Genomic DNA, 72,089 nt, shown 5'->3' with positions numbered 1-72,089 from the left:
AATATTCTCTAGTAGTTCTCTTAACTTTCAGACAGCACCTATTGGGTTGTTAAAACTCTGACTTTCTGGGTATTTGAAAAAAATCTTAGGTCATTCTCACATTTCAACAATAATATGTCTGAATATAGATATTTAGATTTGAGCTTCTCTGCTTTCAGCAAAGTAAAGATACTGTCCGATGTCTTTTTTTCACCCCACACTGTTGATGAAACACCTAATGCCAAATCTGATTAGAATTACTGTGAATAGTCATTTTCTCACCCTCTCTGGAAGCTTCCACAGCTTCTCTTTATCCTTGTAGCTGTTCTCGTGCCTAGCATATTGACTGTCTATTTAATGTTACAAACTGTCACTACCTTTGTACATTACCTTTTGTGTGTGTGTGTGTATGGTTATTTATTTTATTTTATTTATTTATCTTTTTAAAAAAGGTTTATTTATTTATTTGACAGAGAAAGACACAGTGACAGAGAGAATACAAGCAGAGGGAGTGGGGGAGGGAGAAGCAGGCTTCCCACCAAAAAGGGAGCCTGATGCGGGGCTTGATTCCAGGATCCTGGGATCATAACCTGAGCTGAAGGCAGGCGCTTAACCAACTGAGCCACACAGGTGCCCCTGGTTATTTATTTTGATCCTGCTGTATATTTTGTGAAACATTTCAATATGAGGATTTATACTTCATCAACTGTAAGAGGAAATTTTACGCTTTAATTTCCTCAGATTTTCTCTGTCTCTTCTATCCTCATTATTCATCATTAGGTGGATACTATGACTCATAGAACTTTACTCCATGGCTCTTAAATTTTCATCTTTTTTTTTTCACCCGTGCTTCATTCCTAGGCTGTCTTCCAGGTATCTAATTTCCTTCTCAGCTGGGCCCATTCTTCTATTCTTACCTACTGAATTTTTAATTTCAGTAATCATGTTTTTTTCTCTAAGGTTTTTGTTTAGTTTGTTTTATAGCAGACAGTTCCTTACTGTGAGGTCACACTGTGTCTGAAGACACTAAATTTGTGTTAAAGGCCTTTTCTTATCAGTCCATTAATTTTCCGTAATTACAATTCTTCTGTTGGGTTGTTAACTATTTTTCATGGTGGCTTCATGCCAGATGTTGGTGATTTTGCCTATGGGCTCCTTTTTTTGGTTTGGATCCCCTATCTGGACTCTCTCTCTTTCTGGTCCCACAGCCAGCCTTCAGAGAGGTGAAGTAGCTACTGAGGTTTGTGCTGTGCATGTTTTCAGGATGAATGGGAAAAAGATAGGATGTATACTGGGTGGGATATCTTAGAAGCCAATATTCTGAGCAAAGTCATTCCCTCTGGGCATTTTCAGGCTTTGCTGTCCTTCAGCATGGCCCCCGCCCAAAGACAGACCTGAATGTCTGTGGAGCATGTGGAGGAGGGGAGTGGGTTACACACGGCACAGTGTGGGTACCCCGACTCATTTCCCTGTCATGTGCGTTGAAGCCCTCCTCTTAGCACCCAACTTCTACCACCTGAAAGCCTGCGATAGCCCTGGTGATTCTTCTGTCTTCTGTGACATACTTTCCAAAAGGCTCCAGGACAAATTTCTGGTTGCACTTACCCTTTTCAAACTTATCCTGTGTATTTTTAGATTCTCGGGAATTTTTTCATAATTTTGACTAGCTAAAAATTTCTCTTTGACTTTACAGTATAAGATATGTATTCTCATACTCAGTAAAGTAATTTAAAGCTTAGAGTAGATGGATAGAGACGGTTGTAGAAAGAGGGGACACGGCTGTCTCCAATTAGTTTCCTATCTGGAAGGCAAAATTTCTACTTTTACTTTGGGTTGTTTGCTTTTTTTTTTTTTTCCCCATTGATATTAGAGATAGTAAGCAAAGTGTTACTTATGTTGTAAATATTCGTTAAATATTCCTTTTGGTTTTGTTTAAGGTAACTTTTGAGATACAGAAATTTTACATTCTTAGGAGGACAAACTTCATTTTTTATCTTAAGATTTCTGGATGCTGTGTTGCATTTAGGAGGCCTTCCTAATACATTATTAAAACCCATTTTTATTAAAGTGCCCTTTACTATTTCATGGTTTAGTCTTTTGTGATTACATATTTCATGTTTGGATATGGATGGATCAGGGTTTTAATTTTGTGTTTTGTGTGAGATTTGGTGTGTGTCCCATTCCCTCTCTTCTAAAATGAAAATTTTTTTAATTGCTGATGTCCTTCCTTGTTCTGTTAACATGTTCTAGGTGGGTGGGTATGCAGGAGTGGTTAATATTTTTTAGTTCATAGGTCATCCCCCCATAATGAACCAAGTTGATATTTGAGGATTGGACTGTGCAGCACTCAGAGTTCTTGAACCTTGAGGTGAATGCAGGACCTGCCTGGGATTGGTGTCCTCTCTCTCGGGGAGCAGGTGAGTAGGAAGAAGGGCATGTGTAGATACGTGAAGCCAGAGAAGCTGACCGTGGCAGCGAGTATTGTCCATTGAAATAATTTTCCAGTATTCCCTTTGGCCGGATGGGTAGAGTCTATCATCCTGCCTCTCTCACTGTAGAGCCAGGTGACTAAATTCTCCAGTGCAATGTGAACAATATTCATGCCAGACCCATTCATATTCTTCCATCATCCTTTTTGAAGCCTGGATAAAGGCGATGAAGTTCTAGGAGATGGTGACATGAGACGCAGAGATTCTGAATATGTGCGAGGCCATATGGAGGGGAGTTTCCTGCTGCCCAACAACTCTTGCCTTGGACTAACGCTTAAGTGGGAAATGTGCTTCATTTGTACCTGCCCAAATAAGACAGGAGATTAAAGTTTCTGGTGGATATGCTGTATCGAGTTAGGAAAGTTCCCTTCCATTCCTAACTTACTTTTGTTGTTTTAAGCAGGAGTGGGTGTTCAGTTTTATTTGAAAAAACTTGACAAGAGAGTAGAAACTGAGCTACTTGGCGATAGAGAAGAAACTGATGGTTACTCAAGAGTATCACAGATATTTAAACCGTTAATTACTCCCCTAATATGATAAATCAAAATTATTACCATGGAATTTTGATTTAACACTGTTAACATTTTCTAATTTATCTATTTTTGCTTTTATTTTTATTAATTCCTTCCTTCTACTTTCCTTGGTTTTATTTTGGGTTTTCTAATATCTTGAATGTCGTTCATTTTTTGTTTGTTTCATTAGAAAGGCATTCAGAGCTATGAAGTTTCCTATATTCCACAAGTACTGATTCATAATATTTTTTTATTTTTTTGCTAACTAACCTATTAATTCATAAAGTTCTTTGTTAAATGACTTCTGTAATAAGAACTGACATTGTGTGCTTTCTGCCAATCATAGACCAGCAGAACATCTTTACATTTTTCCATGGATTTTGGAGTGTTCTGGCACATACTTTTCTTTTTGTAACTCATTTCTGGGTAATGAGTAAGGAGCCAAAGCAACCCCACATTCCTCTATAATATGTCTGGTATTTTTGAGGTATAGTTTTATCTGTGAAAGTCTCTTAATAGGTAATTTATTTCTTTTAAATTACTAATTAGAAAAATGTACATATTGAACTATAGCTATATTAAAACCTTTGAATTCTAAAATTATAAAAATGTGAAAGCCTTAAGCAGTGAAAATCTGCATATTTCTGTCTTTAAATATTTTAATATCTATGTGTAAAAAACAAAGTATCTTATTAATATGATATGGTGATAAATGTTTCTTTTTTATCTTTATCTTTAAAATTCTTTGGGGATAAAAAAAAAAAAGACTGACTATACAAAGTAGCATGAATTATACTCTCCCGTGATTATTCCCTCTGTGATTTCACTATTAACCAAAGCCAATAAATAGTAACCTTCTAAAAAAAAAAAAAATTCCTTGGGGATAGAAACTTAGTATGACCATAAAATAACCTTTATATGATTTGCTGTAGGAATTTAAAGGTGCATTTTCTTATGTCTCCTCTGGTCATCTCATTATTAAAACCAAAGTTATAGTTTTTAATGCACAGTGAATTTGTTCCTTAGGGGGCTATCAAAGATCATTTTGGTCTATATTGTCACAGTTTGGACTCTGGTGCCAACGTTTATGAGCTCTGTGACATTTGGCAGGTTTCTTTTTCTTTCTCTGCTTCTCTTTCCTCAAATGTAAAGTGGGGCTAACCATGGTCCCTACCTCATAGGAGTTTCCCAAGGATGAAGAGGTCAAAATATAAAGTTCTTAGAACAGTCCTGGGGACAATGTTAGTTCTCGGTACTTTAGCTATTCTTATTATAATCTAGAACCAATCACAACTACCTTCTCTAAAAACCTCTTTCTTTCTTTCTTTTTCTTTTTCTTCTTTCTTTTTTTTCCTGATTTTCTTTTTATTATTAAAGGCCCTTTGTTTTAGGGACATTATATAAACTGTCACCATCTTATTACAAACCCAGTGATATAAGTATTATTATGCTATATCAGAAGCTGGAGAGAGTGACATAATTTTCGAATTCACAAGACAGTATGTGACAAAATTGAGACTTGATTTTATGTCTGTCTGTCACTTATGTCCATGCTCTTCCCATTATATCACTCAGCCTGAGGTCACCACTCTATAAAATCCACCACCACAACCTTTTGCTGCCATTACCAAACCAGAGCTTCTTAGAGCAGGTGTGTCCTTAGAGTACCAAGATGGTACCTTCGTAGCTCGTCTAAGATGGTAAATAGCCCGGTTTGTTGACCTGGAGCAGTGATCATACTGCCCCTGCCTGATGCAGGACACTTCGTCTTTAGCACCACAGACAGGAGAATACAGACATAAATGGTTTATTGCTGCTTATCTCAGTTGACCCCAGATAATTTGTCAATCAATACCTAGCCTTCTGATTTTCTCCCTGCCATCTCTCCCAATCCCCCATTTCAAATGGGTGTTGAAGATGGCCAGCCTCTAGCTCTCCGGGCAGACCCTCGGCATGAAGGCACTACACAATATTGCATAGGATTCCTGGGGTTCATGTAGGAACAGGAGGAAAATGCGTGCTTTCCAAGATAGAAACTGGAGGAGTCATTGCTGGGAAAATACTTCCTAGGCCTAAAATTAATTAAGGCTTTGGTTATGTCCGTTCAAAGACCTATGTCCAGTCCGGGTCCATGAGGCCCACATTCTCTGGACATTCTGATCCCGCACCCTCCCTACCACCTCTTCCCACTTCTCAGAGAAGCCTCCAATCACAGAGTGCTGCCCATTCGACTGGATTGTTTGATATATTGTCCAGTCTCTGCAATCTTTTTTTAAATGTTTGTATCCCCCATGTCCTCTGCCAAGTGGGGACCATGTAGTGATCATTATCTTCTTCTTCTTCTTCTTCTTTTTTTTTTTTTGCATTGTGGTAAAATATACATGACGTAAAACTTACCCTTTTAACCGTTTTTCAATATACAGTTCAGTGGCATTAAATACATTTACATTACTGGGCAACTATCACTACCGTCTATCTCAAGAACTTTTTCATTATCTCAAACTGAAACTCTGTACCCATTAAACAACAACTCCCTATTATTCCCTTCCCCCAACCCCTGCAATCATCATTCTACTTTCTGTTTCCATGAGTTTGACTGCACTTACATACGTGACACTAGTCATAACAATCTTTGTCCTTTTGTGTCTGGCTTATTTCTCTTACATAATGTCTTCAGGGTTCATCCGTGTTGTGGCATGTGTCAGAACTTCATTCCTTTTTTTTTTTTTTTTTAAGATTTTATTTATTTATTTGAGAGATAGAGAGAGAAAGATAGATGAGGGAGAGGGAGAATCAGGCTCCCTACTGAGCTAGGAGCCTGAGTTGGGACTCAATCCCAGAACCCTGAGATCATGACCTGAGGCAAGGGCAGATGCTTAGCGGGCTGAGTCACCCAGGCACCCTAGAACTTCATTCCTTTTTAAGGCTGAATAATATTCCATTATATGTATGCACTGTATTTTGCTTTTCCATTCTTCCATGGTGGACATTTGGGTTGTTTCCACTTTTGACTACAATGAATAATACTGCTCTAAATGTAAATAAATGTTTGTTTGAATCCCTGCACTGAGTTCTTTGGGGTATATACCTAGTGGCAGAATTGTTGGATCATATGGTAATTCTGTGTTTAATTATTTTGAGGGGACATGAAACTGTTTCCCAGTGTTGCACCATTTTACGCCCCCACCGGCAATACGTAAGGCTTCCAATTTCTCCACATCCTCCCAACATTATTTTACTAGTATTCTTTGGACTTCATCATGAAGACAAGTAAATAATTATTACTCTATCTGGCATCTTTATTGATAATTTTTTGCATATATTAGCCTTTGAACCTTTGTAATAATCTTTGGTTTAAGTATTATATTTATGTTACAAAAGCAGAAATTGAAGTCAGAGGTATTGCAAGATCATTGGAGATCACAAAGCTAATATATGGAAAAGTCAAACACATAAACTTTATTCCTGATTCTTTTTATTATTTGGAGAATTAAACAGTCTGTGTTCTTTGAGATTCTCTCCTGCATGTTCTGTTCGCTGGAATCAAAGCAAAAGGAAAGCTCACACATTGAGAAAAGATTCCAATAAAAGGATATCTGCTATTCTTCCATATGTCCTAAGGTATTAAAGAAAATAAGTGGTTTCAATAAGTGGCAAGAAGGACTTAGGTTAGATATTAACTGGGTGGCTGATGTAGGTGAGATACTGAAAAAGATTATCAAAAGATACTTTGAGATAATTAAAGTCCTGAAAAAATGCTATGGGGTGGATTCCATCCCAGGACCTGTCTGAGGGTGCAGGAAGTGATTCAATGAAACCTTGTTAATTATTTGAAAGCAGGGGAATAAATGGGATGTCCTCACATAGTTTCTATGAGTGAGTTTTCTGATTCTATAGTGAAGATTCTGCAGAATGCCTCTGTAGTACTCAGGAATGGTGTTCTTTGGTGTTTGGGGATGGATCTTTGTTTTTTTCACCTTTTCATCCTTGATCTTTGGTGAATGCAGGCTCCCTCGGTCAGTTCCATTTTAGACGCTGAGCTGGCCAGAGCCTCAGGGGAGAGGTCAGACATGACCTGACTCATCTGGGGTCTTGAGCTACTACGGGGGCAGTTGTTTTTCTACACTACTCTTGATTTGTTTAATTCTATTCCCAGGGAGATTTGAAGGTGATGCAGTTTGGCCTGAGATTAAAAGGGAGGCTGTTTCAGTGGATTTCTGGGTCATCTGTGCTGTAGATTAGGAAGGAAGAAGGTGGCTGGTTTAAGACAGTAAACAGGGCAGCTTTTTCAACAGGCCAGCCCTGCTGGTGTGGAGCAGTAACCACACTACTCTTGCCTGAGGCAGGAGACTTAATCTTTAGAACCACCAGGCAGGGGAGAGTTAGAATGTAGAGCAGGAGATAGTTCTCGGTGATGACCCCATCTAACCGACGCTCTCACTGTGCAGATGACAAAGCCAGGAGAGGTGTCAATTATTTTTCTTTTACATTTCAGAGTTGGAAATTGAAGAATGCAACGGAAAGCAAGATGAACGAGGCAAGAGTGTGTAGCCGTCAATCCTGGATCCAGGGGGCCATTACTGACTGGTAAGTAGATCTTCCTTCAGATGTCCCCCAGGGTCCGCAGAGTTTACAGGACAATGGAAGAACACTCCAGACCAAATATCATTTCAATAAATACATGGAGTTAAGGCCAACAGAACCTGGCTTAGCACTTAGCTCATTCTTCTTGACACCAGAACTCCTTTGTGAGCCCGGATAACTTAACATCATGTTCCCTAGATCTGCCTCTTTATCTCTGCAGGGCGGTTGGTGGCTTTTGTAGGCAGCCCCAATAGTGCAAGATCAACACAAGTCCACAAACCTCAATCACTCTGTTTTCATCCACTCCAGATTGCTCTCTCTCACTTAATTGCCTGAATTCAGTGTCTGTGGTAAGAACTCAAGCACAATATCACACAATATCACACACCTCTGGGATCCCTCCACCGGTTATGGGCTGTGCCTCGCAAGTGAGGATAACAGGATTTGGCCAGTTATGAGTACAGGGTTTTCCTGGCACTGCCCAGACCTGTATGGAGCAGGTCACGCTATGCACACTCCTTGGAGCTGGCTCGATTTCACAATTTTTCACACCTATTGTAATCTATTCCTATCCCACACAAAGGCCCTGTCCAAGCATGCTTTGATGTTTTGTGTCATAAGTTGCAAAATTCAGAATTGAAGCATCAAAAGTAGAAACCCACGCTTTTCTTTCTTATTCTGTAGGATTTAGCATGTTAGTTTTTCTTTAAGCTTGCAGAACATGGTGAACAAAATGTGTTGTGGTAGATTATGAAAGTGTTTTCCTTTTTCACTATGTTGTACACCTGAAACTCATATTACACTGTATGTTAACTAACTGGAATTTAAATAGCCTAAAAAAATTTTTAGGCAAGAAAATTTATTATGTTTATGAAACAGATAAATGTTTTAAAGAATCCTTCTCGGTGCAGTAGGAGTTGTGGGCTGAGGGGGTTCTGTGACATCAGATCTTAGTCACTCCCTCACTTCTGTGGTGAAGTGAAACAGTATGACTGCCAGGCTTTTAGCTATATCGGGGTTTTATGACTCTATGAAAGATCTAAATTCATCATCATTAAAAATGTATCTGTAGAGCCTGGGGGATGTTTCAGATACTAGCTTTATTGATACTAGCTTGTTTCAAAACCCTAGCCATGGAGCTGGAATGTGCCAAGAAATCTTTACTTTTTTTTTTTAAAGATTTTATTTATTTATTTGACACAGAGAGATAACAGCGAGAGAGGGAACACAAGCAGGAGGAGCAGCAGAGGCAGAGGGAGAAGCAGGCTTCCTGTGGAGCAGGAAGCCAAATGTGGGGCTCAATCAAAGGACCCTGGGATCATGACCTGAGCTGAAGGCAGACGCTTAATGACTGAGCCACCCAGACGCCCCAAGAAATCTCTACTTGAGTTAAAGGGAATACAGGAGGGGAGGAGGCAGGGGAATGTTATGAAGCCTCCTGTGGCTTCTGTTTCTTTGGTATTTTCCTCAGTGTGACTAACTAAAATGCTCTTTGTTCTTTGTTCCAGAGTTAGAGACATCCCTGCCACGCAGCACGGAGATTTATAACTCTGAGCAAAGGTTTCAACAAATAAGATTTCTTCACTCCAAAGTCCATCTATGTGTGCTCCCTGAAATAAAGAACAGAGCATTTCTGTCTGCTGGTGTCTAATCCCAGGAGCCTTGGCAGCAGAGGCAGGAGAGTTCCAAAAGGTCTTCTTATAGCTCTGGAGATAATGACCAGCTCAAACAAGCTGGAGCCGCACGGGGATACCCATGGACTTTATCTCTTTCTCTCCCATTCCCCCTGCCCCCCTCAGGCTGACATAGTGTCTGTACTGACACAGACAGTCCAGAAAAAAGAAACTGTGTCTTTTTTATAACTTTTACTTAAGTGGGATAAATGGAATGATCATAACTGAAAGATTTGTTGGAAACATACTTCCTATCCAGAAAATCCATTGTAATGTTGCAATTAAAAAGTTCTACTCAGAGCAAGAGTAAAAAAAGAAAAGAGAAAAAGGGCAAGAACTGGGATTAGGTTTAATGACCTGGAACACGCAAGGAACATAATAAAATTTCTGATTCCATGTCAGGGATGTGGGTACGTGGTCTAAGACATACATCGGACTCTTCAATGGCTCTGCTACCCTGCCCCCACAGTGCCCCCTCCCATGAAGACAGGCAACAGGGAAGGTGCTTGAATTCTTTCAGGGCCTATGGCGGTCACTAAGCAATTTGTTTCTTTAACATCTGAAATAACATGTAAACCTCACGTGGGTGCCAGATTGGGGAAGTGCGGTTGAGATGTCCCACGAGACAATGTTTTTTGGAAACATTCAATGACACCAAATCCCCTCCAGTGCACAATTTTGTATAAGACTTCCATTTTGGAGCCCAGCCCAAATACTAGTGGAATTCAGCGTTACATTACAATTTGACTTACTACAAAGTCTTGCGGCAGAGTCCAGGTATGGTAAGCTTTGAATTACCTAATCAGGGTAGGAGCCAGTTGGCCTATGGAATACCTGAAAATTAAACACTATCTACCAGGGATGAGAAAGTATGCCCACTTAGAAACTCTGTTGAGGCGTACCTTGAAAACTGAAAACCATACAAATGCCAACAATGTCTTCGTTTTTGCGATGTTCACGGTCTTGTGATGAAAGAAGATGAAAAAATAATAACCTTAAATAATTTAAAGTGGTGTAATTAAGGGTATATCCAGGGCATTGTCAGAACGCAGAAGAGGGACACGCTTATCCAGCCAGGTGATGAAGGCCAGGGAAGGTTGCCACTCTATTTAGTTATAAGAAATTCAAGGTACAGTTAATGCATCATGTCTTGAAGATGGCACTTTTCCTCCAAACAACTCAGACTTTTCCCAGAACCATTCCAAAGGACTTAGCTTTTCTCATAAATGCTCTATGTATTTGTTCAACTACATCCTCTGTGAATGGAAGAGAGGTCAGAACTATGTCACTGCTTTGTAACCTGAGGTCTCCTGCCTTGTCTACTAAATGGGTTACTGAATTAGTATTCCTCCCTACACATTTTTCCTCTAAAAAGCCTGTTCTTTTCTGCCTTGGAATCTGAGCCCCTACTTCTCTATATATCATTCTTCACAGATCTCTATCTAACCACTTAGACAAACAGTTTAATTTCCTTCGACATGATTTCTTCTGGACAATAAAAACAAAATTGCCATAGATAGACCTTTTTTGTTTGTTTGTTTGTTTACATTATGAAAAATTTTACCTCCCTTTTACCTGCTGTTTTTCTTCCTCATCTTCTGCACACTCGCTGGAGGTCTCCTGAAGGGTCCACGCTCAGGCTGCATAAGTCTGGCAGTTATCTTCAGTACCAGGTCTCACTTCATAATGGAAAACCTGGAAATGTTTTCATTTCCTTTAAAGTTATCTGAGTCAGAGGAGCTAAAGGCAGAGAATGGGCTCTCTCTGGGGTTGCTTGAAGAACTCAAGGTCCTAAAAGTGAATGTCCTCTTCTAATTGCTTGACAGAACTGTTTATTTTCCATGACTTAGCAATTTATGTCCAGGACAGGGTCTGACTGACCGGACTTGTGACAAAATTAGATAGAAAATCTCTTAATCCTTTTATTTTTTCTCATTGGCAATGTTCATGAGTCCATTATTCCTATGGACTAGAGAGGAACGCAGGAATTACAAGGATGGGCCCATTGAATTGCAGGCTTGGGTTATGCAGAATATCCTTTGAATGGATTCATTGTCCTACAATGGGTCTCATAGAGTGAGAGGATTTGTTGTTAAGGGCTGGGCTTAAAATTTTTTAGCCTGAGTTTGAATGCAATGCAAGGCCACTTCAATTGTCTTGGAAATGAGAGTGCTAGTAACTAGTGGAGAGACTATTTTGAAATAAGATAATGACATTCCCCAAAGCTGCTTCCAGTTTGATAATAAATATTATCCACCAAATGATATTATACAGATTTTCTTGTTAGATTTTCTTGTTCGAGGGAATTACACCAACAGAGGTTTTAACAGCTCTGTTGAGATACTATTTCCGTACCATACAATGCATCCTATTAAAGTGTTTAATTCAACAGATTTAGTGTAATCATAGAATTGGATAGCCATCACCACAATCTAATTTTAGAACATTTCCATCACACTAAAAAGAAATCCCATAACCATTAGCTATAATCAACCAGTCTTCATTTCACCCCAGTCCTATACAATTGCTTAACTACTTTCTGTCTCTATTGTTTTGCCTATTACAGATCTTTCGTATCAATGGAATCATATAGTATGTGGTCTTCTGTGACTGGCTTATTTAATTTAGCATAATGTTTTTAAGGTTCATCCTGTTGTAGAATATATTAGGGCTTCATTCCTTGTTATTGTTATCCATCGATAGATATACATTTGTTTATTCATTCATCAGTTGTTAGACATTGGGATTATTTCCCCTTTTGGATATTATGAATAATGCAGCTATTGCAGTGTTATTTACAAAAGCCAATACCTGGAAACAATCTAATTGTCCATGGATGGATGAATTGGTAATGAAGATGTGGGATATATATATATATATATATACCTATATCTATATAAGTGTGGTAATTAGCCATAATAAAGGAAAATCCTGCCATTTGCAACATCATGGATGACCTCCAAGATGTTACGCTAAGAAAAATAAGCCAGGGAAAGATAAATACTGTATGATCTCATATGTATATGGAATCTGCAAAACAAACAAAGGAAAAGAGATCAGATGTGTTCATTACCAGAGGTGGAGGGGGGATTGGATGAAGGCAGTCAAAAGGTATAAACTTTCAGTTATAAGATAAATAAGTACTGTGGATGTAATGTACAACATGACAACTATGATTAATACTAATATATGGTATATATGAAAGTTGTTAGAATAAATGCTAAGAGTTCCCATCACAAGGAAAACAATTTTATTTTTCTTTTTCTCTATTTTTTCTATTTATATGAGATAATTAAACTATTGTGACAATCATTTACCTTTTATGTAAGTCAAATCATTGTACCATATACCTTAAATTTATAAAGTGCTGAATGTCAGTTATACATCAGTACAATTGGAAAAAACAATGCAGCTATGAACATTCATGTTCCAGTGTTTGCATGGACATATGTCTTCATCTTTCTTGAGTATACATCTAGAAGTAGAATTGCAATACCAGATGGTGACTCTATGTTTAACCTGCTAAGAATTAATAAAAACCAGATAGCAATGGGATATTTTTTTTCTAAGAAAATGTTAGGGACTGAAAATAAAAAGAGATCAAGATTGGGACTGAAGGGGGCTATTGACAGCCCCCTTTCTAATTCATACAAGAGAGTAGGTAGATTTTCTATTTTTATAAATTATTTCTGCATGGCATGTCTCAGAAGCACGTAGAGAAGACATTGTATACATTTCACTGCCTTGAGTCAGATTTGAATCTTATAAAACTGTGTTGTCCAATGTGATAACAATTAGTTATATGTGGCTTTTATAATTAAATTAGTTAAAATAAAATAGCATTTAAAATTCAAGTCCATTGTTGTACTAGCCACATTTCAAGAGCTCAGTAATCACATGTGGCTTGTGGCTACCATGTTGGGCATTTCCCTCATTGCAGAAAGTTCCATCTGACAGGGTTGTTCTAAAGCAGTGGTTTCCACCAACTGTGTAAGAGAGTTCCCCTTTCTCCACATCCTCTCCAACATTCATTGTTTCCTGCCTTGTTAATCTTTGCCATTCTAACTGGTATAAGATGGTATCTCAATGAGATTTTGATTTGAATCTCCCTGATGGCTAATGGTGATGAACATTTTTTCATGTGCCTCTTAGCCATTTGTGTGTCTTTATTGGAGAAGTGTCTGTTCATGTCTTCTGCCCATTTTTTGACTTGATGATCAGTTTTTTGGGTGTTGAGTTTGAGGAGTTCTTTATAGATCTTGGATATCAGCCCCTTGCCTGTAGTGTCTTTTGTAAATATGTTCTCCCATTCCATGGTTTGCCTCTTTGTTTTGTTGACGGTTTCCTTTCCTGTGCAGAAGCTTTTTATCTTGATAAAATCCCAAAAGTTCATTTTCACTTTTGTTTCCCTTGTCTTTAAAGACATGTCTTGAGAGAAATTGCTGTGGCCAATGTCGGAGATGTTATTCCCTAGGTTCTCCTCTAGGATTTTGATGGATTCCTGTCTGACATTGAGGTCTTTTATCCATTTTGAGTTTATCTTTGTGCACAGTGGAAGAGAATGGTCGAGTTTCATTCTTCTATACATAGCTGTCCAATTTTCCCAGCACCCTTTATTGAAGAGACTGTCTTTTTTCCACTGTCTTTTTTTTCCTGCTTTGTCGAAGATTATTTGACCATAGAGTTGAGGGTCCATATCAGGGCTCTCTACTCTGTTCCATTGGTCTATGCGTTTGTTTTTCTGTCAGTACCATACTGTCTTGGTGATCACAGCTTTGTAGTAAAGCTTAAAATCAGGCAACGTGATGCCCCCAGCTTTGTTTTTCTTTTCAACCTTTCCTTGGCGATTTGGGTTTTTTCTGGTTCCATACAAATTTTAGGATTATTTGTTCCAGTACTAATGATATATTATTTGTTGACTAATATAACACAATAAAAAAAATAATAAAGCAGCGATTCTTAAATAGATGGTGATTTCAGCTCCCAGGGAAATCTGGCAATGTCTGACGACATTTTGTTTTTCTTACAATTTGTGGAAGGGAGAGTGCTACTGGTATCTACTGGGTAGAGGCCAGGGATGATGCTAAACATCTTATGATGCACAGTACAGCATCCACAACAACTAACTATCCAAATATGTCAGCAGTGCTTATGTTGAGAAACTGTGTCCTGCACAATGTTGTCCAAACCTAGCTAGCCCTTTCAAAGAGTCACCTGTTAGGCTTTTGAAAAATCCTTGTGTATGAGCCCTACCCCTGAGATTCTGATTAAGGCTACATAAAGAGAATCCTGGGATCTGTGTTCAAGAGCTTTCCAAGTGATTCTTCTGATTGGCCAGATCCAAGAAATATTGTGTGAAAGTAGACTGACTCTCAGCTCTTAATTCAGATGAAAATCACCTGGTAAGCATTAACAGTACTCCCAGAATAGATTAATGGCTCCAAGGCCATTACCCCTCCTGTTTAATTTCTTTAATTACCTATCTCTCAATTAATGGGGTCATTAAGCACTTAAGACTTGCCTTAATTTCCTTCCTTAAAAAAAAAAAAAAACTTTCATTCTGTGTAAACCCAGTTTGCAAATGATTACATCTTGTTAATTATTGTACACTTTCTGTTTACAAACAGAACAAATGACCTAGAAAATGTTTGGCAGCTGTCTTTGTTTGCTGGTGTTTAATGGGAAATGGCTGAGTAGAGAGGCACACTGACCCTATTGGTCTGGCGCAAATCATCGCCCAGTGCTCCGGTACCAACTAACTAAACTCGTGGAGGTAGGATTTCATTTTCAAGGGTCTGGAGTTGCGTGTATTAAGGTTAATATAATTCTGCTGAACTTAGGAAATTATAAAATGAGTTAATTTTAGCTTTAAGACTTTTTTTTCCTATTTTTTATCATTCTGTAATAAATGACTCATAGGGAACAGTCCTTACTCCCTTTAAAAAATATATATATGTTTTATTTATCAGAGAGAGAGAGCACAGGCAGGCAGAGGCAGAAGTGGGCTCCCTGTCGAGAAAGGAGCCCTATGTGGGACTCAATCCCAGGACACTAGGATTATGACCTGAGCTGAAGGCAGCCATTTAACTGACTGAGCCACTCACGCATCCCAGAAAACAGTCCTTTCTTTTCAACCTAAAAGGTAGTAATGGAACATGACACCTAAACACATGTATCTGTAAGAATGAAAGTTAAATATTCTAAGAGGGTACAGATTTGAAAGGAAGATATCCTTTTGGCTGGAGAGAATTGGGAAGTTTTCATGGAAGTAGCCCCAGCTTTGGCTTTCCCTTCACCCATTCAGTATGTTTGCTGGTTCCCATCTTCTAGTCCACCATATTAGGAGTCAGGGATAAGTAGGCACAATCCCCTTATTAATGGAATTTCATTTCCTGGAGGCTTATTAGTCAGCCAGCAATTATTTATTGTGTGTCTACTGAGCCAAGCCTACAGACAGGTGATGATGATTCCAAGTAATCAGTGTTAAGATAGGGGAAGAACATGGTAGAGTTCCTTACAGGCTGGATTTTTATTGCACCGAATCCTCCTTTCTAAGCACAGACATATCTCTGACCTCACTTGCAAGGCTAGTATCACAGGGCGCTCCCTCACCCTCAGTGATAATTTAATCATGCAGCTGTATCTGTTTGCTGACTTGCTGCCATTATCTATCTGGTGGATCACTAGGGTTGACTGGCATCCTTCAAGGGATCACTACAGAAGTGTCATTAAGAAACCGGTGACCTGATTCTCTTTTCATCCCTCTTAGGAAGTTTTCTGAGAGAACTAATAGGTATTGACTCTTGTTTGTAAATCTATGTCAATTGTGAAATTCTTCAGGAATATGATTACCCTATACTGCACTTTGTGGGGCCAAGTGGATAGTGTGACTAGCTTTATTCAATTTCAAAGCGATGTTAAATTGTATAACATTTTAAATATATCAAAAGTACAGAAAATATTATAACAGATACCTATATGTACTTCCCATAATGCCAAGAAGATCATAATAGTATGCCCCCCCCCCCTTTTTTTTGCATTCTGTTCTGTCTCTGTTGTTTTCTCTGGGACATAAATGAAATAAAACATAAAGATATAGCTCAAGTTCCCCTGGTACCCCACCATCCATTCCTTCAGACTTTCTTCATGCCAGAGGAAACCAGTATCTTAAAGCTGATAAATGAGCATTCTAATTCTCATGTATTAAATGAAAATTTAAAATCTTAATGTGTAAGCATGCATAAACAATATATACTATTGTTTGCTTAGGGTTTACACAAATGTACAATATCGGACATAGACTTCTGCATTTTATTTTAATTAGAAATTATATTTTCAAGAGATTTAGATATATGTAGATTCAGTTCATTCATTTTCACTGCTGGACAGGAATCAATCTATTTCACCTTACCTGTAGTTCAGGTCTTTTTCCCCTATAACATTCTTTTTAAAAAAAAAATTAACATATAATGTATTATTTGCCCCGGGGGTGCAGGTCCATGAATCATTAGGCTTACACATTTCACAGCACTCATCATAGCACATACCCTCTCCAATGTTCATAACCCAGCCACCTATCCCTACACTGATAGATATTTTAAATGTTAAACCAACTTTGCATTCCCAAGGTAAATCCCATGTAGTGTTTTCCTTGTATTTCTGGACTTGCTATGCTAATGTTTTGTTAAGGATTTTTTGCATTCATTTTTGTCGTGGCCGGCGCGACAAATCGACCAGGAATGTGAATGTAAGAGGATGAAGAGAAGAACTCGAGAAGCAAAGAGATGGGGGCAGGAGGAACACTGAGGAGGATATCCAACAGTGCTAAGTTTATTCAAAGCACTATGGCCATATATATAGTGATGATAGGAGAAGCAATACACCTGTGTCTAGTTGAACAACCACGAGTTCCCATAATAAGTTTCACATTTAACTATAAGCAGACCTCGTGATGCCAAAAGGCTGATGCCAGTACAATTGTTCTGTATTGATACAGTAAACCTGAAAGTAATTTATGGGCTGTACTAAGGCAGCAAGGACCAGCACAGAACTTTTGACCCCAACCGAATTGTTCTCAGTTGTTTAGCAAGTGTGTGGGCAGTCACGTAGGCGAGTGCACAACACATAGCACAGACCCTTTCCCAGTGCTACTCAACTTCTCCCATCCTAAACCTTTTGTTAGGTTATTTGGACTTTAAAGCAGGCACAAGTCAGGGCCTGGTTTGGTCCTCGTCTCAAGCCTTATTGTGGCCTCCCACACATTTTTATGAAAGATTTTGGTTTGTAGTTGTTTTCTATTAGCTTTATCTGGTTTTGGTACTACGGTAATGTTTACCTCAACCAAATTGTGGAGGTGCCAGGATGGATCAGTTGGTTAAGCGACTGCCTTCGGCTCAGGTCATGATCCTGGAGTCTCAGGATTGAGTCCCACATCGTGCTCCCTTCTCTGCAGGGAGTCTGCTTCTCCAGCTGATCTCTCTCCTCTCATGCACTCTCTCTCTCTCATTCTCTCTCTCTCTCTCAAATAAATAAATAAAATCTTAAAAAAAATTGTGAAGCATCTTGTGTTTGGAAAGATTTTACATAAGCCTGGTCTTATTTCTTAACTAAAATGTTGGTATCATCTACCACTGGAGACTTCTGGATCTAGACTTTTCTTTTGGGGTAAACTTCTGTCTACAAATGCCGCTTATTTAAATGGCCTGGGGCTAGCCAGCCTGTCACTTTCTCTTGAGTGACCTTTGTTATTTTGTCTTTCAAAGAATTTGTCGATTTCACCTAAAAGGCATAAATTCCTCATAATATTCTATTATTTTAAAATACGTGGTCTCTGTAGTGTTGTCCTCCCTATCCACTTTTACTTGTGTCTTCCTTCTTTTATGTTTGATCAGTCTGACTGTTCAAGAGTCAAACTTGATCTGAGTTTTGTCACTTTTATTGTTCTTTGGTTTTATTTCACTGATAGTTCTTTGTTATTTATTTTCTATTTTATTGACTTCTCTGATGTTTATTATTTCCTTCCTAATGCCTATGAGTTTAATTCACTTAATTCACATTTTTATGATCTTAAAGTAAAATTTCATAACATTAAATTGAGAGCATTTAATAATATAAATTCCCCTTAAAGCACTACTGCTGCAGTGACTCATATACTTTGATAAGCTACTTTGTATTCATTTAATTTAACGTATTTTCTAATTTCCCCTGTAATTTCTTCTTTAGCCCTCCGTTATTTAGAAATGTGTGTTTAATTTCCAAATACTTAGAGATTCCCCAAATATCTATTTGTTGATTTCTAATTTAGTTCTACTCTGATCATAACATACTTTTTATGATTTATTCTTTTAAATTTATAGAGCCTTATTTTGTGGCTCTATAATTTAAAAGAATAAATCAGAATAAGCCCAGAATATGGTTTATGGTGGCAAATGTTTTGTGTGCGCTTGAAAAGATGATGCATTCTGCTGTTGCTAGGTGGAATTTTTATTAAATGGCAAATAGGTCAAGTTGATTGAGGATAATGGTCAGCTGTTATACCTTTACCAATTTTCTTTTCACTTTGTCTATTACTGTTAAAATCTCCAGCTAAAATTATGGATTTGTCCATTTGTCCCTTTACCTCCAATAGTTTTTGCTTCAGATATTTTGAAACTCTGTTATTATTTACATACACGCCGAAGAATGTTACGTCCTCTTAATAAACTGACCTTTATATCATTATGCATTTACCTTCTTTGTCATTAGGATTGTTCCTTGCTCTGAAATCTGGTTCCTCTCATATTCTTATGCCACCCTAGCTTTCTTTGGATTGTGTAGGCATAATAAATATTTTTCTGTCATCATAATCAAGTCCACACTTTGCTTTTAACCTGTGTTTTTATGTTTGAGGGGAGTTTCTCTTAGACAACATATAATTGACTCTTGCTTTCTTATCCAATCTGACAACCTGTGCATTTAACCGAAATGTTTAGAACATTTATACTCAACATGTTTATCAGTATGGCTAGGTTTATATCCACCATCTGCTGTTGTTTCTTATGTTCCATATCTTTTGTTTTTCTCCGTATTTTCCTGTTTCTTTCTTCTATTTTCCTACTGATCTCAATTAGAATTTTCATGATGTGGTGATTAATTGCAAAAACATCTCATCTTTATGTCTTCCTGAATCACGCACTTTGCAAAATGACTCTGAAGATCAGGCCATCACATGGAAGTGTTTATTTTTCTCCCCTTGAAACTCAGCTGTCCTTGTGATTCACAAGGTATATGTATTTTATCCCTTCAGTTTCAGTCTTTGTATATGGTGCTCCTTTGGTATGTATTTTGTAAGTCTCATATAACTGGATTTTATGGTATTTTATTCTTTAATATTGTCTATAGTTACAGTCTGTAACTTTACATTTCAAATAGATAAACCTATTTGTACAACTATTTTCTTACTTTGTCTGAAGCTAATCAATATTATAGTCTCATGCCAAATAAAATGATTCTTTTAATTGATTTTAACTTCATTCTTATCTATACCTCTCCTTTTCTAAATCATGTTGACATTGCCAACAATTTTAATTTTACATAATCATTAAATTTGTCAAACACATTTCTACTTTTATTTTGAGGAACATTCAATTACATATTATTTCACAGATGTATCATCAGTCATTATTTAAATTTACGCTAATTATTCAATTAGAGACCATTCTTTTCTTTCTCATTTTAATCCTTCTGATATCAGGAATTCTGGTGGCTAAAGTGAATCAAATCACAAGGCCAGCGAGTATTTAAGGGGAGGAGAAATAAATTCCTCTACTCAGTAATAAGATCTGCAGTCATTTTGCATTTAATTCTTCTGATATCTACCCACCTTCAGTTCATTAAGAAACACGTATTGAGTACATGTGTGGAATACACTGTATTAGGTGCAGGAGACGTCAGCTGTGGGTGAGATAGATATGATCCTGGTTCTTACCTAACCTACATTAGGTCTGCAGTCCATAGTCACAAGGTCCTGTTAATTTGGTGTTCTTCATAATCTTGAATCTGACCCCTCTTCTCTATATTTCCTGCCTCTGCTCTAATTCAAGCCCTTATCGTGTCTCACATCTTTTACTGTGAAAACCCACTCTCCTCATGAATCCATTTCCCACAAAACGTGGTGATTTGATTTCATCACTCTTTAAACTTTGTTCCAGGGTGAAGTTGAAACTCTGTAGAATACCATGTTCTGTCCCTGCTACCCCTAGGTTGGATCTTTGAATAAGTTTCTCAATTTACTCTTGTTTGCCATTGACCTGATTTTAGTTCTCTATGCATTTCATGCTATGTTTCACTTTTTTTTGCCCTGGTCTATATTATTCTGACATACCTCCATGGTCTCTGTCTCTGCCACACCAAATCCTCCCCATCCTTCAAAGCTTACTTCAGTGCCACCTCCTGGAGTGTAGAAGAAGGGGCAGAGTTGGAATTTCAGGAAACATTAAAAAGGACTTGAAGGCAATGAGGATGAAGCTGACTGCTAGACTGAGGAAAGGTTAAGTGGAAAGGAAAAGATACTGGGGCCATGATGGCAGGATGAAGCCTCGGCCTTGAAATAGGAACGGGACAGAGAGCCCCTAAGGAAGATAGGTAAAAGAAGATTGTGGGCTTATATGAGAAGTTTTAGCCTTCTAGCTGTCCAGGAGGAGGCCATGATGAGCCAGGGCAGTTTCTAGGAAATGAGAGCAGATATAGGGATGAAACAATGTCCATTTACAATTGTCCCATGTACCACATCTTGTGATATATACACCACATATTTGGAAAACAATTCAACAATATCATTTTTAACAGCCATGTAGTAATCAATTATATGATCTGAATCCCTTATTGATGGATCTTTACATCATTTTCTAGTTTATGTTATTTTAAGCAGTGCTGTACTGAATGTCCCTGTAGCTAAATCTTTGCTCTCAACCACAGTAATCTCCTCAAATGAAATGACAGGAGGTAGGAGAGAGGTTGTGGGAAAGGGGAATGCTAGAAAAAAGGATATTCACCATAGTGTTTCAAATTGTCCCCAATGAACACTTCAACTGCAAGTATATAGCATTGTATGAGCACATCAACTGCTCCCCCATGTCCTCATTAACACTGGGTATTGTTTGAAAAAAAAAGAAAAAGGGTCAGGTTTAGTTGTATCTTAAGTAGAAAAGACATGTTCTTTTAGAAGTGACAAAATGACCATAGCTGTGAGGTCATCACTAAGTTCATGCTGCCTTCTGGTGGCATCTATAAAAAAAACCAGACAACACTCAAACCCAGTCAAACTGAACCATCTGAACAAGTCATCACTGCTAAATCAATTAGGGTTAAAGTAATAGAAAGTGGGTAGTAGAAACATAGAAAAAATGGACTTGACTCTAGGATACCGAAGGAAAAGGAAACAGAAAAAATGGACTTGACTCTAGGATATTGAAGGAAAAGGAAACTGGAGGAAAAGATTCTTACCCACAAATATCTATGTGGTATGAGTACATGATGCAATCAGAGATGATTGGCTAGAATGGATGATAGAAAAAGAAAACATTTAAATGGCTAGTTCTCAGGAGAGATTATGTGCGGCTTCCTTGAAGGGGAGGTAGGAGCTACTCTGTTTTATGTATTTAACATCTGTTTCTTCCATAGGGCGGTGATGACAACAAAGATTGAAGACATTGAGAGACTTGCCTAGTCCCATACTCTTTTAGAGTAACTGTATCTCTTAACAGTAGTTATCTACTCTGGGTCTTAGATTGGTTTGGTAAAGCAGTCCAAGCAGGGTCATTTTTCCTTTTGTATTGTTCCTGTGTGCAAGACACCATGCCCCTATTAGAGATGAGGGAGGAAAGGAAAAGGGAGAGCTGTAAATGCAGGTGACTCAGATGTGGCCCTAAAAGGGCTTGCTAATCTACTTCTGTTTCTAGAGTTCCATCCTCTGCTCTGCGCACGTGTTCTGGCTAATCACATCCACTCCTGGAATTGCAAACACCGCCTGCATCTGGTGCATTTGCCCATTAAATCTTTCATGCAAGGTTTACTGAGGAAAAGCAACGTGCTCAGCAATGTGCTTGCTTCTGTAAGACTTGATGTTGTAGGATACACAGACATTAAATAGTTACATGAATGAATATATGTTTACATATTATGATAAGCAAAGGAAGAAGTCCAGGTTGCTATGAGAAACTAAAACTTGGTGTTTGTGGTTCTTAAACCTTATTGCTCTTGCATTCTTAATGCTCTCATATCTACAATGATTGAGGACTTGGCTAGATTCTTCAATCTTCTTCTTTTTGTTGTTAGTGCCAAAATTGGGGACAGTGGACTTGAAAAAAAATTTCCTTCCCAGCCTTCAGAATTGTTTACATTCTGAATTTCTGGGCAGTTTAGCAAAAAGGCCTTATCATAAATTACCAAATTATGTGTGTAATTCTTTCATTTAGCTGTGACTTAGCAGATATAAATTAGAAAATATATTGTTAATTTCCACATTCCTTTTCAAAGCTTTTTTCTTCTTGTTCATTGAGGTATAACATATATAAAGGGTACTCGTCTTAAGTATGCAGATCAACATGAAGACACTTTGATAATATTTATCATTACTTATTTGATAACATTTATTTTTATAATATGTTAGTTTCTATAAAGCCCTGGAGTTGAAGATTTGGTGAATTTAATATGTGAAAAGTTCCCACATAGAGCCAAATTGTTTAGCCCAATCTGAATCATTTTCCAACAGAACAAGTCTGAATTAAGTTTTCATTTCAAATCAACATATTAATAAACATCACTATGATAACCATCTTATTTTGTAATTCTAATTCTAAGATAGATTGCTAAATAAGGAAAAGATTCTTGCCATGAGTTTGTAGGCTGGTTGAAATAAAGCATCTCTGCTTTAAAAGTTCTTACATTTTTGGGTTGGGTTCGCTCCAACAGAACTCTCCCTTGGGAACACTGTATTTTTAAAAAATGTCAAAGAGATGAAAGAAAAAAATGAAAGTTGTTCTTAATATTAGCTAGGGTTGTCAGATAAAATACAAGATGCAGAGTTAAGTTTGAATTTCAGAGACCAATAAGTTTTCAGTGTTTTAGTATATCTGGTAATCCATATACTGAAAAAAATTTTGTTAGTTGAAATTCAAATGAAACTAGGTTTCTGTGTTTTTACTTGCTTAATCTGGCAACTCTACTCTTATTTGACTCCATGTTATGTCTAATTATTAACAACCGAACAGGTGCCAAAACACTCCATTTCTAATGCTTTGCCTTTCAGAAAAAATTGAATAATACAGAGAAAGCACAACTAAAATTTCACTGATGTTAATATTTTGAGCTGCTGACTATTTGTTTGGTGTTTGAAGGGAATTTATATGCCAGGGCCAGACCAAACACAATGGTAAATAGAGGTAATATAGACATACCTTTATTTTATAAAGTGATGAAAGGGAAGGAGAAAAGAACTATCTGCTTCAGGCTTGTAGGTAGCTTGTTTCTCAGGCAGATCAGTATTAGGGAAGACTACACATAAAAGGTGGGGATCTGGGGGCGCCTGGGTGGCTCAGTGGGTTAGGCCTCTGCCTTTGGCTCAGGTCATGATCTCAGGGTCCTGGGATTGAGCCCCGCAGGGGGCTCTCTGCTCAGTGGGGAGCCTGCTTCCCCACTCCTCTCTCTGTCTGCCTCTCTGCCTACTTGTGATCTCTCTGTCAAATAAATAAAATCTTAAAAAAAAAAAAAAAAAGGTAAGGCTCTGGAGATTGAATCCTTTAAAATTATTATGCCAGTGCCCCTTTTGGAAGTCTTTGAGTATTTTTTTAATGTAATTAATTAATTAATTAATGAGACTGAGAGAAATAGAGAGAGCACACACACAGGGGGAGAGGCAGGCAGAGGGAAGAGCAGGCTCCCCGTTGAGCAGAGAGCCCGATGCAGGGCTCAATTCCAGGACCCTGGGATCATGACCTGAGCTGAAGGCAGATATGCTTAACCAGCTGAACCACCCAGAAGCCCCTCTTTGGGTGTTTCTAAGTGCAGGGTAATCCAGTTTGATGACTACTGACCCAGACTTTAGGGAAGTCTTCTTAGAGGAAATGGCATTTAAGCAGGAAAATGAAGGATGAGTAGGAGTAAGTTAAATACAAGGGGCAGATGATCTGTCAGATATTCACAGAAATTCCTCCCAGCAGATAAGTTAGAAGGGGGAGGTGACAATTGAAGTTATAATGCCCCCAGGTCTTTGTATGGTTTATTAGGAGGGTAAAGACATTGATTAACTTCAAAATTCCTTCCATTAAATAAGTGTTACAAATTGTAGGGTGATCTCTAAGAGATGGTAACAGAGTGAATAACTTCCCAAGTGGTAGAGAAGAAAGTGGCTGGTGGGGGAGAATTAGAGAAGGAGAAGGTAATTTTTTTTTTCACTCAGTCTCAAAGAAAACAATAATGGAGAAACCTAGAAAACGTGTCAAAATCTTAACACTTAAAATGGTAAGAATGAATCTCAAAAATTAGAAATCACAATGTCAATAGACCAAGGGTAAAAAGAATCTACTACGTCTGAATAAACAAACATTAAACAAACAAAAAATGAGCAAACATTGAGCTACATCTTATTTACAAGAGACACTTAGAAAGACACAGAAGGTTAATAGAAAAAGAACAGAAAAAGATAAACAAAGGCAAATACTGACTAAATGAAAGCTGGCATGGCTAAATCAATACCACGCAAAAACTTTTTTTGGACTTGAAGAAGATTATTACAAATTGATTAAATAAGCAAACTCATCAAAAGAAGCTTAAACTTTTATGAACTTTATAAAATATAGTCAAAATATAGAAAGAAAAAATTGGCAGATTTACAAGAAGCTGTCAAAAATAACTTTCTGTACCTGATACTTGGAAAAAATTAAGAACTTGTTGTCATGGATAGATGTTTACAAAAAGACCAGGGGTGCCTGGGTGGCTCAATGGGTTAGGGCCTCTGCCATCAGCTTGGGTTATGGTCTTGGGATCCTAGGATCGAGCCCCGCATCGGGCTCTCTGCTGGGTGGGGAGCCTGCTTCCTCCTCTCTCTTTCTCCCTGCCTGCCTCTCTGCCTACTTGTGGTCTCTGTCTGTCAAATAAATAAATAAAATCTTAAAAAAAAAAAAGACCAGACGTTAGGCCATGAGGCAAGTGTCAAGAAATTTGAAGTAATCAGTATTATATAGACCATATTCTCTGACCACAATGCAATTAATACAAGTTATAAATGAATAGAAAGAAGACAACAATATACTTCACATATCTGGAAATTAAAATGATTTTTGGACCATAGACTACAAAATAAATCTCAGTAGGAATTAGAAAAATTTAAAACTGAATTATAATGAAATAAGCCATAAAAACTTAAGGGATACAACTAAAGCAATTGTTAGAAGAAAATTATATAGTTTAAGTACTTTTTTTTTTTTTTTTTAAGGAAATGAGATGTTAAAAATAAAGACAGTAGAGATGCCTGGGTGGCTCAGTCAGTTAAGCATTGGATTCAATCTGAGCTCAGGTCCTGATCTCAGGGTCATGAGTTCAGGACCTGAGTACATGTGATGCCTACTTAAATAAATAAATAAAGACAGTAAACATTCAACAAAAGAAGCTATGATAAATAATAAAACAAACTCAAAGAAATTATTTAAAAGAAAAGGATACTGATATAGAAAAGATAGATGAACTAGAGAACAATTAGAACAAGAAACACCAGTAAAGAAGATTAATCAGATCTGTCAAGAAAAAAAGTGAGAAGATATAAATAAACAAATACAGAATAAAGGAGGAAATGGTCACAGACATAAATTTTTACTTTATTATTCCTTTTTCTATCTCTTTTTAAAAGTTTTTATTTTAATTCCAGTTAGCATAGGGTTATATTAGTTTCAGGTGTACAATATAGTGACTCAACACTTCCATACATCACCCTGTCCTCATCACAAATATACTCCTTAATTCCTGTCACCTATTTAACCCATCCCCCCTCACCTCCCCTCTGGTAACCATTAGTTCTTTATAGCTGAGTCTGTTTCTTGGTTTGACTCTCTTTTTACCCCTCACTTGTTTGCTTTGTTTCTTAAATTCCACATAGGAGTGAAATTATATGGTTTTTGTTTTTTTCTGACTGACTTATTTCACTTAATACGCTAGCTCCAGCCATGTTGTTGCAAATGGCAAGATTTCATTCTTTTTTTTATGTGATATCTCATTTTTTAAAATTAACATATAATGTACTATTTGCCCAAGGGGTATAGGTCTGTGGATCATCAGTCTTAAAACACACATTCACAGCACTCACCATAGCACATACTTCCCTGGATGTTCATAACTCAGCCACCCTATCCTTACCCCCTCCCCGGCAACCCTCTCTTTGTTTCCTGAGATTAAGAGTCTCTTATGGGGCTGCCTGGGTGGCTCAGTGGGTTAAGCCTCTGACTTCGGCTCAGGTAATGATCCCAGGGTCTTGGGATTGAGTCCCGCATCTGGCTCTCTGCTCAGTAGGGAGCCTGCTTCCTCCTCTCTCTCTGCCTGCCTCTCTGCCTACTTGTGATCTCTGTCTAATAAATGAATAAATAAATCTTTTTAAAAAAGTCTCTTATGGTTTGTCTTCCTCCCGATCCCACCTTGTTTCATTTTTCCCTCCCTACCCCCGAACCCCCCCCTTCAAATGGCTCAGTAATATCCACATCTTATTTATCCATTCATCAATCAATGGACACTAAGGCTCCTTTCACATCTCAGCTATTTAAATAATGCTGCTATAAACATAAGGGTACATGTATCTCTTCGAATTAGGATTTTTGTATTCTTTAGGTAAATACCCCAGTAGTGCTTTAACTTTTGAGGAACCTCCATATTGTTTTCCAGAGTGGCTGCACCAGTTTACATTCCCACCAGCAGTGCAAGATCGTTTCTTTTTCTTCACATCCTTGGCAACACCTGTTGTTTCTTGTGTTGTTGATTTTAGCCATTCTGACAGGTTTGAAGTGATAACCTCATTGTAGTTTTGACTTACATTTTCCTGATACGAGGGATGATGAGCTGCTTTTCACGTGTCTGTTGACCAGATGTATGGCTTTGGAGAAATGATAGACACAAAAAGATTTTAAAATAATATGCTTGTGGGGAGCTGGGGCAGCTCAGTGGGTTAAAGTGTCTGCCTTTGGCTCAGGTCATGATCCCAGGGTCCTAGGATCTAGCCCTGCATTGGGCTCTCTGCTCAGCAGGGAGTCTGCTCCCTAGCCGCTGCCCCACCCCCACTGCCTCTCTGTCTACTTGTGATCTCTGCCTGCCAAATAAATAAATAAAATCTTAAAAAAATAAAATAATATGCTTGTATTATTAAGACTACACATTAGTAAATTAGAAAACCTAGGGAAATGGATAAATTGATAGAAAAAATAAAATGACAAAATTCATTCAAGGGATTGAAAACTTGACTAGATCTGCATGAAAGAAATTATAATGAAGTCAAAGATTTTGTCTTCCTCCAAATACCTGTATCTAGATGACTTTACATCTCAGTTCCTATTCTTTCAAGGAACTGTTAATTATTGTTTAATAGAAAGTGCTACAGAATATAGAAAAATAGCGAGAGTTGTGCAACTCATTTTATGCAGCTAGAATAATTTTCTAAATTAAGGCTTTCTTTTTTCTTTTGAAATAATTTCAAATTTGCAGAAAAGGTACAAGAGGAGTAGAAAGAACACGTGACCGCCAATAATTTGAAAGTATATTGCTGACATCATACCCAACACCCCTAATACTTTAGTGTTTATTTACTACAAGCAAGGACTTTTCCCTGCATAACCCCAATAGATTTATTAAGATCAGGAAATTAACATCATAAGTTACTAGTATCTAACCGGAGATCCAATTCAAGTCTCTCCAAAACAGAAAAACAGAAGTAAATGCAATAATATATCTAAGTATGTAATTTAACAGGTGCTCAATAACTGACCATTACTTTTACTAATCTGGAAATGCATTAGGGGTTCCTGGGTTTCTATCTTGGGCGGCCACACGGTGGGTAAAGTCTGTCAGCTTGTACTTGTGGAGCTTGGAGCTTAGATTGGGCTTTGCCCTCCCGGGGCCCCACGCAGCCTCCGCCCTCGCCCCAGGGCAGGAGGAACTGTGCCCACCTGTGAACCTCCTACTCCCCGCGAAGGCGCGGAGCTCTGCGCATGCACCCTGGGGCATAAAAGGCGGGGGTTGGGGGGTGGGGTGGAGGAAGCGAGGAACCAGGTCTTAAGTTTGCTGCCATCTTGAGCGCTGGTACTCTTCTAAAAGCTTCGGGAAGAACGGCCTGGCCTAGCGCTTCTCCGTAAGTGTGTATTTTCTGTCAGCCTGCTCTGGGCTGTATTGTTTTCTGTCCCCCACTCCCCCCACCTTTGTCCCTTGAACCGTCGTGGCTTCGGTCCCAGAGGAGTGGGCACCAGCCTTCTGCCCCCTGTGGGGGCATGCGCGCAGCCCGGCCGTCCTCTCTGCCCGCTAACGGCGTCGTGGGTGCCAGTAGTCCTGCCCCCGGGAGCGTCGTGCTCCGGGAGCGTACGGCTCAGGGTCGCCTGTGGGAAGGCTGAGGCTATGGCCGGCTGTTGTACTTGTGGAGCTGGAAAGACCCAGACGACGCCAGCGCTCTTCTGAGGAAACTGATTTTTGTGGAGTTTCGTCACTGTTGTGATACTTGAACACACTTTCAGAAGTAACTTTTTGCCTTTCACAATTCTGAAGAAATGCAAACGCTTTGCGGCGTGTCCCCTAACCTGAAAGGCCAGGTTAATCCCTCGTCGGTGCTTCCACGCGGCCCTCCTGGCCGCCGTCAGCCGTGTGCCTACAGCCACACGTTCCTGGACGCGTGTGGGGGGTCCTGGTAGTTTTCTCCACGCCTTACCGGGACCCCTTACATGCCCCCCTACGCGACAGGGTTCCTGAGACCTATTCATCAGAACCAATGAAAGTAGATTCATTGTTTTTGATGTGGTGGTGGTGGTTGTTGTTGTTTTTTGTTTTGCTTGTTTTTGTGATTGAAACATAAAAGAGGTCTTCTGTAACCTGCTCCACCATTAGCATATGTTTAGGTAGTGTGCTGGGTGTCTTCTATAGCTTTACTGAACTATAATTGAAAAACGAATTGCAGGTAAAGTGTGCCATTCGATGACATTTGAAACCTAACACAGAAATCACCGTAATCAAGATAATAAACCTACCCCGTCACACTCGAAAGTTTGTTGTGGCCCTTCCCAGGCAACACTGATCCACTCTCTGTTCACTGTAGATGAGTGTGCATTTTCTAGAATTTCATATAAATGAAACACAGTATACATTCCCCTAGCTTTCACTCCGTAATTTTGGGATTCATCTGTGTTGTGTGTGTCAATATGTTGTCTCTTTTATTGTGTGTGTGTGTGTGTACACAGAAAGCATCTTTTTAACAATTTACATTAGCCAACATCTAGCACATCATTAGTTTCAGATGTAGAGTACTTTGTCCCTTTTTTCTTGCTGATCACTTTCTATTTATGACCTACAATCATCCTGTGGTTCCAACTCCATAAGAGACAAACTGTTGTGACTCAGATTTGAGTATTTTGTAGACCTTTTCTCAGGAGTGAGTGAAGCAAGCTTGATATTTCAAGGAAAAATGTCAGTATTTATTGATGACAAAATTCACACTTTAAAGCCAAAATTAGAAGTTGGAAAACTTGTGCCTATCACTGCAGGCTTTAGAGCTTCCCAATACTTAAGTTGTCTGAGGTTGGTTGTGATATTTGATTTTTGAGATGTTCAGGTAATGCAGCAGGTCGGTTTTAAGGAAGTTCTGCATAATTCTGAACCAATATTTTCAAGCAGATCAATGTAGTACCTTTAAAATCGTTCAGATTTAAAAATTCCATTCAAAGCTCAAGATGAAGGGATTTTAAGGTTCGAATACAAAAAATTCACATATAGGGCTTAGTATTTCCATATTGTAAATAATGTCTAAGAAGCCACCTCTCATTGAGTTTTTATAACTATCAAAGAGTATCTTCAGTTCTATGAAAAAGCTCTTAAAATGCTACTCTTCTCTAATTATATGTGTGTGGCCAGATTTTATTCATATAGTTTACCCCAAAAAAGCCTATCGCAACACATTGTAGGGGCAGCTCAGAGAATCCAGCTATTTTCTATTAAGCAGACATTGGGATTTGCAAAAATTGTAAAACCATGTTCCTCTTCTCACTATTTTTTTGGTTTTGAAAAATAGCTTTCATGAAAATACTTAATGAATTATGATTTTAAAATATTTAAAAAATGTTTTTCTAATATGGTAAACATTGACAGAAGCTACATAAACAGTCTTTGGTGTCTGTCATGGCTTGGGCTGCTCTGACAAAATGACTTACACTGAATGGCCCATAATCAACAAATTTATTTCGCAAAATCCTGCGTGGTGTGCAGTCCAAGATCAACGTGTTAGCAGATCTGGTGAGAGCCTGCTTCCTGTCTTATAGATCATAGATGTCTGTGTTCTCCTGGTATCCCTGTATGGCAGAGTAGAAGTTCTCTTGTGATTCCTGTGTGGGTACTAATCACATTGCCGAGGGCTCCATCCTCATGTTTTCATTTAATCCTCAAGAACCTCCCGAATCCCCACCTTCTAATACCACCACATTGGGAGATTGTTTCAATGTATGACTTTGGAGGGGCACAAAAATAGCCCATAACAAGGTCCTCCTTAATTTTTTCAGAGCATAAGGGTCCTAAGACCAGATATTTAAGAACCACTGGTTTAATGGAATTTTTTTTTTTGGTGTTGGAGCAAGAGAGGTTGGGGAGGGGTTCAGAGACTACTAAATTAGGAGAAGGTTGCAGTTTAAATTGAATGGTCAGGGAATGCTTCAGCTAAACAGAAACCTCTGACAAAAACTTGAAGGCTGTAAGGAAGCAAACTGTACTTGAAGGGCAGTAGGCCCCAAACCCAGATCCAAAACCCAGATGTTCAAGGAATAGAAAGCACTGTAGCTGTGCCATAATGAGGATAGTAGGAATAAGGTAACAGAAAAATGTGTGTGTGGTGGTGGTGGGAGTCCTAGTGGTGATGGTTAGATCCTGTAGGACTTTCTAAACCACTGTAATGGCTTTAGTTTTCACTCTGAGTAATTAGGAGCTACTGATGTTTTTGTAGTGTATGCTGTGTCTATTTTTAAAAGGTCCTTATGGTTAGAATAGTCATGGAATGGTGGGGTTAAGGATAGAAGCAGGAAGACAAGAGTCTCATGTTATAGAAGACAGAGGAAGGTGGTTTGGGTCGGGATGTATCAGCAGAGATGGAAGAAAGCATCAGAATTTTTATGTGCTGAGGATAAACCCAGTAGGATTTCCTGGTGGATTGTGTGTAGGATACAAAAAAGTGGAGTCAGGTATGATTGAAGATACTTGGCCTGAGCAAATCTTGTATGTGGTAGATCATACTGATTTTAATTTTGTTCTAGCTTCATTTCTTTTCCCTATATATTTTATTTCTTATCAGCGTAACAGAATTCATTGTTTATGCACCACACCCAGTGCTCCATGCAATATGTGCCCTCCATAATACCCACCACCTGGTACCCCGACCTCCCACCCCCCCCTTCAAAACCCTCAGATTGTTTTCCAGAGTCCATAGTCTTTTCCTGTATTTTTAATACATTAACTTTTTGTAGCCGCTTCTGTCTCTTGAAAGCTTTCTTTAGCAAAAATATTTCCTCTTTAAATCATAAACAATGAATTCTGGAATACTGAAAAGAAATTAAAAAAAATAAAAATTAAAAAAAAATCTTTTAGATAGTTAAAAAAATTAGTTCTTTTATCTGCCCGGTATTTATTTTTGTTTTCAGCAAAGTAGTGTTTCTTAGTCTTCATCTATTGACATTTTGGTCTGGATGAAAGAACAAAAGTTTTTGTTGGGATGGGCAGACTTTTCTGTACACTCTGTGATATTTAGCAACATCTCTGGCCTCTACCTGCTGTATGCCAGTAGCTACTCTTGCCACCCACTCTGGCCCAGTTATGACAAGCAAATATATTTGTAGACATTGCCAGATGTTCCCGATGGGACAAGAAGGCCCTTGGATAAGGAATGTTAAATGGAAGCTCTGGGTTTAAAATATGCAGATTAAAAAATAAACCATTGTATTTCTGCTGAATTGGTGTCCTTAAAGACCTGAATCTAGAAATCAACTGAATAGAGAAGAAAGGAGAAGGCAAACCAGGGCACCCACAGATGCTTAATTTAATCAGTCTTTTGGAACATGGTAACCTTGCCAGAGTATCTACTAGGCAGCTTTATAAGAGCTATGTTAGATTTTGGAAAAAGAATTCATAAATGGATTCTATTCTGTAAGGTGCTTTCCCCATTTTTGTTCATAGGTCCATTTTGGATTTGTATCTTCCGCTTTTAGTGCTTGTCCAGAATTATGTGGTTTAGTTGAAAGAGCAGTATGAAACAGTGGGAGTAAGTACATAGAGAACTGGACTATTCAAGCTCTTTAATCTTTTATCTTCAGTTCTTTAGTCTAAAAAGTAACAGTCTTATTGTGGACATAAGTTAAACTAATGTACTGAAAGCCTCTTTAAAAACAGTAGTGTTGGGGTGCCTGGGTGGCTCAGTGGGTTAAAGCCTCTGCCTTCAGCTCAGGTCATGATCCCAGGGTCCTGGGATGGAGCCCCGCATTGGGCTCTCTGCTCAGCAGGGAGCCTGCTTCCTCTTCCTCTCTCTCTCTGCCTGCCTCTCTGCTTACTTGTGACCTCTGTCTGTCAAATAAATAAAAAATCTTAAAAAATAAAAATAGTAGTATTACAAGGAGCTATTCATATAAGGAAGGACATTTACACTTCTATGAGAGAACTTAAAACTTTAAAATTTAAAGTCACATATATGGATCAACTACATTTCTATTGTATCCCACTGGTCTAGACCTACTAGATGTGAACTCATGGACAGTTGCCAAAAAGGTAAGAGGGACATATGTTCTATGTATATTCTATAGAATCAGGAATTTTAGTGTGGGAAGGGCTTTCCGTATCTATTAGAGTGGCCATAGTTGAATGCTAACCTTAGGAAAGCTGTGATGCTGTGAATTTTTATTTAAATTTAATTCAGAAGATTGAAATTTTGATTTGAATTTAATTTTAAGACTTTTTAAAAATTGAAATAGGATAAATTTAAAAGAAGAGATAAGCACTAATTATTGTCCTCAGATTTATTGATTATTAAGTTGTGGTTTTATCTTTATTTGAATCTGTATTTGATCATATAAAATTATGGAACTATTACATATGTCTGAGCCTAATTTTCTTACTACTACTACTGTACTATCCAACACAGTAATATGAAAAATTGTATGTTGAAGACTGTGTTAATCAGAATAGTCTTATATTCTCTTTTACTCATTTTATAATAAAATTCTATCAATTTATGAAATTATTAGAAAACCACCTTGAATCCAATTTATAGAAGTTTTATGTTTTCTATTTTTGTATCTTCTATTAGGTTAAGAAGGATTTTTGCTGCTATTGTTGAGAAAAAAAGTTTAAGAAACTCTAGTTCAACCATCTCATTTTACAAATTTAGAATCTGATTCTAAGAAACCATTCCCAAAATCTTACACAATTGAATCTCCAGTAAAACTCCTTTCCTGATGTCTTAATCTTGTGTATGCAAAGTGTTTCCATAAATATGATAATATCTAAAGAATAGAATATTGAATAAAAGTTGTTTGATCTAGAATATCTTGATTTTAAATTAGGTCTTTAAATGTCCATTGTATAAAACCACTGTTTAAGAACATGTTTGGATTTTTGTTTAATTTTTTCTAGTTAACATAGAGTGTAATATTGGTTTCAGCAGTAGAATTTAGTGATTCATCACTTACACATTATACTCAGTGCTCAACACAACCATGCCCATCACTCATTTAACCCATTCCCCTGCCTACCTCCCCTACAGAAACTGTTTCTTTTCTTTCTTTCTTTTTTTTAAAATTTCTTTTCATCGTAACAGAATTTATTGTTTTTGCACCATACCCAGTGCTCCATGCAATACATGCCCTCCTTAATACCCATCACCTGGCTTCCCCAACCTCCCAACCCCTGTCCCTTCAAAACCCTCAGGTTGTTTTTGAGTCCATAGTCTCTCATGGTTCACCTCCCCTTCCAATTTCCCTCAACTCCCTTCTCCTTTCCATCTTCCTATGTCCTCCATGGTATTTGTTATGCTCCACAAATAAGTGAAACCATATGTTAATTGATCCTCTCTGCTTGACTTATTTCACTCCGCATAATCTCTTCCAGTCCCGTCCCTGTTGCTACAAAAGTTGGGTATTCATCCTTTCTGATGGAGGCATAATACTCCATAGTGTATATGGACCACATCTTCCTTATCCATTTGTCCATTGAAGGGCATCTTGGTTCTTTCCACAGTTTGGCGACCGTGGCCATTGCTGCTATAAACATCGGGGTACAGATGGCTCTTCTTTTCACTACATCTGTATCTTCAGGGTAAATACCCAGTAGTGCAATTGCAGTTTGTTTTCTATAATTAAATTATGGTTTGTCTCCCTCTTTGTTTTTCTTATTTTTCCCTCCGTTCTCCTATGTTCCTCTGTTTTGTTTCTTAAATTTCACATGAGTGAAATCATATGGTATCTGTCTTTCTGACATTTCACTTAGCATTATGTATGTTTTTGAAAATGGTAAGATTTCATTCTTTTTGATGGCTGAGTAACAGTCCATTGTGTATATATACATACAAAATCACCTCTTTATCCATGTATGAGTTGATGGACATCTGGGGCTCTTTGCACACTTTGGCTATTGTTGATAAGGCTGCTATAAACATTGGGGTGCATGTGTCCCTTTGAATCGGTATTTTTGTATCCTTGAGATAAATACCTAGTAGTCCAATTGCTGGGTCATGGGGTAGCTCTATTTTAACTATTTGAGGAATTTCCATACTGTTTCCCAGAGTGGCTGTACCAGTTTGCATTCCCACCAACATGTTAAGAGGGTTCCCTTTTCTCCGCATCCTTGCCAACATCTGTTGTTTCTTGTGTTGTTAATTTTAGCCATTCTGACAGGTGTGAAGTAGTATCTTATTGTGGTTTTGATTTCTATTTCCCTGATGAGTGATGTTGAACATCTTCTCATGTACCTGCTAGCCATCTGTAGGTCTCTGGGAAAAATGTCTATTCATGTCTTTTGCCTGTTTCTTAAATTATCTGGTTTTTGGGGGGTTTTGTTTGATAAATTCTTTATAGATTTTGAATACTAACACTTTATCAAGTATGTCCTTTGCAAATGTCTCCTACCATTCTCTAGGTTGCCTTTTAGTTTTGTTGTTTCCTTACTGTACAGAAGCCCTTTATCTTGAAGTCCCAACAGTTTATTTTTTTTTTTCTGTTTTCCTTGCCTCAGGCGATGTGTATAGTAAGATGTTGCTACGGCTGTTCATGTCCGAGATTGCTGCCTGTGTTCTCCAGGATTTGATCATTTCCTTTCTCACATTTCAGTCTTCCATTTTTGTGTGTAGTGTATTAAGGTGGTCTGGTTTCATTCTTCTATGTGCTGCCATTCAGTTTTCCTGATACCATTTGTTGAAGAGACTGTCTTTTCTATTAGATATTATTTCTTGATTTGTTGAAGATTATTTGAACATGTTTGCTCTTAAATGCCCTAATCTCCACCCCCCACAAAGGTAAGAACTTACACAAGGGTAAGAACTTTATCTATGGCATTGGGAACTTCCTTCATGATCCTATAAAGAATTGAAGAGGCAGGGGAAGGAAGCTGATTGACACCCACAGAATAGGTCATTCTGTCTGCCGATCAAGAATCTTTTCCAGGGCCTGGCTGGCTCCATCAGTTGGGCATCCGGCTCTTGATTTTGGCTCAGGTCATGATATCAGTGTTGTGAGTTTGAACTCAGCATGGAGATTTGAGATTCTCTCTTCCTCTTCCTCTCCCTCTGCTTCTCCCTTCCTCAAAAAAAAAAAAAAAAAAAAAAAAAGAAACAAACAAAAAAACCCCAAAACTTAGTGGGGACCTTTGGTGGTCATCATACAGGACTTACAGACTTATGTGTTGATTCTTAAGGGCTCATCCCCATTACTCTTTACTCTTCAATTTATTTTTAGTAAATCCCACAGTCTTTCCCCATCAGAATTACTAATCATCAAAAAAAAAATTACTAATCATCCTGCAGCACAAGCTATTGTCCATTAATGGAATAGATTCTTAACACCAATAATTTCTTCCAGCAAAGTAGATGTACTGTGTGTGCTGTCAACTGTGACTATTTCATTTTGTTTCTCAGGCAAGGCTCTCCAGTACTTCAGCAATATATTTCTAGATGTTACTGGCATTAGGTGAGAGCATATGTAAACCAGGCTCAGACTTTTTTTTTTCTCCCTCCTGCTGTGAAATGCCATATGAGGCCATCTGTATTGTTTGAGGGAGGGTTAGCAGTGTGGAGGAATAGGCTCCTGGTAGTTGGAACATGCCATTCAATTTCTCTGTGTTTTCGTGGGGCTAATATTATATATACCCCTTCATTTAATGAAGAAGTCCTTCTGGCTACATTTGCTTTTTATACCTAGAGTGGTGTGGTGAAAGGCTTAGGTATTTTTCTTTTCGTATTTTACTCAAGGGAATTGTGACATGACCCTTTGAGTGAATGCAAGGAGGAATGTTCTTGTGTTCTTTATAGCACAGGATCCTTTCTTTACTATTTTTTTTTAAGATTTTTTTTTTATTTATTTATTTGAGAGAATGAGAGAAAGCGCACTAGAGGGGAAAGGTCAGAGGGAGAAGCAGACTGCCTGCGGAGCAGGACAGACCCTGGGTCCCAGAATCATGACCTGAGCTGAAGGCTGTTGTTTAACCACCTGAGCCACTGAAGTGCCCCAGAGGATCCTTTGAGTACCTGGTCTTCCCTTTATAAGGAATATACACTGGAATATAAGGAATATAAGGTCTGTACACTGACTCAAGTCTGGGAATTGGAAAAGGACTGTCACTTTAACAGTGGCTTAAGGTCTTTCCTGTCCTGAAGTGTTTTGGTTTGTTCAATGACAGTCTTTAGTGTATAGTCTGATGATTTTTTTAGACTCCAGGATCAAATAGATATAGGCTATAATCAGTAGATCAGACCATGATAATTATCATCAAATTAATTATTTAGGAAGAAATAAAAACCATAGTTAGTACCCAGTACCCAGATGTCCCTAAATCTTAACTCTTTGCCTAGCTTTCCTGTGGCTAGTTTCAGCTTTGTTGAAAAGGCTTGAGTTTAAGTCTTAGAAAGGGCTTCTGTTCTGTTTATCTCTGAGAGAACATTTATAATTTCATAAGATTTTATAATCTCATCCTCCATGTTTCTTTCATCTTCTCTTTTTATCTTCTGAGTTTTGGGCTATTCTCTCAATTTCCTTCTCTTTCATTTATCTTCATTTTGTGTTTTTTTCCTGACGGAATTTTATATTTCTTATGTGTATTTTTTCCTAATCTCTGTTGCTGCATCTTAATGGCCACAGAGTCATATAAAAACGTGGTGTTCTTTTTTGACCTTTTGAAAACACAAGTCAGACTTGGGAGGAACAATTATTTGCTCTTTCATTCAATGTATTTATTCTTTAAGGGAGTATTTCCTTCATTTTTCACATGGTTTTCTCTCTTGTTCTCTTTTTAAGGTCCAGTATTTTTCTCATCATAGAACAAAATTTATAGTTGTGTTAATTCCAGGTCAAGTAGGAGTTGAGCTGTGTCCTATCACAACAAATGTTGGTTCTTAACTGAATTTGGGGAATATTTTATATTTGAATATTGGTTTTACTACTTTTAGAATTCCAACAATCTAGAGAAAATTAGGTGGAGCCATTGTTTGAGTAGAAAGCTTTGCACAGATGCTAAAGATCTCTTCTCCCTCTACACTTTATGTGGCCAGCCATGCCAGTCACAAAGCCTGGATGTACCTAACCTTAGGGTCTTTCCATGCCTGGCTTTTCTTAATGGTGTCCAGGATTTAGCCTCTTGCCCTCAAAGAAGAATCTAGAGTTGTGTAATGATGCTGATAGGGTCCAAATGTTATTGATTGACAAAGTGGGGAGTGAAAAAATTATGTCTCCTGTGGGTTCACCATCTGCCCTTGCTCCTAGCATTCACCCCTTTGAGTTCTGGGTTGTTAGAAGTCTGCATGAAGTAAAGTAGTTCCTCTCACAGCAGTAGGAGGATGTTTCCAGTAGACTTTATTTGGTCTCCTTCTATTATACCACATATGCCCAATATCCAGTAGAAACTTGGAAATTTCTAAAAACTAGAGATTGCTCTCTACTTTTTTCCAGTGATTATATATACTCCCTATTTTTCCTGTTCTCTTGGTTATTTCAGTTGAATTTTTTGAAAGCAGAAGGCCGTGAATTTGCATACATTTTTGTCTAGTTCAGTGTAATTTATTTAACCAGTGTGTTCAATTTTAGAAAAACAAGCATGTAACTTTTAAATGTTTTATTTAATTATTTTTTTAAGAATGAGAGAGGGAGAGAACATGCATGCACAAGAGGTGGGGGCAGAGAGAATCTTAAGCAGGTTCCACTCCTAGCTTGGAGCCTAACGCAGAGCTCTGTCTCATGACCCTTAGATCATGATCTGAGCCAAAAATCAAGTCTTTTTTTTTTTTTTTAAAGAATTTATTTATTTGACAGGCAGAGAACACAAATAGGCAGAGAGACAGGGATAGAGAGGCAGAAGCAGGTTTCCTGCTGAGCAGAGTCTGATGTGGGGCTTGATCCCAGGACCCTGAGATCATGACCTGAGCTGAAGGCAGAGGCTCAACACACTGAGCCACCCGGGCACCTCCAAAATCAAGTCTTACACTTAACCAGCTGAGCCACCCAGGTATCCCCAGGCAATAAGGATTTTAAGGATAATGTTTAAATACCAAATAAGACTTAATTCAGATTTATAGAAGGCTTATTTAATTTTGACAGTGGTCTGTCTAAAAGCTAATTCATACTTATTTGCTTTTAGAAAATGGATTCTACACCTTTGTTACCGACATCTTTAAACATGAATCTGACAATATCACATGTAGAATGTCTTCCCAAGGACATTCTGGTGAAATTTCAAGGCAGAAATCATATCGAATGTGAGTTTGACTACCACATATTACAGAGAGAAATGCAGCATATTCCAAAAGTAAAAAATAATGTGGACATTGATGAATTTTGTTTGGTTGAAGAAAGAGTATCTGGAGAATGGCAGAGAGGAAGAGTCATGGAAAAGAAAAATGAACTCTATACAGTATTCCTCATAGATCATGGAGAAGAACTAAGAGTTGATGGTACACAGGTTGCTTCAGCCTGTGGCAACTTATTTGAGCTACCACCAAGGGTAATAGTTGGTATTTTCGCCAACATACTACCAAATGGGGAAAGATGGCCTCCTAAGGCTTTGAATTATTTCAAGTCATTAGTAGGACTACAAGTGAAAGGTTGTGTACAAGCTGTTTTGCCTCTTCAAACGATTCTTCTTGAAGTGCCAAAAATTATATCCCAGGTTCTTGAATTACAATTAGGCAGACTTATTGATGGGGATTCATTTCGCCTTATTGTGGAAATGTTAAAAGAATTCTCACAGGAAATGCCAGATTTAATAAAACATAAAAGACCTGACTTATCATTAAGTAATAATGATGCTTCACTTGATATTCAACACATTCTGGCTAATTTGCAGCCATCTTTGCCAGTAGGCAGGGTTGAAAGTATAAAGGTGTCCTCTGCATTGAGCCCAAGTAAATTTTATTGTCAACTAATTAAATGGATTCCAGAGTTAGAAAACTTAACAGTGTGTATGACTTTGCATTATGATACTGTCAGTCAAGAAAGTAGTCCCACATGTGATAACTTTGGACTACTTTGTGTTGCCAAAAGGAGAAATGGACAGTGGCATAGAGGAATTCTTCAGCAGCTCTTGCCCAATAATCAAGTGAAAATTTGGTTCATGGATTATGGCAGTAGTGAGGCTATACCCTCAATCCATGTGAAGAAACTTAAACAGGATTTTATTTTAGTACCGTTGTTTTCGTTTCCATGTTCTCTGACCTATTTACACAGTCCAGATAGAGATGCCAGAAAATCTCAACTGACTGTTTTTAAACAAGCTTTGTTAGGACAAATAGTATATGCACACATTGATTGTTTCAATAAGGATGAACATTTGTATTATGTAACACTACAAACTCAGGAGTCTACAATTAATTCTAAGTGTCTGCTGAAGACCGGAGGCACACAAGTACTCTGTCCAGTGTCTGAATCAAAGATCTCTAAGGAGGCTAGTGCTTCTGATGTAAACAGTGTGGTTGACTCTTTTACTGCAAATACAGAACCATCAATAAGCTCTTCAAATAAAAACACTTTGAAAATAAGTTTTCCTATTAAAACTGTAAATATGGAGATAGAGACTGCCTATATAGCTTTTGTAGCCTATGTATTAAACCCATCAAATTTCTGGGTACGCACTAATGAACATCAGAATGAACTTCAAGATCTAATGAAAAATATAAACAAATCTTATGATTCGTGTGAAAATGATGAACTGATTCTAAGAAATCCAGAACCTGGATTATTTTGTTGTGCTAGATACAGCAGAGACCGACATTTTTATAGAGCTGTCATCACTGAAATTAATGGTTACAAGATTAATGTTTATTTTTTAGATTATGGAAATACTGATTCCATACCATTTTTTGATGTAAAAATTTTGCTTCCAGAGTTTTGTGAGTTGCCTGCCTTAGCTATGTGCTGTTCACTTGCACATATATTTCCTGTTGAAGACTTATGGGTGAAGGCAGCAATTGACTATTTTAAAAAAATAGTCTTGAACAAAGCAATTTTGCTTCAAGTTACAGCAAAAAAAGATGACAAGTACATTGTAAATATTCAGAGTATGGAAGCCTCAGAAAATAATGATGTTGTCTCTCTTATGTTACAAGCTGGATATGCAGAATATTGGGAAGTAGAACCAGAATATTGTCCCAAATCTGAAAGTGAATATTCAGTATTAAATTTAGAACCTAAAAGCAAAGTTAAAGTCCTATCTGCCCTTCTTGAAAGAGCCAAACCTAAAAAGTACCATTCAAATAAACTTAAAGAAAGGACCTTATCTTTGTTAAAATCCCCAGCTGTTAATTTCTCAGATTTAAAAAATCCTTTCACCTTGTCTGTGGGACCGGAGTTGCTACGACCTTATAAAGAATATATGTTTAAACCAGGAACCGTGCTCGAAGTCAAGTGTTCTTCTTATTATGGCCCAGGTGACTTTTCCTGCCAGCTTCAATGTAAGTTAGAGGACCTAAAATTGTTAATGGAACAAATTCAGAATTACTACAGCGTTCATTCTGATCCTTATCAAATTGGGCAGATTGCTTGTGTTGCTAAGTATTCCAAAGATGGGAAGTGGTATAGAGCTGCTATTTTGACTCAAGTATCAAGAAAAGAATTTGACGTGGTATTTGTTGATTATGGTTACCAAGAAAGGGTTTTAGTTAAAGATATTTGTGCCATTAACCCACGTTTCCTTTTTTTAGAAGGCCAAGCCTTCAGATGTAGTCTTAACCATTTAGTTGAACCCATCAGTTGTAAATTCAGTTGGACAAGAGAAGCATGCAGAGACTTTGGGAATTTTATTTCTTCATCTAGAGGATTATTGACTTGTGTCATTTATGCCCTAGTTCTTATATATCCAAACTGTTTATGTAACTTAGTGGATTTACAATCTCCACTTACTAGTGCAAAAGAATTTCTTATTAATCATGGCTCAGCACAGTATAATACATTATCAAGGCCATTTCCATCTTCAGTTAGTCTTTACAGTTACTATTATTCTTCCTTTAACATAAAAATTGGAAGTGAGGAAGAAATATACATTTCTCACATCTATAGTCCTAAAAAGTTTTATTGCCAACTCAGTAGAAATAATAAAGACCTAGAGATGATAGAAACAAAAATCACAGAGATTAGTAACCTCAAAAATTATCCAAAATACGATCCTAGTAAAATGAGACTGTGCCTATCTAAGTATGTAGAAGATGGTCTCTCTTATCGAGCTTTAGCAACGCCAACAGACTCACTAACTGACTTTCTGGTCTATTTTGTAGACTTCGGAAATAAGCAGTTAGTAGAAGAAAGTACATTGAGGGCTATCTCCGATCAGTTTCCAGAGTTGCTGTTTACACCTATGCAAGCTATTAAGTGTTTTTTGTCAGATTTTAGAGATGTAGATATTCCAGTAGAAATCTGTAGCTGGTTTGAAGATAATTTCTTGGGAAAACCATTAAGGGCAATAATATTGACCAGGGAGTCAGATGGCCAGCTTGGTGTAGAATTATATGATGGATGTCAACATATAAATCAGGAAATTAAAATGTTGCTTCATGCTTATGGAAAAAAACTCTGTGACCAAGCACACTATGTAGAAAAGGGTCCTAAAATAAGTGAGAATAAGCGACTTGCTGTTTCTTTGAAAGGCAAAATAGAAAAAAACTATCACCATAATGTGATAAATAAAACTAAGCTAGTAACATACTCTGAAAGTAAAATAGATCAGTTAACAAATCCGGGAAGTACATATGCCAAGCTTTTGAAACCATCAGTTTGTTATAAAATTGAGCCTGCCTCAAAAAACAAAGTGAGATCTTTGAGTGATGGACTAAAAAATAAAGGTGTAAAAAGTATCTCTGGATTTGATGAAAATGATGTGGGCTGCAAATCAACAAGGGTTATATCGCAGTCTTTTATCCAAGAACTAAACCAAGCAGCTTCTCAAAACCTATCTACTCTTACTAGACCACAGATCAAAGATCTTCCTCAACCCCAGATTTACTTGAATGCCAAAGTTAAAGGATATGTTTCTAATATCAGTAATCCAGCAAGCTTCCATATCCAGCTTGCGGAGAATGAAAATGCAATCCTCAGACTTGCAGATGCTCTAAATGAAAAAAGATTGAATATAGTGAAAGAGAGAAAGTCCACGAAGCCTATGGTAGGAGACCTGGTAGTTGCAGAATACTCTGGTGACCATGCCATTTACAGAGCCGTTATTAAGAAAATTTTGCCAGGAAATTCTTTTGAAGTGGAGTTTATTGACTATGGTAACACTGCGGTAATAAGCACATCCAAAATTTATGAATTTCAGAGGGAATTCTTAACCGTTCCTCAGCTAGGAATCCATTCTTTTCTCAGTGGGGTCAAGTGGCATGAGCCTGATGAAATATGGGACAGTAAAACTGTGGATTATTTCATGTCGAGAGTGAGTAACAAAACCGTTTCTTGTGAATTTCTGAAGCAGCATGAGCAGAAATGGGAGGTCAATATCATCTGTGATGGAACATGTGTCATTAATGAACTAATGAAATGGACAGCCTGTTCAAAACTACAGAAGACTGTACTGCAGCTGCCTACAGCTGTCTCTCAAAAGGTGAGCTCTGGGGAGGAGAACAAAAGGAAAAAAGGAAAGTCAAAGGAGTGCGAAGGTTCTGGGACTCTTCAACCACCTTGCCAACGGCTGGTTAAGATTCCTTTTGAAGAGTTAAGACCTGGACAACTTGAAAAGTCTGAGATACTTTATGTCTCAAAAAGTGGGACATTTTATGTGAAGTTATCCAAAAATAAAAAAATATTATCAGATTTAACAGTATTCATCAATAAAGAAGTAAAAAACCCCTCTTTATCGGTGGAAAATATTGAAAAAGGTTTAGAGTGCTTGGCAAAATCTAAAAAAACCTTGAAATGGTATAGATCAGAAGTAGCAAAGAAGTGTGTTGATAAAGTGCTTGTTTTTTTAGTAGATCGTGGTAGGTATGAAATAGTACCTTTAGGGAATATCCGGCTGCTCAGTAAGGAGATTAGAAATATTCCAAGACAAGTTGTGCCTTGTAAGTGGATTTGGTTTGAAAATTTTAGAAACCGGTCATTTGAGTCCATTGTGTCTTTATTTGCTCATTTGGAAATAAGTATTCTTTTCTTGAAATACTTAAACTCTGTGTGGAAAGTCGACATTTTGGTAGATGGCCTGCTACTTCTAGAATACTTAAATACAGTTCATGCTGAAAACAAACTTAAATCTTCAGAAGCTATTTTTAATGTGACTCCTGTGTCGTCCTGTACAATGAGATCATATACTTGGGCCCAACTCCAAAACGGAAAGCGGTATTCAGGTATTGCCACTGCGGTTTGTGATCCGTCAGATTTCTGTGTTCAGTTAGAAGATTTCTTTGACACAATGAAATCGCTCTTTGTGCTGCTTTCTGATCTACCAGAAAACTTGCAAACAGTGCCTCAAGAGTGCATAACTCCTGGTGCTAGTTGTTTGTTCAAATACGATTTGGAAGATCAGTGGAATAGAGTAGAAATCTCTGAAGTCTCTAGTCAGTCCCTATTACTTGTGTTGATCGACTATGGATTTTCTGTTTGCATACCTTATTCAGATACAAAAAATCTGAAAGTTGTTCCTGTTGAACTTCTGGATATACCAAGGTTAAGTTATCCTTGTATCTTATATGGTATCTTACCTGCTAAAGAACAACACTGGGATGAAGATGTGAAAAGTTTCTTTCAAAACTTCCTAAGCAAACCAGGCTTAGTTTTTCAGTTTAGGAAGCATAATTTTGAAACAAAACTGAAAGTAGATGTCCTTCATGAGAAAAATAACTTGGCAGATTTGTTAGTTGCATCTGGTCTTGCTGTATATTCTGAAGATTCAGATCCTCTTAATGATGGAGGTACTACTACTGGACCTACTAAAGTCCAATATCCGTTACAGAGTAAGCCTGTTCTCCCACTGTTAGATGAAAATTGTTACAAAAGAGAAAATATAAGTTGTACATGCACTGAGAAACAAAAGCTGAAAGAGAAAACTGTAAAGAGGAAAGAGGTCTGTAAGAACCTCTTAAGGAAAAGCCGTATCAGTAAAAGATTATATTCCAAAAATGTAGCTCTGAGGAAGAAGGCTGACTTTGGAAAACATAATCCCCTAAGTACTGCTATGTTTGATACGTGTTCAGCAGCTTCATTTTGGGAACTGCCTAATGGTTTAAAGACCAACACCAACTGCATTGAAAACATTTTTGAAAAAGTACCAACTGAAGAAACACAGGAAAAGAACACAGTGGATTTGAGAATAGCAGTAAAAGCATTGCACGCTAATGAAAAAATAGTATCAGAGGAATACTTAAATGGTAAGTAGCTATTTTAAAAAAGATATCCTTTTTTTGTAGATTCCATTTTTGATTCTTTAAAAGCTTATTATATGTCAATTATCCAAGTTGAAAATATCATACTGCAAGGAAACTTACTAGAAAATCTGAATAAATGGATAAACTGGGACTGATCACTTAATTATAGAATGGTATGTGACTAGTTCTTTTTTGAGTGGTGGTGACCTTTGAGATTGTAATGAAAGTGGAGAGCATTTTTAACCATATATGCATGCACACATACGTGACATTTTTGAAGTTTAAATTTAATTAGCCAGTATATAGTACATCATTAGTCTCCGATGTAGTGTTCAACAACTTATCAGTTGCATATAACATGACATTCTACAGATAATTTCAAGGGTTTCACAAAACTAAAGCCCCATAGAGCTCAGGTTAATAAATCTTGCTGTTAGTGAGCTCCTGGGCTCATTCTGAAGATCAAGGCCTCTTATCAGGGGAAATGTATCTTCAGGTTTTTCAAATATGCCTTTAGCATATTGATAATGTAGTTAAACTTATGGAATAAACTGGAACTTATTTCCTCTTAAAATTTTTAGATGTCAAACTGATTCTATAATAAAATTTTAGTATGTTATGGCTAGGGTATTGTCTGATTTTGCTTATGCACATCATATTTCATTTTCTGTGGGGATTAGTTACTGAGGATTTTGTAGCCTCTAAATGTTCCCTGTTTAATGAATCTGTTATTCATGTTATAACTCTATTATAGCATGTTACATTCTTTTAATCAGTGTGGAGAGATCTTGTTTTTATTGATATATTTTAGAAAGAATATTTGAATTCATATTTAGGTGTTCTATAGTGAATTGATAAATGGTTTAAAGTTGGCTCTTATTTTTGAGTATTTTGTATTGGATTAGCAGTTATGGTAGAGTGCTTACTATGTTATGTATTAAAATTTTTGTACATATTACCTCATTTAAAGCTTACCAAACTCTGAAGTAAGTTGATTTTTTTATGTTTGAATGGAGTCAGATAGCTAGTACCCATTTCTTTGCCTGAATTCTAAATCACTTTAGAGAGGGACAAGGAGAGAAACAACTGGTGAGCAAAATATCAATATTGTTTTTTTTTTAATAAATGTGGTAAGTGTGGGTTTGTATCAATGGTAAAATGGGCTTACCAACACTGAATCAATAATTTAGACTTATCTGCACAGGCACAGAGGAGAACTTCTCTATATGGAGGAGTCTACCCATGTAAAAACTATGGCTTGAGGCATTTCTCTCCAAAAAGGGAGGGAGAAGGAACAGGCTAAACTAATATAGGAATTGGTCCTTTTAAGTGGACCAATCAGATTGGTCCCACTCCTGGTGTAAGTAAGGGAGGAAACAAACCAGAGGAGAGTTAGGCTAGGAGAGTGCCTCAACTGTGAATACTTCTACATGGAAGGCTACCTCAGGAATGGGAAGAATGACCCCCCTGAATTATCAGCATTTTATGGAGGAGGCTCAGGAAAATTAAATTTTCCTTTGGATATAAAGACAGAATCTCAGCTCCTTATTTACTAGCAACTGTGTCCCCAACTCCAAAAAGTTTTTTGTTAATCATACTGCCTTTTGCAAAGCAGTGATATCATTTGAGGAATTTCAATAAGCTTTTGTCCCTCAGCCCATGCATCTTAGTGCTTACATAATTTCTTTTACTACTTCACATGTGTATGCTTCTACCTCCATGTTTTTCTTCTCAAATTTTCTAAGACTCCACTGTGAGCCCCTATCTCCATCCACCTCCTGTATGCCTAGCACACAGTGAATCAGTGAGTTAAGTGGAAGTAGCTGTTACAAAAGTAGTCCAAACGTCAAATTACAGTTCTAAAAAATAGAACCTGAAGTTTCATTTAGGGGAAAATCGTAACTTTGAGACAAATAGAAGAAACATGGTTATGTGGACTAAGAACTTACTAATGCACTTGCTATTCTCCATTTTAAAACAAAATGAGAAAACGTCAGATGGTCTCATCGCCTTGAGTACTGTCCATGCTCCTAACATCTGTTACTACTCGTCCAAAGGCCTCACTGTAGGAGTCACTGCTGTTTACTGTCTGCTCTGAATCTGGGGCAAAATAATCTTTTTTTTTTTTTCTTCTGGGTTAAAGTTACCAATATTTGATACTACCTTGCCTGTTGAAGAATCTAGAAAAGTGGATCTAATGGTTGTACTTTTTCACTCAAGGCTTTGCACTGACATTAAGAAAGGAAGCTTAAAAAAAAGTTCTGATGCCTGGGCCTCACTGTTAGAGAGATTTTTTAAATTGGTCATGCTTTGGTCTCACTATCAGGATTTTAAAGCTCCCCAGGTGATTCTAATGTATAGCCAAGGTCAAGAACCCCTATTCCGAAGATGACTGTGGACAACTTCCTGAATTATTTTTGTGAGAGAAAACACTAATTCTGGACTCTGAAAACTCATAGAATCTATCCTTCCGGTGTTTGGAGTCCAAACTATACACAATGAGTCACAGTAATTCTGTACTAAACTTAGAGTGTCATTGAGTTAGAAATGGCCTTGAAGTATAATCCATTTATTTTTGTCCTGGTATTGTTTTAATTATAGAAGTTTCTGCTACTTACATTTAGAAAATGGGCTTAACTTTTCCATAGTTTCAGCCTACTGTAACATATCAATATTAAAATAGTCAACTAATTGTTTTTATTTGCAGACTTTTTTCAAAATAAGTTATTAGTCCATTTCTGGGATGTTCTTGCTGTCATTGCTTGCTCACTTGCTTTTTCCCTGGATGTCCTTGAATAGATAATTATGGAAATCAGAGAATGTAATAACCCTTTTAAAAAACGCAAAAATGTCTAGTTACTCTCTGGTAATGAGGCAGTGTTTGATGCTGATATGTGCTACTTTTCTACAGTTGTTTATTTAACTGGAGGACACCTTTGAAAGAAGTCTGGAATGGCAGCCCAGTTTTGAGGAGAGAATTGTCTGACCTTTTACATTTGAGATGGTATAGCTAGATATCCAAAGGGGAATGGCTGACAGGCATATAGACTGAATTCTGAAAATACAAGATTTGTAAGTGATACATACTTAAGAATCACTTACATTGGATCTAGCGTGGTATTTAAAAGTATGGGCAGTGAGACACCCTCCTTGAGTTTGCATTCGTGGTTCATTCCTTAACTGTGAAACTGGAGGTAGGCTTTTTAACATACCTTTCTTCAGTTAGTTTCTTCATCTGTAATACACAGCTAATAATGAATGCCACTTGCTGCTTGTGAGGGCTATGTAAGTTAAAACATGTAAAGTCTGTTAGTATCTGGTATAAAATACATGCTCACTAATTTTAGAAATAGCCATCTTAATAGAGCTACAATTGTTTTTCAAATCTTTTGTGAAATAGTAACTTGAAAAAGTGCTGATGCTTCTCTGCGTGAAATTGCAATATTTAGGACAGTGTGTATGTATATATGAACATGCATATTTGCAGTATAGTGGCTTGATTAATGGTTAGATCTGTTTGGAAGATAGGATTTCTGATTGAGAGAATTATAGTTCTAAATAAAGATTAGAATAAGCTATATGTATTTTTTCCAAAATGGATATATATTAGTAATAAAATATTTTTATTTATATGTATAATTATGTATATATATGAGTATGTAATTTATATGCCATATTTCATTTGTTCTTTGCCTTTTTAAATTGTGACTTTAGAAATTAGTTAAAAATTCTGTTTATAGTAGGAATTTTCAAAATAGTCTTGACTATTAATGAAATGCTTAATGAAATGCTTGGAAAAATCCTTTATGAAATACTAATTATTCTCTTTTGCTTGTTTTTCAGTGCAGGGAGATGAAAGCTCAGATCCTTTATGCATCAGTTTGGCAACAAATAATATATAGGATACCCAGTAATTACTGTTTTGTTTTAGATGCTCCAAATATATAATAAAAGTGGTAAGCATATGACAATTTCTAATATTTAAAGTATCTGAAAGGCATCTAGATTGTTTAGCTTATTTTCCCAGCAGACAGTGATTAGAATGTTACAGAAATCTTAAGTGACCAGGAATTAGGATGACTTGTTTTCAGAAAGGTTATTTAGGAAATGGGGTTCACTCCTAAAGCATTTTAAATATTTGATAAACCATTCTTTGCTTATATTTTCAGTCATTAGCTATTTCACCATTATTTACATCTTTCAGGTGTCTTTCCTGACTAAAGCCTTTGTTTCTGTCATCACTTTTAGAGTCTTCATTGCAGTCATGGATAATCTATAGTTAACGCTACACAACCATATTCCCAGGAGAATATAGGTGCTTATAGTAGAATATGGAAGAGAAGTCCAAATTCATCCCATTCTTCCTCTTCTTTAGCTCATGCAATGAGATTTTTCTTTCACTTTATTTGGCAGTTGTATCTATTTTTAATTTGGCTTTATATTTTTGGTGGTTTGTTATAGATTCTTGTGATCTTCAAGAACACTACTGTTTAGTTGGTGGGAGGGTGGGGGTAGGGAGATATCTTGCCAGTGCAGTTACCTATGAATTAGAATTTGTTACAAGTAAATATTTACTGTGCAAATTCAGAGTATTTTGTTGTAAAGATAGAACCATAAAATCATACAATTGCACTTAAAGTCAATGTATGCCAAATCGTTTTGAAGAACTAGGGATTTGGTGACTTAGAGAATATTTGAGAAAACTTAGGAATATTTTAAGCTACTTGGGGACAAATTTATCATTGGTACATATATATTAGTGTATTGATATTGTAATTTTTTTTTGAGGTTAGGAAGTAATTTCCAGAATAGGAATGGGAGTTTAAATCTGATATCTTGAAGTTTATTCAAGGCAGGGAGACTCTATATTTTTACATTACAAATTAATCTGTGGTATGTGATTTTAGAGCAGGTAATTTATAATCTTTATAATCTAATTTCTTGGAATCCTTTGGTGTTACTTTCCCCTAAACCTCACCAGATCTTAGAGATTACTTTGTACAATTTAAAAAAAGGGCTTTTATTGGAAAAATAATTTGCTTCAACTTCTGTAACTATTGTATCACTGGGCTGCTTTTGTTGTTTGGTTTTGATACCATAAAATATGATAAAGGTAGTGATTTGGTTAATTAGATGAATTTGAATGCCAAAATAAGATAAAGTAGTAATGGATGTTTTGGTACCAGTTTTATCAGGAAGAGCCTCATATCCCTTCAGTTTTTCAGATTTAACTTCATGTATGTCTTCAGGTATAGTATTTTACGTTTGTCTATTTCAAAAATTCACAAATTTATTGTAGCATTTAAAATTACGTTTTTTATAATTCTGTAATTCCTACTTGATTTTTTTTTAACTTCAACAGAAGCCCAATATAGAAAGTAGTTGAAGGTAACATTAAAATTAAGTTTCCCTTTAAGATATAAATGATGAATTTAAAGTGGTTTTCTTTTTATACTTGAAGGCACGTTTCCCACCCCATTAGCTAGTTTAATATACTGTAAAATTACAACATGGAGGATGAATTAGTAATTCAGAGTATTTTCAGATAAAAACAAAATAGCGTATTCATCTTAGGATTTATGTTTTCGTAAGATTAAGTTTTACTGTATTTCACAGATAAGTCAATATTAAGGGCATTTTTCCTAGTCTAAAACATTTGTATTAGTTTGTTAGTAGAATCTTGTTTTATGTTAGCAACAGACTGTTGGTTCAAAATTTGGGAAGCAATATCACATTTAAGTTTTTAGCTGAAAATATTTCAAAGTTGATTGTTTAGCTTTACTTTTTAAAATAACTTATAATTTTGCTTTATTCGTATAAATTAAAAATATTTTGAACTCTCATAAAATGGTTTATGAGAATGGAAAAAGTATTCCTTAGGAATGGATTTTTTAAAAATATTCACATATGCATTATTCAAAACTATATTGATATAGAATAAAAACATTCATAAAAAAAGACAAATTTATTCATTTGTCTTTTCCTGGTATGATCCTTTGACTCTAAATTCTTCTATATAAGATGCTCAGTTGGTTAAATTTATGTCTGATTTTTAAAAAATTTTAAAATCTGTATTAATATAACTCTCTGACTTGTTTATGAGTATTTAACTCTAATATCACTTAAAGAGTCTTACAGTTGTGTACACCTAAGGGAAATTATTTTTGTTTTGTAATGGGGTATTTTGTGTAAAAAATATTTCACATTAAAATATTTAAAGTCTGAATGTGTCTGTATGAATGTGTTTTAAAAGGGTACTATAGCATTAACAGAATCCTACCTTGTGCATATTGTGATGAAAAATTGAATTCACTTTAACATTTCCTGTGACCAAAGTCTTTACTCAAACACTTAGTACATTTTTTTCTCTTTAAAAGTACTTCTCAAAAGTTTTTATTTTTTTCATGTTTCACTTTTAAAGGAATGTTGGATATTTAAGTTAGATCTTTTTACTTGGCCTATAACTTTTTGTGTTTTTTTTTCTTCTTCAAATTTTTATTAAATTCCAGTTAGTTAACATATAGTGAAGTATTGGTTTCAGGAGTAGTCTTTAGTGACTGATCACTTATGTATAAACGCCAGGGCTCATCACAAGTGTCCTCCTTAATACTCATCACTCATTTAACCCCCACCCCCTCCTCACCTTTTTTCCCCCCATTTCTCATTTTCATGTGTTTTGTTTTGTTCCACATATGAGTGAAATCATATGGTGTTTGTCTTTCTCAGACTTAATTTGCTTAGCAATGCATTCTCGCTTCATCCATGTTTTTGCAAATAACAAGATTTCATTCTTTTTGATGGCTGAGTAATAGTCCATTACACAGGGGCACCTGGGTAGTTCAGTGGGTTAAAACCTCTGCCTTCGGCTCAGATCATGACCCCAGGGTCCTGGGATCGAGCCCCACATCGGACTCTCTGCTTAGCAGGGAGCCTACTTCCTCCTCTCTTTCTGTCTCTCTCTCTCTCTGCCTGCCTCTCTGCCTACTTGTGATCTCTGTCAAATAAATAAATAAAATCTTAAAGTCCATTTTACACACACACACACACACACACACACACACACACACACACACAACCACCTCTTTATCCATCTTTATTCATCAATCGATGGACATTTGGGCTCTCTCCATAGTTTGACTATTGTTAATAATGTTGCTATAAACACTGGGGTGCAGGTACCCCTTCAAATCTGTAATTTTGTTTCCTTTGGATAAATACCTAGTAGTATAATTGGTGGGTTATAGGGTAGTTCTATTTTTAACTTGTTGAGGAACCTCTATACTGTTTTCCAGAGTGGCTGCAACAGTTCGCATTCCCACCAACTGGGTTAGAGGGTTGTTCTTTCTCTGCATCCTTGTCAACATCTGTTTCCTGTGTTAATTTAACTATCCTGACAGGTGTGAGGTGGTATATCATTGTGGTTTTGATTTGTATTTCCCTAATGATTGATGATGAGCATTGTTTCATGTGTCTGTTAGCCATCTGAAAGTCTTATCAGATATGTCCCTTGCAAATAAATATCTTCTCCCATTTTGTTGGTTGCCTTTTAATTTTGCTGTTTCCTTCACTGTACAGAAGTTTTTATCTTAAGTCCCTATAGTTCTTTTGTTTTTGTTTCCTTTGCTTCAGGTGACATGTCTAGTAAGAATTTGCTGTGGCTAATGTCAAAGATTGCTGACTATGTTCTTTTAGGATTTTGATGGTTTCCTCTTGCATTTAGGTCTTTCATCCATTTTGAATTTTTGTGTATAGTGTAAGAAAGTGGTCCAGTTTCATTCTGTGTGCTGCTGTCCAGTTTTCCCAACACCATTTGAAGAGATTGTAACACCTCAGCAATGGACAGATCATCTGAGCAGAAAATCCAATAAGGAAAGACTGGTTTTGAATAACACATTGAACTAAATGGACTTAACAGATATACTCAGAACATTTCATCCTAAAGTACCTGAATACAGATTCTTTTTGTGTGCACACAGAACATTTTCCAGAATTGATCACATACTGAGTCACATATCAGATCTCAACAAACTACAAAAAGATGGAGATCATACCATGCATATTTTCAGACCACAAAGCTATGAAACTTGAAGTCAACCACAAGAAAAAATTTGGAAAGATCACAAATACATGGAGGTCAGAGAACATCCTACTAAAAAAATGAATGGGTTAATTACGAGATCAAAGAAATTAAAAATGAATGGAACAAATGAAAAGGAAACACAGCAGTTCAGAACTTTGGGACTTGCAGCAAAGGCGGTCCTAAGAGGAAAGTATATAGCAATAAGGCCTATCTCAGGAAGCAAGAAAGTCTCAAATATACAACCTAACCTTACATCTAAAGGAGCTAAGAAAGGAACAGTAAATTAAAGCCAGCAGAAGAGAAATAATAAAGGTTAAAACAGAAATAAATGATATAGAAACGCAAAAACAGTAAAATCAATGAAACTAGGAGCTGATTCTTTGAAAGAATAAAATTGATAAGCCCCTAGCCAGACTTCTCAAAAAGAGAAAGGACCCAAATAAAATCATGAAAGAGGAGTGATCACAACCAACATCACAAATATAAACAATTAGAATATTATGAAAAATTGTATGCCAACAAATTGAGCAATCTGGAAAAATGGATAAATTCCTAGAAACCTATAAACTACCAAAACTGAAAGAGAAAATCTGAAAAGACCCATAGCCAGCAAAGAAATTGAAGGAGTAATCAAAAACCTTCCAACAAAAGTCCATGGCTGGATGACTTTCCAGGGGAATTCTACCAAACATTTAAAGAAGAGTTAATGCCTGTTCTTTCCAAACTGTTCCAAGAAATAGAAATGGAATGAAAACTTCCAAAACTCATTCTATGAGTTGAGCATTACCTTGATTTTTTTATTTGGCCTGTAGTTTGGATGTAATTTTCAACATTTCAGAGGTTTCCAACAACATTTTTTTTTTCTACACTTCTATAATTTTTCTTAGGCTATATTAGGATGGCCATAGTAAATTTAAGATTCTAATAACTATTCCCCTTTGGCTAGGATACATTAAATTTTTTTTTAAATTAATTTATTTGACAGAGAGCGAGAAAGGGAACACAAGCAAGGGAAGTGGGAGAGGGAGAAGCAGTCTTTCCGCTGAGCAGGGAACCCAGTGTGGGGCTCAGTCCCAAGACCCCTGGGATCATGATCTGAGCCGAAGGCAGATGCTTAATGACTGAGCCACCCAGGTGCCCCAGGATACATTAAAATCTTAGCATGAACTCAATGTAATAGTTTTAATGTATTTTCTTAGTTTACTCATAATTTTTTATTAATCATAGAATAATCAGTTGACTAAAGTTATTTTATCATAATGCTTTTCCATAACATTTCTGTCTTGATGTTCTTGAACATAGATATCTCTGAATGTCATCTGAGTACTAAATCATCATCTTTATAATCCAGTCACAGTTTCTTATATGGTGGATTCATTCATCAAACATTTTGGAAATCTTTGTATTCAATATAGGAGTTAGAAAAATGAGTCAAATTGTGGTTCTTAAGATATTCACAGTGGTGGGAACAAGGTAATTATAAGTGGTACATGGCATGTAATAAGGGTGTATAATAGGGGCTTTAGGACCACAGAGGACAGTGAGCCTAACTTCCCTGGGATTGAGGAACCAGTTGAAAAAGACTTAAAAAAAATATGACTTCTGAGCCTGATTCTTGATAGATGTGTGGTATAATTTGTCAGGGAATTTAGGCAAACCTACAAGGAAGGAAATTATAGGCCACATAGTACAGCCAAGCAAAACTGACTCAGTACAAACCAGTTTTGATTGCCAAGGCCCATGGGGAGTTGGGGATAGGAAGAGACTGCTTATGGCCATGGAATTTCTCTTTGGGGCTCTGAAAATGTTCTGAAACTAAATGGTGATAGTGGTTTGTGCAACTGCGTTAATAATATACTACAATCCATTGATCTGTATACTTGAAAAATGAATTTTATGCCAAGTGAATATTTCAGTGAAGATATTAAAAATTGCATGTATGGAGCTTATATATATAGCTTATGAATTCAATAAGCTATTCTTGAAGACTAGAGAAGAATGGAGAAGTGTAATGAAATTCTGATATCTAGTTTGTAAGGATCTCAAAATTAAAGGGAATAAAAATCTCAAACCTCAAGGTTCAAAGAATAGATGAAAAGGAGAGCCCTAGGAAGGGGGAAAGTACCATCCTTAGGCAAGATCATTCTGTGCATGTCATTATTAGCTATTGGTGTGTAATTCATTTTTAAACCTTTTTAAAAGTATAGACATGAAAGTATAAAAAACATATCTGTAGCTAGAAGCTTTATTTCTGGTTGAACCACCCATGTAACTGCTACTCAGTTCAAAATGGAACATTACCAAAACTCCAGAAGCTCTTTTCCCATCCTCACAAATACTTATGCCCTCCTCCAATGGATCTACTATCTTGACTTTCGTGGTACTATCTTCCTTTCTGGGTCTTTAAAAATAGTTTTACCACCTAATTTTGCCAACAACCAAGAAAAAATGTGTTTATTTTTTAATGATTCTTTATGGAACCGATAGTAAGTTTTTAATACTGGTTTCTTTTTGCACAGTTTTAAAATACAGGATTTATCCATTTTTGTGTGTGTATGTAGTTGTGGTTCATTCATTTCTGAATGCTTTATCAAACATCTGTTTATTCATCCCACCCTTGAAAACTGGAAAAATGTCATCAATTGTAAAAAAAAAAAAATGATCTGAATACTGTGAATTTCAAAAATATATATGTGCATTTCTGTTGGATATGTGCTGGGCTCCATTGCTAGAATTGAGTCATTGGCTGTACACTAGTGTGGCAGAGAATAGAGGAGCTAGGATACCTACTGGATGAATAAGTCCTTTTACCTGGTTGCTGAGTGTATTTTTGTGTATATGCGTTTTCCAAATGCATATGATTAGCATTGGCATGAATCACCAAGATTCACATGGCCATTACTACTGGCTAATCCAAATTCCTCTTCTATAAGCTTTCTTATCTTTGTTTTGCAGATTTGTTCCTTTTGAGCCCCAACCAACCAACCAACTTATATATATGATTTTTGAGTGTTAAAACACTGTTGCATTTCTGGGATGCCCCATTTAGGCATGTTATGTACTCTTTCTAATGTCTTGCTAGACTTGGTGCTAGCATTTTTAAAGGAATTTTGTTTGAGGGATACTGGTCTATGGTTTTGTTCCAGATGTCTTCTCTGGACTTGGTATTAGGGTAATAGAATGAGTTGGGAAATTTCTCCTCTGAGAAATCTTTTTTTTTTTTTTAAAGATTTTTATTTATTTATTTGATAGAGATCACACGTAGGCAGAGAGGCAGGCAGAGAGAGAGAGAGGGAAGCAGGCTCCCCGCTGAGTAGAGAGCCCAATGTGGGGCTCGATCCCAGGACCATGAGATCATGACCTGAGCGGAAGGCAGAGGCTTAAACCACTGAGCCACCCAGGCGCCCCTCTGAGAAATCTTATGGAGGTTTGTATTTCTGACTCATCTTCAGAGAAATTTCAGTTTTTCCCATTTTTCCATTTCATTATTTCTGCTATGACTTTTATTTCCTTTTACTCTGTACTTTATTTCCTTCTTCTAGCTTCTTGAGGTGAACTATTTTAGATCTTTCTTTTTTGCAATGGAAGTGCTTAATGTTATAAACTGTTAAGCATTCTTCACTGGCATCCCATATATTTTGAAATGTTCTCATTTAGTTTATTTTAATATCCTTTTAGCTAATTTGGATCTGATAACAATAAATTTTCTCAGCTTTTGTTTTTTTGTGTGAATATCTTTTGTCATTGCTTTAAAACTAACTTCAGACATGTTTTTGTATCCTATGATAAACTTGGAGTGTACAGCTCTGTGTTTGGCAGTTGTAACAAGTTGAGTGACTATCTCCATAAATAATTTTTGCAATATCTTATTATTCAGTATCATTCCTGCAATTCAGTATGCATTCCTTCTGGGTACTTAATGCATTTTGAATTTACTTTTCTGCATGGTGTAAGAAAATGATCCAGTTACATTCTTTTGCATATAGCTCTTCAGTTTCCCAACACCATTTGTTGAAAAGACCATCTTTTTCCCACTGCATATTCTTGCTGCCTTTATTATAGATTAATTGGCTATTTAAGCATAGGTTTATTTATGGGATCTCCATACTGTTTCATTGTTTTGTGTGTCTATTTTTGTGTCAGTACCATATTGTTCTGATTACTATAGTTTCATAGTATATGTTGAAATCTGGGATTATGATATCTCCAGCTTTGTAATTCTTTCCAAAGCTTTCTTTGGCTATTTGGGTTCTTTTGTAGTTCCATACAAATTTTAGGATCATTTTTTCCAAAAGATATTTTGATAGGGATTACTGTAAATCTGTAGATTGCTTTAGGTAGTATGGACATTTTAACCATTTTGGCTCTTCGAATCCATAACCATGGAACATATGTCCATTTATTTGTGTCCTCAATTACTTTCATCAGCATTTTATGGTTCTTATAGGTATTTCACCTCCTTGGTTTATTTCTAGGTATTATTTTTGGTGCAGTTATAAATGGGGTTATTTTCCTGTTCTCCTTTATTATTAGTGTATAGAAATTCAATAGATTTCGGTATTAGTTTTGTATCCTGTGACTTGACTTAATTCACTTATTCTAGTTTTTTTTCCTAGAGTCTTTAGGTTTTTAAAATACATATTATCATATAATCTGCAAATAGTAAAAGTTTTACTTCTTTGTTACCGGCTTGGATGCCTTCTATTTCTCTTGTCTGATTGTTGTAATGAGGACTTTTAGTACTGTGTTGAAATAAAAGTGGTGACAGTGGACATCCTTGTCTTTTTCCAGATCTTAGAGGAAAAGTTCCCATGTTTTCACCATTGAATATGATGCTAGCTGTGCATTTTTCACATGAGACCTTTATTATGTTGAGGTGTGTTCTTTTTTTTAAATTAGCCAACATATAGTACATCATTAGTTCCAGATGTACTGTTCAATTCTTAATCAGTTGCATATAACACCCAGTGCTTATCACATCACCCAATTATCCCATCCCCCCACCTGTCTTCCCTCCAGCAACCCTGTTTCCTTCTACTTTGTTGAGGATTTTTATCAGAGTGGAAGATGTACATGATCAAATGCTTTTTTTTGAACCTTTTGAAATGTTTGTTTTCTTGTTAATATATTTTATCATGTTGATTGATTTATATATATTGGACTGCCCTTGCACCCCTGGAATAAATACCAGTTGATTGTGGTGAGTAATTTTTTTAAATGTATTTTTGGATTTGGTTTGTTAATATTTTGTTGAGGATTTTTGTATCTGTTTATCAGAGATGCTGGCCTGTAGTTGTTGTGGTGTGTGTGTGTGTGTGTGTGTGTGTGTGTGTTTGTTTTGTAGTGTCTTTGTCTGGTTTTGGTATCAGGGTAATGCTGCCCTAATAGAAATGAATGGATACTATTCTTTAAATCATTTGAATGTTTGGTAGAATTTACTTGTGAAGTCATCTGGTTCTGGATTTTGTTGGGAGACTTTTTTGACTATTGATTCTATTTCATTTCTAGTAACTGGTTTGTTCAGATTTACTATTTATTACTATTATTACTAATTCAGTTTGGGAAGATTATGCTTCTAAGTGTCCATTTCTTCTCAGTTGGTATAATATTATTTTGTATTTCTTTGGTGTAGATAGTTATTTCTCCATTTCTGATTTTGAGTCCTTAGTTTTCCCTTCAGTTTGGCTAAAGAATTATCAATTTTGTTTATATTCTCAAAGGACCAGTTCTTGGTTCTTTATCCATTTTTATTCTTGCCATCCTAGTGGATGTGAAAAGCTATCTTTTGGGTTTAATTTGCATTTAATTAATGATATTGAGAATGTCTTCATGTGCTTATTAGCCATTTGTATATCTTTGAATAAGTCTTCAAAAATTTTCACCATTAAAAATTTTTTTATCTCTATTGTGGAGTAGTAATGTGTATTCTGGATACAAGGCCTTATCCCGTATAGGTTTACAAGTATTTTATGTCATTTTTGAGAGTTGTCTGCTTGGCTTTGATGTCCATTTGAAGGACAGATATTTTTAATATTGATGGAGTCCAGTGATATCCATATTTTTGTTTCTTTTACATTTTCTTTTGGTGTCCTACATAAGAAATTACTACCTACTTCAAGATGATGAATGCTTATAAAAGTTTTTTCCTAAGTTTATTTGTGGACTCTTAATTATCTTCCATTGATGAATAGGATTAGCCTTTTGCCTGTACTTCACCATTTTGATTACTATAGCTTTGGAATATTTTTGAAATCAATGTGAAAATTCTCATTTTTTTTTTTCCAAAATGGTTTTGGGTCTGTTACATTTCCATAAGAATGTGGTGGGGGTCACCTTTTAAATTTCTGCAAAAAAGCCTGCTAGATTTTATGGCAGTTGGTTGAATCTGTAGATTAATTTGGTAAGAGTTGCTATTTTAACAACACTGAATTTTCCAATCCATGAACGGGAATGATCTGTTTGTTGATCTTTAATTTCCCTCCTCCATGTTTGTAATTTTTAATGTACAGGTCTTAAAGAACTTATTCTATTTATAAATATTTTCATTCTTTGTTGCTATTATGAAAGATATTTATTTCATTCTCTAATTGATTTTTCCATCTATTGGAATTAGAATACAGTTGATTTTTTGAAGTTTGACCTTGTGTTTTGTAACCTTTCTGTACTTATCCATTCATTATAATTTGTATATGTGTTTCTTTGGATTTACTGCATGCAGAATATACTATGCAAAAAAATTTAAGTCTTCCCTTTATTAGGATCCTGTTTTTTTTTTTTTTCCTTGCCAAATTGCAGTATTTAGAATCTCCAATATAACGGAAAGAAATGGTGGGAGCAAGTATCCATGTCTTGTTGCCTGTATTAGGGGAAAGGCCTGTCTTATACCTAAGTATGATTTTTGCGGTTGTGTGTTAACATTTAAACAGGTTGGAGTTTTTTTCTAGTCTAAATTTGAGAGTTCATCATTAATGGATGCCTACTTTAATTCTCTTGGTTATGTATCACTTTTACCGGTTTCTTTCCCTATTTTTTTATTACATAGAAGACAATGTAGATATATGTTATAGTTATTTTGGGTTATAGTTCCTTCTTTTTAAGATTATAAATTTTTGTTCTGGTAGGTGTTTAAGTTACAGATGGATCACTTGGCTTTTACTCATCTAGTATAAGGGAAGATGTATTTTTAATTTTGTTTTCATGCTTTAATCTTGATCTTTCTGTAGATCACTTTTCTGGAGTCTCAACTAAGAGTCCAGCTTGTTTTCCAGGGTGCTTATATTCTGGTTTGGCCCAAACTGCAAATTCTCCCAAGCACCCTGTTATGTCTGGAAACTCCTCCCAGGTTTCAACCTCTTACCACAGCTACACTAACTATAAAGAGTCTTGCCCTATAAATTTGCAGCTTAGAAGTTGGCTAAGGACGAGTGGAATTAACATGCAAGCGTTTGGTGTTCATTCTCTGTGGATCTAACTGTGACACCTAAATCCCAGCTGCCTTGGATCTTGATTTCTGCATCCTTAATCCAGTAAAACTACTGATCTGTGCTTGGTCTCCCTTCCTGTGCTGTGGTTCAAATAATTTACTTAGGGAATCTGGATGAATATAGGGATTTTTCTATGTTAAGGATTACAGCCTTTCATGAGTGCTGTCCAGTGCCTTCAAAAGTTCTATATATTCTCTAGGTTTTATGTCCTGTTGCTTGTTAATAGGACAACTTTAATATCCATCTCCTAGCCAAGACAAGAATTCCCTAGTGTTTCATTAACTTACACCATTGAGTAAGGAAGAACTTGGAAGTCATACAATCACTTGGATTTTGGGCATATTCTCTGACCTCTTTGTTTTAATTTCTACTCTTCCTCCATTATAAGCTGGATCAAGCACCGCAGCCACTATATATAACTCTTCTTTACTTATTTGTTCAGTTGATGAGGAACCCAAGTGGCTTTTTCCCCATGTTACCTTTTTTTTTTTTTTTTTTTAAGATTTTATTTATTTATTTGACAGAGATCACAAGTAGGCAGAGAGACAGGTAGAGAGAGAGGGGTAAGTAGGCTCCCCGCTGAGCAGAGAGCCCGACTCAACTCTGGGGATCTCATGACCCTGAGATCATGACCTGAGCTGAAGGCAGAGGCTTAACCCACTGAGCCACCCAGGAGACCTTCTCATGTTATCTTAATAGGGTTTTGAGAGATAGCAAAAACGCATGTGTTGGGGCACCTGGGTGGCTCAGTGAGTTAAGCCTCTTCCTTTGGTTCAGGTCATGATCTCGGGGTCCTGGGAAAGAGCCCCACATTGGGCTCTCTGCTCCGCAGGGAGCCTCCTCCCCTGGCCCCTGCCTGCCTCTCTGCATACTTGTGATCTCTCTCTGTCAAATAAATAAAATCTTTAAAAAAACAATGCATGTGTTGAAAGCATTATTTCTCCCTCCTGTCATTATGCATATTGCCAGTAGCACTTTGGTATTCGTTTATTTCTTGATAAACTGGGATAGAGGATTTTAGTTTTCATAAATGGCTACAACACCATCAGTATTCTATCCTGTTCCTTTTTTAAGGAGTGCTGCTTGACTTGTATGATTAGGTTGTACAAGGTTGTGTACCTCTAACTTGTTCATTAAAATAGTCCTGTTTAATTTTGAGTTGCCATGCAAGTAGTCCAGTGACCTTGAAGGTTGCCATGCTCTAGGAAACTCAAGCTACATGGAAAGGTTCCGTTTGGGGTCTTTTCTTGATAGTTCCGGTGTATTACCACTTGCATATCCCTATTTAAGGTCCAGACATTATGGAACAGATTTAAGCCAACCTGCTGTGTTTTGTTTCAATTTCTGCCTCATAGAATCTGTGATGTAATATTATTTTATCCCTGGGTTTTAGGAAGAAGTTGTTGTATAGAAATAATAACTGGACTTGTTAATTTTAGCCCTTCTGACTGGTGTGAAGTGGTATATCACTGTGGTTTTGATTTGTATTTCCCTGATGATGAGTGACATTGAGCACTTTTTCATGTGTCTATTGGCCATTTGATATCTTCTTTGTAGAAATGTCTGTTCATGGCTTCTACCCATTTATTGATCTGTACCCCTGAAGCAAATAATACATTATATGTTAATAAAAAAAGAAATAATAACTGAAACAAAATTTGGTACCAGATATGAGATGCTGTTATAACTTTTGGACTGAATCATGGGCAGAAACTGGAAGGTCCTTGAGAGGAAACCTGACAGGCCTCAAGGAGGCTGTCAGTGAAGGCCTTAAGCTAAGGAAAATGTTGAAAGCTGGAAGAAAGAAGACTGGAGATCTCTGTTATATATAATAAAAGAATACCTAGCAAAATTGCTACTGCCACAATATGCAAAAAATGAAATTGAGGATTTAGTCTGCAGGGATTTCCAAGCAATTACTGTATGCCTCCTGATTCTTTGTTTTGAATGAGAGTGCCTATAGAAGTTACTCTATGCTTGTCCCACAGTGGTGTGTTGGATGTGTGTGGGCTAACATGGCATTTTGTTTTGTAGGTCTTCAGATCAAGAGGAACTGTACTTGAACGACTACTGGGGAGCCTAATCTACACTTGGACCTGATTTAGATGATGGGGTCTGAGACTGTTTTGGTACCATCACGGATTGAGACTTTGGAGATCTTTCGGGGGAAGGGTGTAGTGAATCCTGCATATGGGAATGATGTGAATTGGGGCCAAAGGGCATACTGTGTTATACTTTATTACCCAGAGATTACTACAGTAATATTTAAGTTTTTATCTGCTGTGACTTTGCTATTCCCCCTCAAGAAAAGGAGTATAATTATCATTCCTTTGGGAGTGGGTAGGTTTGAGTGCTTTGACCAAAGTGTAGAGTAGAAATCATTCCATGTGATCTTACAAGGCTAGTTCACAAGCAGTGATGTAGCTTTCACCTTATTTTCTGTAACACTTGTACCTGGTGCCTTGGACCGTCATGCAAGAAATCCAGATACTGCATCCAGGAAGCCCAGGCCACATGGGGAGGCCATGTATAAGGACTCCCGTCAATAGTTCCAGACTCTAGCCATTTGAGTTTTCCTTGCTGAAGCCATGGGTGTTGATTGTACAGAAACAAGCCAACTCCACATATTCATCATATGCAAATTCCTAAGCTACAGGATCCATAAACTTAATAAAGTAGTTCTATACTAAGCCTCGAGGTAGAAAGTGGAATGGCTGGATAACTTCTAAACGACTTTAAAGAATCATTAGAACTTTTGGTGTATAGTAAGAGTAAAAAGGCCTGCTACTGAGTAAAGTACGAGTTTCAGTGAAAAAGTGTGACATGTTTTATCTGCCTAATGGCTTGCTTTTTTATTTATTTGGTTTTGGGACACTAAGTTCTGTGGCCATATGCACTCTTGAGAGTTGTTGACATGCCACTGTAAAAACCAATACATTAGCTTGTACTAGTTTATTTGTAAACATTCCATTTACTTTACATTTTGTTCTACTTGATTAAAACTCAAATGTTTTCTTCAGTTTGCTTCCATATTTTACACATAGTAGATGTAAGATAAATACATACTAATTGAATATTTTGTCAGCTCTCAGAGGGCATTATTCTTGAGTTTTTTTTTTTTAATGACTTCTAGATGATTTAGGAAATAGGTAATTATATATATGTGTTAAATTAAGGGTTAAAGTCTGTCTTAGGGAACTTCATTCATGGTCTGCATATATAATTTGAATATTTTTATGAGGTAAAGATTATAGACAAGCTTTTCTAGCAATTAAGAAAATGTTCCTATAATTTTTGGAGGGTTTTACTGCCATCTACTGGCAGTCATTTCTATAGTTTAAATTCCTTCAAGCTTTATTTCTACTCGTTTTCCTTGCACCGTCTTCTCTTAATTTTTTAAGACTTTTTTTTTTTTTAAGGAAGAAGATATTTCAGGTGCCTAAAGAGAGGCTATCATTTTTTTTTGAAGAAACCTGATGTTCTACATATGCCTCCTATATAATTTAACAGAAGTGAATAAACATGACCATGTTATTCATTCTTAAGTGCAGTTTTTCCTGCACTCTTTCCATCACTTGCTTGGGTTCCCCTTCCTTTTACCATTCATAGAATTTTTTAACCTCTGCCCTGAGGTACATCATAATAGTCTACATTTTCTTCATGTGCATAGAATTCAGTGAATGAATGGATATAATTATGTGAACATAAATACAATGATATGCTTTTGTTATGTTTTAGAAAAAAGATCACATAATTTTTCTGCATTTTGCTTTTCTCACTTAGCATATCAGAAATCTAAGAAGTAACGTAGTTCTATTCTAAATGTATGCATGATTTTAAAAAGCAGTTGTATTTTAATTTTGTTTTTAACAATTTCTCTTGATAGACATTTATTTTTGCATTTTTTGCCACCTTGAATATGATTGCAATAAATATCTGCATGTATATCCCTCTCTAGGTGTAATTTTGTTTCTCTGAGATAGCTTTTTAGTAGCGAAATTACTGGGAGAAAGAATATATTTTTAATTTGAATAGATGTTACCCTGTTGCTATTAAAAACAGCTGAAAGGTCAGTGTAGGAGAATACCTTTTTCTTACACTACCGTTAATACATTTTATAGAATTTTAAACACTTTTACCTGTATGAGAGATTAAAATGATTATTTTAATTTCTTAATTAGCGAATTTGAACAATTTTACATGTTTGTTGACACTGAATTTATTCTATGAAACTTCTAATTTTATGTTTGCACTTTTTATATTGTAAGAAGATAACTCCTTTTGTTTATCATCCCAATTAACAAATCTTTTTGTACAAAAGATAACAAAGTTTTTAACTCTTTATACAACTGAACAGGTCTATCTTTGTTTTAAACAGAGTTTCCTGCATGTAATGAAGAAAGTCTCACTCACCCATATGGGTTGTACCTTCCAGGTCCCTTTCCTCCCCACCCCTCCCTTTTTTTTTTTAAATTTTGCAGAATTTTTATTGTCTGAATTTTAAGTTTAAATTTTAACCCATCTGGAATTTAATTACACTTTTCAGAACTGAAAGATCCCATATACCCAGTGAAGTACTGTATCAAATAATTATCAAAATAGATCCACGTAATCAGCAGCCAGTCACTCAGAATAATTCTAGTCTCAATTACTAAAACTGCGTTATCCTAGATATTACTGTCCTGATATCTATGGTAATTGCCTTCCTGCTTTTCTTCCTATTATTGTCTTCTAAACTGGATCTCTAAACATTATAGTTTAGTTTGTTGCTCATTGGCCTTAATATAAATTCATATAATATGTATTTTTATATCCAATATCTTCTATTTAACATTTTGTTGGTGAGTTTTATCTACATAGTGGTGTGTAGCAGTTCATTCTCCTTGTTGTATGGTATTTCATTGAATGAATGTGATTATTCTACTGTTGACAGATATTTCGATTTTTTTCAATGAATGGCAATAGAGAATATAGCTATGAATATTCTTGTGCATTACTTTTGAGGCTTTTGTGCATACATTTCAGTTGGATGTACATTTCAGAGAGAAATTGCCTCATAAGTCATGTAGATTTCCAACTTCAGTAGGTCAGTAATTACTGCCCAGCAGTTTTCCAAAATGATTACACTAGTTTACACTTCCGCCAGTAAGAATTCTAACATTCTACATCTTCACCAATACTTATCATTGTCTTTTTTAATTTTACTCTTTTTTATGGGTAGATACTGGTATCTCACTGTAGTTTTATTTATTTAGGTTAGTCTCTATGTAGTACCTCATTAGTTTTTGATATAGTGTTCCATGATTCATTGTCTGCATATAAGACCCAGTGCTCCATGCAATCTGTGCCCTCATTAATACCGATTAACAGGCTCACCCATCCCCCATACCTCTCCCTTCTAAAACCCTCAATATGTTTCCTGGAGTCCATAGTCTCTCATGCTTTGTTTCCCACTCTGATTTCTCCCCCTTCATTTTCTCCTTCCTTCTCCTAATATCCTCCATGCTGTTCCTTTTGTTCCACAAATAAGTGAAACCATATGATAATTGACTTTCTCTTTTTGACTTATATCACTTAGCATAATCTCTAGTCCCATCCATGTTGGTGCAAAACTTGGTTATTCATCCTTTCTGTATTGTACATATGGACCACATCTTTATCCATTCATCTGTTGAAGGCTCTTTCCACAGTTCGGCAATTGTGGACATTGCTACTATGAACATTGGGCTGCATATGGCCCTTCTTTTCACTACGTCTGTATCTTTGGGGTAAATACCCAGTAGTGCAGTTGCTGGGTCATAAAGTAGCTCTATTTTTAATTTTTTGAGGAACCTCCACATTGTTTTCCAAAGTGGCTGCACCAACTTGCATTCCCACCAACAGTGTAAGAAGGTTCCTCTTTCTTTGTCTGCAGCTCCTCCAACTTTGTTGTTTCTTGCCTCATCGATTTTTGCCATTCTAATTGGTATAATGTAAGGTGGTATCTCAATGTGGTTTTGATTTGAATCTCCCTGATGGCTAGTGATGAACATTTTTTTCATGTGTCTGTTAGCCATTTGTATGTCTTTAGAGAGGTGTCTGCTCATGTCTTTTGCCCACTCTTTGACTTATTTGTTCTTTTGAGTGTTGAATTTGAGTTCTTTATAGATCTTTATAGCCCTTTGTCTGTAGTGTCGTTTGCGAATATCTTCTCATATTTTGTGGATTGCCTCTTCGTTTTGTTGACTGTTTCCTTTGCTGTGCGAAGCTTTTTATTTCGAAGAAGTCCCAAAAGTTCATTTTCACTTTTGTTTCCCTTGCCTTTGGAGGTAAAGTGTCTTGACAGAAGTTGCTGTGGCTGATGTTGAAGAGGTTACTGCCTATGTTCTCCTCTAGGATTTTGATGGATTCCTGTCTTACATTGAGGTCTTTCATCCATTTTGAGTTTACCTTTGTGTATGATGTAAGAGAATGGTTGAGTTTCATTCTTTTGTATATAGCTGTCCAATTTTCCCAGTACCGTTTATTGAAGAGACTGTCTCAACTTTAGTAATCAGTCCCTTCACTGGAGTTTTAATTTGCCTTTCTGATTACTAAAGTTGAATTACTTTCATATGTTCACTAGTCACTAAGTTAAAAATTGCTTTTGGCCACTTTCCTCTTAGGTAGATATTTTCTTACTGATTTGTAGGAATTCTTTACATATTTTGAATCAGGCTCTTTGTTTTCCACTTAGTGCTCTTTAAAAAATTTTTTTATGACAGTATATTATTTTTGGTTAACAGAAACTCTTAATTCTACATTTATTTTCCTTTATGTTTAGTGCTTTTTGTCATGTTGAAGAAATTAAAAATACTCAAATTCTGTTTCCTAGAGAATTTTATTAAGTTCAATTTACAAGTCACTTAAAAATTTTTACATAAGTGATAAGAAATGGATCAGTATTCACTTTTTACATATAGATATTCATTTGACCCCATAGCACTTACTGAAAAAGGCTCTATATGCTCTGCTGAACTGATAAATCAAGAGTTTATTATCCTGGGTAGGCTTCTGGACTCTTGTGTTCTTTCATGGACAATAAAGTCAATACCTTGCTGTCTTAATTACTGTAGCTTTACACTAAGTCTTGATACCTGGCCGGTATTCACTAGCTTCTTAAAGATTCCTTAGCATTTCTTTACTTTTACTTTATTTCCATAAACCCTTTAATGCTATCCTTTTAACTTTCGACAAAAATACACTCTTGGGATTTTCATTGTGATTTCATTCAATCTGTAGATCATTTATAGAACATTTACAGCTTCATAATATTGAATCTTCAAGGTGCCTGGGTGGCTCAGTGGGTTAAGCCTCTGCCTTCAGCTCAGGTCATGATCTCAGGGTCCTGGGATCGAGCCCTGCATCAGGCTCTCTGCTTAGCAGGGAGCCTGCTTCCCCCTCTCTCTCTGCCTGCCTCTCTGCCTACTTGTGATCTCTCTCTCTCTCTCTCTCTCTCTGTTAAATGAGTAAATAAAATCTTAAAAATATTGAATCTTCAAGTCTCTGAATATGGTGTGTTCTTACATTTAAATTCTTCAAATACTTTGTAACTTTCATAATAAGAATCTTCTACATCTTTAAATAGGCGTGTTTCTCGGTATTTGATATTTTGGATATTGGTATAATTTTTAAGATTTTTATTTCCTTTAACTTATGTCTGCTGATCTTGTATCTAGTGATCTTGCTAAATTTATTTCTGATGAAGTTTTTGAAGAGTTTTTTCTTTTTCATCCTTATTTCTAAAATTTTTTCTTTACTGTGTTTGATGACTGTGCAGTGTGGAATGGAAGTACTTGTTGTGAGCATCCTGATGTCATTCCCAATTTTAGAAAAAGGCTTTTAATATTTCACCATTAAGTATGATGTGTGCAAAGTGCTTTTTATATTCTTTAATAGATCAAGGACGTTTTTATTTCTAGTTTAAAATTTTTAGTATGACTGGTATTGAATTTTATCTGGTTGCTTCTAGTGATATGATCTCAAAACTTTTTCTCATTTTGTTTCCTTTAAAAATATTTGATCAACCTTACATTGATGGATTAAATTCTCCTTGCTCATGTTGAGTTCATATTTGATTTTCTGTTTCAGATTTTTGCTTTCATAATCATTGATTTATCTGTGCTTTTTTTCTTCTAACTTTAGAGGTTTTGATGTAAAGGTTATGCTGTTATCTTTAATTGAATGGAAAATATTTATTTGTATTCTCTGGAAGACTTTATGTAAGACTTGTGTTACGCTTTCTTTCCATGTTTTGAAAAATTCACTGGTGAAACTGTTTGGGTCTATTGATTTCTTTCTAGGAAAATTTTAAAACCAAGATCTCATTCTTAAAGGATCAAACTTTCTATCTTTTTTTATTGTATCAGATTTGATATATTTTGTCCATATTTGTGAATTTCCAAATTTATTAACATTAATTCATAATTTATTAATCTTTAAATGTTTGCAAGATCTGTAGTGATATCTTTTAAAATATTTTCCTATATTGACTATCTTTCTGATTGGGATTGAGTGGGAGGAAGACTACTGGGGTAAACTTTCATTCTTGTGTATCGGGGTCCATACTGTTAACATGACTTATCGCTGATGATGAAAACTTATTCATTTGACTGAGGTAGTATTAATTAGATTTCTTTTGGGTAAAGGTATTCTTCCTCTCTCTGGCACATATGTACTCTTCAGGAAAGAGTCAGTTTGTGCATCCTATATTTAATGGGTGGTAAGTTATGCCCTACCTCTTGGAGGAGGGAGTTTCTACATAAATTAGTTGAGATATTTGTTCTCCCGCATTTGAATATTTGCTCATTTCTTTTTATTAGTATGGATCCATGGATATTTATTTCATACTTTTGGTTATTTCCTGATACCATGTGTTTTCTTACTCGAATGGCCCCAGCTTTGGCCATTGAGCACTCTTTCAGTTGCCTTCTGTGTTCCTTTGTCATGGTCCCATTGTTTTGTTCTTAAGAATTTTTTTTCTTCTTTTTGGTGCTATGAGATATTCTAGGCAATTCTTATATATTCCCTACCCGAGTCCCAGCATCAGCAATTTCTTCAAAGACTCTGGTTTCTATTAGTTGAGAATGTTGTATTGGATGCCAAATTTGGGGGTTTGGATGAGTACATTTATCTTTATTTTCTTAATTCTGTTCTTTAATTTCTTTGGGTTTAACTTGCTGTCCTTTTTATAACTTCCTAAGATATATTTTCAGTACCATTGTTTAAAATGTTTTCTAATATCCATTTCCATTTCTCTTTTGAACAATGGATTAGAAATATATTATTTCATTTCTAAACATTTAGGCATTTTTCAAGTTACTTTATACTTTTTTTCCTACCCTAATTCAATAGTGGTCAGACAACATAATTGAATGATTTATAGTTTAAGTTTAAGACTTATTTTATGAACTACATATAATCATTTTGTTTGTCTTGTATGTAGAGCTGAAAAGACTACTTACGATTGTCAGGTCATTTTTAATTGTGCTATTTGGAAGTTTTACATCCCTACCTACTTTGTTCAGATTTTATGTTGGGCGGATATATTATAGTCTCTCATCTTGATAGGGGATTTGTCTATTTCCCTCAAGCTACAGTTTTTTTTTTTTTTTTGGAATATAGTTGACCCATAATGTTATGTTTGTTTTAGGTGTATGACATAATGATTTGACAACTCTATATATTATACTATGAGGACTACCAGTGTAACTACCACGTGTTACCATACAATGCTGTCATGATACCTTTGATTATACTCCTTTCAACTTTGTGACTCATTCCATAGCTGGATTTTTGTGCCTCCCACTCTCCTTCACCAATTTGCCCATCCCCCAAACCTCCTTTCCTCTGGCAACTGCCAGTACATTCTATTTATGGATCTATCTCTTTTTTTCTTTGTTTTTGTTTTGTTTTTTAAATTCCACATATCATTGAAATTATATGGTATGTGTGTCTTATTTTGACTTATTTCACTTGGCATGATACCCTCTGGTTTTATCCACAGTATGTCAAATGGCAAGATCTCTCTTTTTATGGATGAGCATCATCAATAATATTTATAAAGTATATATAATATATATACACAAACTACATTTTCTTCATTCATCTATGGATGGACACTTGGGTCACTCCCATATCTTGGCTGTTGTAAATTATGCAATAATCATGGACTGTAGATATCTTTTTGAATTAATGTTTTCATTTCTATGGGAAAAACTCAGTAGTGGAATTACAGGATCATATGCTATTTCTATTTCAGTTTTTTTTTTTTTTTTTTTGAGGAACTTCCATCTTGTTTTCCATAGGAGCTGCACCAATTTTATTTCCTATCAGTGGTGCACAAAGGTCCCTTTTTCTCCACATCCTCACCAATACTTGTTATTATTTTTTTCATGGACATTCTGATTGGTATAATTTGATAACTCATTGTGGTTTTGATTTGGATTTCCTTAATGATTAGTGACATTCAGTGTCTTTTCATATGTCTGTGGCCATCTGTATGTCTTTGGAGAAATATCTTTTCAGGTCCTCCACCCTTTCAAAAATTGGATTATTTGGGTATTTTTGGCATTGAGTTGTATAAATTCTTTATATATTTTGGATATTAACCCCCTACTAAATACACCATTAGCAAATTTCTTCCATTCCGTAATTTGCCTTTTCATTTTATTGATTTCCTTTACTCTGCAAAAGCTTCTTATTTTGGTGTAGTCCTAATAGTTTTGCTTTTCTCTTGCTTGAGGAGATAAATCCAGAAAAATATTGCTAAGGCTAATATTAAAGAGATTATTGCTTATATTTTCCTTGAGGAGTTTTATGGTTTCAGGCCTCACATCTAGGTCTTGTAGTCTATTTTGAGTTTATTTTTCTGTATGACATAAGATAGTGGTCTTTTATTCTTTTGTATGTAGCTCCCCAGTTTTCCCAGTACTAGTGATTGAAGAGATGATCTTTTAGCCATTGTATATTATTGCCTCCTTCATTGTAG

General features: G+C 36.3%; 1 protein-coding gene and 1 long non-coding RNA gene across 6 annotated transcripts in view; both read left to right on the top strand.

The window, feature by feature from the left end:
- The window catches only part of LOC131807315 (uncharacterized), a 25,702-nt gene extending 13,153 nt beyond the window's left edge, over positions 1 to 12,549 (top strand). Inside the window, exons 3-6 of one of the 5 annotated variants that reach the window (XR_009344391.1) lie at positions 2,266 to 2,396; positions 6,494 to 6,601; positions 7,476 to 7,567; positions 9,073 to 12,549. This is a non-coding gene — a long non-coding RNA (uncharacterized LOC131807315). Of the gene's footprint in view, positions 1 to 2,265; positions 2,397 to 6,478; positions 6,602 to 7,475; positions 7,568 to 9,072 lie in introns of all 5 variants that reach the window. The other 4 variants (XR_009344390.1, XR_009344389.1, XR_009344387.1 and 1 more) reach the window with 4 other exon arrangements.
- A 15,971-nt stretch (positions 12,550 to 28,520) lies between these two features.
- On the top strand, positions 28,521 to 65,025 carry TDRD15 (tudor domain containing 15). The gene is made up of 4 exons (XM_059132538.1): positions 28,521 to 28,597; positions 39,316 to 45,520; positions 49,361 to 49,473; positions 63,116 to 65,025. The coding sequence occupies exons 2-3, from the start codon at positions 39,319 to 39,321 to the stop codon at positions 49,417 to 49,419; spliced, it is 6,261 nt and encodes a 2,086-aa protein (XP_058988521.1). The 5' UTR covers positions 28,521 to 28,597; positions 39,316 to 39,318; the 3' UTR covers positions 49,420 to 49,473; positions 63,116 to 65,025.
- The last annotated feature ends 7,064 nt before the right edge of the window (positions 65,026 to 72,089 follow it).

Source organism: Mustela lutreola, chromosome 9 (assembly GCF_030435805.1).
Source record: "Mustela lutreola isolate mMusLut2 chromosome 9, mMusLut2.pri, whole genome shotgun sequence".
Taxonomy (NCBI): domain Eukaryota; kingdom Metazoa; phylum Chordata; class Mammalia; order Carnivora; family Mustelidae; genus Mustela; species Mustela lutreola.
The sequence above is the reverse complement of the archived record's forward strand: the minus strand, read 5'-3'. Positions and strand labels throughout refer to the sequence as shown.

Excerpts from the sequence above, each read along its gene's own strand:
- TDRD15 (XM_059132538.1), top strand. The coding sequence starts at position 39,319 with ATGGATTCTACACCTTTGTTACCGACATCTTTAAACATGAATCTGACA. Across the intron at positions 45,521-49,360 it reads ATCAGAGGAATACTTAAATG|TGCAGGGAGATGAAAGCTCA; the intron begins GTAAGTAGCTAT and ends CTTGTTTTTCAG.